At 37.2% G+C, this 72,089-nt stretch overlaps 1 protein-coding gene and 1 long non-coding RNA gene across 2 annotated transcripts; one reads left to right on the top strand and one right to left on the bottom strand.

The window, feature by feature from the left end:
* Positions 1-44,967: 44,967 nt before the first annotated feature.
* Positions 44,968-46,669, top strand: LOC127096838 (uncharacterized). The gene is made up of 2 exons (XR_007792843.1): positions 44,968-46,350; positions 46,413-46,669. It is a non-coding gene; the product is annotated as an uncharacterized LOC127096838 (long non-coding RNA).
* Positions 46,670-50,165: 3,496 nt separating this feature from the next.
* Positions 50,166-55,533, bottom strand: LOC127096837 (magnesium transporter MRS2-2). Its single transcript, XM_051035376.1, has 11 exons — positions 54,848-55,533; positions 54,726-54,755; positions 53,318-53,471; positions 53,020-53,141; positions 52,603-52,677; positions 51,852-52,076; positions 51,714-51,758; positions 51,115-51,159; positions 50,988-51,017; positions 50,785-50,904; positions 50,166-50,691 (listed from the first exon to the last, which is right to left on the bottom strand). The coding sequence occupies exons 1-11, from the start codon at positions 55,094-55,096 to the stop codon at positions 50,605-50,607; spliced, it is 1,182 nt and encodes a 393-aa protein (XP_050891333.1). The 5' UTR covers positions 55,097-55,533; the 3' UTR covers positions 50,166-50,604.
* Between the last annotated feature and the right edge of the window lie 16,556 nt (positions 55,534-72,089).

Below are 72,089 nucleotides of genomic sequence, written 5' to 3'. Positions count from 1 at the left end.
TAAGTTGCTCAGATCAGCACTTATTCCCTAGCAAGTCTTTTGTGGATAATTGCCGTATGCTAGCAATTTTATCCCCAGTGGGTCTTTTCACCGTATGCTAGTGATTTGTTCCCCGGATCTTTGGTTATTTACCAGTGCATCCCCAGCTAGTCTTCTGTCGATAATTGCCGGATGCTTGCAATTTATCCTCAGCAGTTCGCCTTTCATTTACCCTTTTGTCGGTAATGTCTGTTGCTCTTTTTGATTGGTCATCATTATATACCTAATTTGGTATCCCGATGCCTTTCTGTTCGGTTGATTTATCCTTTGTTAACCCAGTAACCGGTTGTGGATAGTCTTCCATGCGAGTATATTATTCACGGTTTGCCGGTAATGAATAGTATATCTCATGCACTCTTCAGTCGAAGCCTTTTGTGTTTCCCCGGTCGAGTAAGATTCGTTATTTCCCTTTGTGGAGTCGAATATTCTTGTTGTTGGATAATTGCCGGATGCTTGCAATTTATCCTTTGAGTTGTCTTTCGTTTACCCGTATGCTTGGTATCGATTGTCTCTCTGTTTTGGATAGTCACCTATTATATACCCAGTAACCGGTATCTCTGGTATCTTTTCCTTTTGAGTATATTATCTACGTTCTGACGGTAATAGATAATATATCTCATGCGAGTGTATTATTCACGGTCTGCCGGTAATGAATAATATATCTCATGCGCTCTTTAGTTGGAATCCTTTGTTGATTTTCCCCAACTGAGCAAGATTCGTATTCTTTGTAGAATCGAATAGCCATCCTTTAACCAGTTTGTGTTTTGGATGATGAGTGTTTTGGAAGTGAAAACCAATTCACGTTTCGGTAGATCACCTATTATATACCCAGTAACCGGTATCCCTGGTGTTTCTTACCATGCGAGTTTATTATCTACGTTCTGACGGTAATAGATAATATATCTCATGCGAGTATCTTATCCACGGTCTGCCGGTAATGGATATTATATCTCATGCACTCTTTGGGTTTGTGTCCCCAGTTGAGTAAGATTCGTTTTCCCGTTGTGGATTCGAATGCCCATCCTGTAAGTTGTTTTGCTTTTTCAAGCCCTCCTTTCGGATGATGAGTGTTTTGGAAGTGAAAACCAATTCACGTTTCGGTAGATCACCTATATATACCCAGTAACCGGTATCCCTGGTGTTTCTTACCATGCGAGTGTATTATTCACGGTCTGCCGGTAATGAATAATATGTCTCATGCGCTCTTTGGTTGGAGTCCTTCGTTGATCTTCCCCAGTCGAGTAAGATTCGTATTCTTTGTAGAATCGAATAGCCATCCTTTAACCAGTTTGTGTTTTGGATGATGAGTGTTTTGGAAGTGAAAACCAATTCACGTCTTCGGATTTTATCCTATAACAACCCAGTAACCGGTTCAGGATAATTTTCCCATTCGAGTATATTATTCACGGTCTGCCGGTAATGAATAATATGTCTCATCTGAGTATTCTATCCACGTTCTGACGGTAATGGATATTATATCTCGTTCGCTCTTGAGTCGATCTTTTGATTGTTTTCCCCTCAGAGTAAGATTCATTTTCTTTGTGGAATTGAATGTCCATCCTTTAAACAAGTTTGCTTTCGCTCACTTCAGGATGATGAGTGTTTTGGAACACACACCAATTCACGTCTTTGGTCGGTCACCTGTTACATACCTACAACCCGGTATCTTTGGTGTTCCTTCCTGAGTTTGTTACCCTTATACCGGTAACATCCCATTTTCTTTGTTGCCTTCCCCAGTGGAACCTTTTGTTGCTTCTCCTCAGGAGTCAGCTTGTGTCTCCCCAATGGATTTATTTTCCATTTGGAATTCTTTTCCCAGTGTGAGTCCTTCACCCCCCAGTGAGTTCTCCAGTCTGTTTTCTGTTTTTTTCTAATCAGAGTCGTGTTTTGTTCACGTTATGTCAGTTTTGTCTTTCCCCAGTTTGGAGTCGTGTATTGTTCACGCATTTCTTTTTCTTTTATTACCCCCATAGAGTCTTGTTAGAGTCTCTGTTCCTGGTGAGTGTACTACTCCGATGGATCGTCTTTTCTTCTGTGTGAATCATATTCCCCACAGAATTTGTGTCTTTTGCATACATACATCTGCATCATGAGGTCTCTTAGGGACCAAAATTTGTCTCATTACTGTTATTTAAGTCCATTCTACCGCGTCGAGATGAAGATTTCTAAACTTCACTTCTCCGGCTAGAATGACCTTAAATAGGGGCATCTGTAAGACCCCAATTTTGGGCCCTAAGATCCCTCATGGCCCATATCATTCATATCATAACCTCAAGGATCAATGCATGCCTTTGTCCCCTTCTAGTGGATAGTTTGCCTTGTGGGTTTGTTTCTTGATCACCAAGCATACTGTGCATTTGTATATCTTTGCTTTCATATGTTTATCATTCAAAAAGTACAAAAATATTGTCTGTTTAACCTTGTTGCTTGCAGATAAAGTAATCATCAGAAATTAGGTCAAAGTCAGTCATTGATCAGTCAAAGCAATGGATGGTGGCCATTCTTGCAGAATTTGGACACCATGCTCAATAATCAAAAGTTCATATGACTTGAGACATCATTTGAAGTCAAGTCCTCAAAGAATTAGGGTTTGGAATTCATCAGAAGAAGTCCAATCAGTCCAAAACCCTAGAAAAGTCAACAGACAGTCAAACTTGGTCAACTGTGGATTTAATCAAGAATTTGATGGATAGAATTGATTTGAAGGAGTTCATTCATGCTTGTATAAGCCTCATATATCATGTCAAACCTCATCATGGAAGAAAATCAAGTCAATCAGAAAATTTTCCAGAAATAGAAAGTGGACCTGTAATTTCAACTGCCAAAAATGGAAACTTCTTGATCTTAAACTTACATCATGATACAAGCTCCAAATGAATTTTGCCCAACATGAAAGTTGAAGATCTTGTTCTCCCATTTTCAAAAAGTTCAAGAACATCAAAATCCCATGTGTGGTTGTCAAGATATGATCAAATCATTTTCACCAAATTTTGAACTTCAACAAGCCATATCTCCCAAACCATAAGGCCAAATTTGGTGGGGTTTTTCCTACACACCACATTTTTCATCCTCTTTCCAAAAATATAAATTTCATGACCTAAAACCTTACCATTCAAAATGGCATTTTTGGACCTTTTGCATTTAAATTCAAAGTTTGACCAAACTTTGACTTTTTGAGTTTTGACTTTTTCTTGATTTGGTCAATTGGGAAATGTTCCATATCACATTTGTGACTTGTTCCAATCCCAAAACCATCATCATACCATCCTTTTATCATCATTTTGAATCAAAATTCAAAGTTGGCAAAAGGTGCAAAAAGGAAGTACATAAACAAAACACACACTGCATTTTCTGTACAACCAAAAACAGCAAAATTGCAGTCTGTTTCCAGCCTATTTGAGGCCCAATTCGCAGCAGCACACACCCTCCACTTCCACTTTGTCCACAATTAGCAACTTTGCAAATGAAGGCATTTACACTAAGTCAGCTTAGCACATGGTCAAATGAGGATTAACAGATGATATTTAAGCCATTCTTCTGCATTTCCAACCCTAGACAAGCAGCCACAGGACGAAATTCTCTTTTTCCTTTCATTTGCATTTTTGGCCAAAAGTGAATTCTGAGCAAATCATCAAAATACACAAGCAATCCTTGATCCCTCCTTCACCTAGACAACATATTGAGCTCAGTTTCATCATCCAATTCTTGCTGTAACTGCGCCTCCTAGTTCTGTTTTCACCAACCATCAACAATGGCAATCTTTGATTTGGACATTTGCAAGCACTGCTGAGCCAAGGAACTTCATCCATACAACATTTAAAGCCTTTGTGTTCACCTGTATCGAAGGTTTGCAAGCAGAAAACATCAAGATCTTTCACTGCTCTTCACTTTGGTATTTTTTCGAATTCTTTATTCTCCAAAGCCATGCCATGTTTAATGAAAATCTTTGAATGCTGATTCTTTTAAGCTATGCCTTGTTTAAAATGATTGAGAGAGGAGTGAGAAATCTGAAATTACATTTTTATGTTCAAGCATATTTCCCCTCGATTTGGTTAGTGTAGGAAGATTTAATGGAAATGGCTACCATATTTGTATTGCTTGATGTTTGCTGAAGTTAATGATGTGCTTGTTTAATCTTTCTGGTTTTGTTGAAATTTCATGATGATTGATGAATGATGAAGCATGCTGCTGTTTGAACTAACCCTGTCCAAATTTCCATGATCAATGTTTTTGGTTGTTGGTTAATGTTTGCTTGATGTTCATTATACCTTGCCATTGAGTGCTTTTGCTCAAAACCTGTTTGATGTTAATGATGAACATGAAGATGTATGTTGGTTGCTAGTAGAAACCTAGTATTGCATGAACACCCAGAAAATTCAAAGTTGATTGACTGCTGTTTGTGTGTTACATGAACCTGCTGCACCAAGGCCATGACATTATGTGTTCGTGCTTGAAACTTGCTTGATGTTGATGAACCATAAACATGAAATTGATACTGCTAATGCCATGCTGTATGGGTTTTGTTGGTTTGATTTTCATTTGTTCATGTCGATTTTGAACCATGAAGGTGGATTGAATGCCCTGCTGTTTGCAACCTGCCTTGCCCAGAAATTTGCATAAGTTTGTGCTTTACTTGTTTGTGTTTTGAGGTTGCGTGATCATTGTTGCTTCTGTTATGTTTGTTTGTTCATAACTGGTTTTTGGATGATGAAATTGGATGATGATATACTATGCTGTTTGAAACCAAACACTCTGACCAGAATTCTTCTTGTTTGCTGTTGTTTTGGTTGTTTATAATTGTGCGTGAAGAACCTTGTTTACCATGCCAAGTGGTTTTATGTTGATGAACCAAGTTTCAAAACCATGCTGCTATACCATGCTGCTATACCATGCTGCTAAAATCCTGTTGCAGTTTTGAAATATGAATGTATGCTGTTGTGAGTTTTTGTTGGATTTCAGTTTGAATCGATTGCATGAAATTACATGAGTATGCCCAGGAATTTTGTCTGAATGTATATTGGTTTGTTGCATCATTGCCATGATTAGTTGTTTTGTTCATGATGCTGTTGCTGGTCGAATTTGTGTACTGCTTTTGTGCTATGCCAAGCCATGCTGCTAAAACCATGTTGCTGTTTGAAATCCCATGAACATGCTCAGAAATCCATTGCATTGTTTTTGTCATGTTTAGTGGTGGCTGTTCAATGTTACACGATGCTATGCCCTGCTGTTGTGTTTTTGTTTGGTTTGATTTTAGTGTTGTTGTTTTTTTTGAACATGATAACATGATGCTTGAAAATGCTGGTAGAACCCTAGGGTTTTAGAAACCCAGAACATGAACAATGGATTGGCCGAGCTACTGTTCTATTGGCTAGTGGCCAATCAGAACATTTCATCACCTTTGCCTTATGCTGTGCGTTTCAATTAGTGAGTTGCCAAATGACAAAATTGCCATCCGTTGACTTGGTTGACCCCATATGCCATGCTTTTGTTCATGCTTGCTACATTATTTCACTCAATTTCAAAAATCATTTCTCATTCATTTTAATTCCAAAAATCCTGATTCTTTTTCCATCATGTTCATGATTGAGTCTAGTTTTTTAATTGTGATTTTTAATGAATTTTTCAGTGGTTGGATTTTTTATGGTAATTATTTTCCCAACATGTATGCATAAATGATACATTGTGCCATTTAAATTGTGAAATACTCATGTTGCATCCAATGAGCTTGAAATTTTTTGTGGTGAAACTAGACACATTGACCTTCATTTCCATATAAAGTTTGTGCATTTATCATTTGTGGATTGAGAGTTATGATTTTTTGAAGTTGTGTGTTGCATTTGGTGCTATACCATGATCATGTATTTTCCCAATTTTTGTTCACATGCTTCCTCTTATCCAATTGACCCCAAATTTTGCATGAATCATCTATCACATGTCTAGTTTGTGTATGAATTTTCTTGGAATTAATCTTGCTGTTTTCCATTTGATTGTGAATTTTCTTCCATATGTGGTCATTTGTTGACTTTTTGTGCTATGCCTTGCCAAATCTTTTGTGAAATTCTCAAATCTTATTGTATGACCATGAAATTTCATATGTGATAACTAGACATCTCAAGCTTTACATTGTTGTTAATCTCATTCATTTCTTTTCTGTTTTCAAATTGATATGATTTTTTGAAGTTGACCCATGCTTGTTGACTTTCACCATGCTTACTTGAATTTGATTTGACTTCATGATTTTATTTGACTGCCTTCCTCTCATCCAAATGCCATGAAATTTTGCATGTGTTCCATGTTAGATGTTAGGATTGAGTGTAATTTATTTCATAATTTTTGAAATTGTTTGAGTTGACTTTTGAATGAAGTCCTTGCTGTTGACTTTTACATGCTTCCTTTGCTATGCTTTGCATTCTTTTGCATATGAAATGGCTTTGATGCATGATATAAGTTTGAATCCAATTGTGTTTACTTTCTTACATGATTGAATTTGACTTTGATTGAACATTGCTTGCTGCCTTGACTTTTTCTTTCATCTTTGACCCTAGGCCAGTCCTAGTGGTCTTCTGAGCTTATGTTGAGTTCATCTGTTTCAGGTTGAACACTAATGCCTTGAGGATCATTCAAATATTTGTTTGAGTTGAATTATATGGTTTGCTAACCTTTGTTTTGTAGGTGACTCACATGCTTGAGTCTTTGTGCCTTGCACAATTGGTCCCACTGTGTGACTATTGGTTCATTTCCTTTTGATTTTGACTGTTGACTTGTTTACTAATGAGTTTGACTTTTGCAGGTGCTTTAGTTGCTTAAGTTCTTTGAACTTGCTTGCTTGCTTTGCTTTTTAGCATTTGCTTTGAGGTATAATTACTTCTTCTTCATGTAGTCTGGAGACCCGGTCTGTTATTTGACCGGGCAAACTGTCTGAAGTCCTCCTTAAAGAGGCAATGCCTGTGTGTGTTTATAATTGTCCCAAGCAGGAAAAGTCCTTCAAGTAAGGCAATTGGTGGAAGGTAGGGATAAGAAATCTATCCCCCACTATTCAGTGTGTCCTCTCTTTGCTCCCAGTACCTGGTTGAAGCAATGAGATTAAATACCCAAGATCTAATCGAGTCAATAATGTGGAGAGAGTTCCTACTTTCTGAACTCCCACACTTTCTTTGATGCTCTCTCTGATCTGAGATTGAAGCAATGAGGCACACCCCTCATCTCCTTTTCATCTGCTTCACCTGAGCCCCTCAATGGCCAGGTTAAGAGCGACACTTACCTATTACAGTGGGCTGTTAAAGTCAAACCCTCTTGTGTGAGCCCCCCATTGTTTGGCTATAGAGTGTGCTGTTTGTTATTCATTGATTGATTGATTGCTTCATATGTACTTGCTTGCCCATATGCTATGCATTTATCATCATCATCAATTGCCATTAGTGCATGATCATCTCATTTGTTTTGTGATGTTATCATTGTTGTTTTGCCCATTGAGGACAATTGTAAGTCCATCTCTTTTGGCCTTTGCTCCTATGATATGGAAGGATAGAGTGTAAGACCTCATTGGTCACTCATATCTTCTGTTTATCTGTTTGTATGTGAGGATACAGTTATAAGTCCCTGTAAGTTGGCATCTGTTATCCTGTGATCATAATTTGATCTGTTTGATTTGTATGTGAGGTTGCAGTTATAAGTCCCTGTAAGTTGGCATCTGCTTTCCTGTGATCATAGTTTGTTTTCTTTGTTGATGTGAGGTTGCAATTATAAGTCCCTGTAAGTTGGCATTTGCATACCTGTGATCATATTGTTGCTCTTGTTCTTGTATGTGAGGATCCATTGTAAGTCCCTGTGATGTGGCATTGGATTTCCTGTGAGCATACTGTGGAGTTAACCTAAGTCCAGATAGATTGGCAGTTAACTTCCATATTTCATCTTTGTTTTTCTTTTGAGGAGATCGGTGTAAGTCCATTGAGTGGCATCTGATATCCTGTTCTGTTTTAGGAGACTGGTGTAAATCCATCTATTGGTATCCGGTATCCGCTTTTACTTCTTTGCTTGTGGAGATTAGTGTAAGTCCATTGAGTGGCTTCTGATATCCCATTTTGTTTTAGGAGATTGGTATAAGACCAGTGATTGGCATCCGATATCCGCTTTTGCTTGCTTTGTTTGTTTGTTATTATTAATTGCCATTCCAAAGGACACACTTGAATCATCTTCCATATGATTCCAAGAAGTGAACCTTCTAAGAAGTTTTACTATCCATCCTTCATCCATTCATCATTCATTACGTCTTAGAACCTTTTCACACTTTATCTTTCAAACTTGACATAAGTGTTGTGCAAACATCTTCATGTTTTCTAACTAAAAACTTGGACTCAAGTCCTTGACCTTTTTCCAAAATCCGTTTCATAATACTTATTTGAATTGATCTTAATCATACTTTGACTCCATTTTCATAATCATAATCAGTAACTCCACTCATTCACTTGTTTTGGCTTTGTCCATTAATCTTTTCATACATGAGCTATAGGTTTGATTTATCTTAGTGGTTGATGTTAATCTCACCTTCTGTCTTTAGTGATTGAATTGTAAGTCTTCCTCGCCTATTATAGGGTTAACCCCTCTCTGGCCAGTTGAAGCTGTTCTCACATGGTGGACGTTGTTGTCTGTATAAGGTTGAGTTTTCTCCCGTGGATAACGTAAGACCTGGGGTTTGTGTTTAAAATTGAACCTAACCCACTTTTGGAAATCTTTTAGCCGAACTACGGCGTTCTGATCCTTACCTTTGATGGAAGGTACGTAGGCAACGGGTTCATCCGTTCGAACCCAATAACCCAATAATAAATAAAATGTATATTCTTTTCTCACCATCCCAATCATGTTTGCACAATATTTTTGTCATAACAAATAATCATTTAGCATAACAAGTGTGAAAAGGGCTCCCTAGGAGTACCTAGGACGTAGTGGGTGCCTAACACCTTCCCATTACGTAATTTACCCCTTACCCAGAATCTCTGATCTTTTTATTAGTTTTCTACGTGTAAAACTTCTTAGGCTTTTGTTCGCTTTTTAGCCAGTCCTTTGGATAAATAAAAGTGCGGTGGCGACTCGAAATTTTTCATGTATCTCTTAGCTTATGATTTAATCGATAGATCATATAGCGACGAATACACCGCTACAGGTTGGTTCATCCGAGGACGTTGACTCCGGTAGGACCATATCAAAGGCCTGCAAGCTATGATGAGAACGCCAAGTGCGAATTCCATTCTGGTGCCTCTGGACACAACATTGAGGGTTGTAAAGCTTTTAAGCATGTCGTTCAAGATCTGGTGGATTCCAAAGCCATCAATTTTGCACCGATGCCGAATGTTGATGCTAACCCCATGCCGATGCGTGGTCCTATGAGGGTGAACGTGATGTCAAAGGATAAGAGAAAAATAGAGGTGACGGATGTGGATCAGTTGAGGACTCCAATGTCTGTGGTTAAGAGACATCTGATGAAGAGTGGAGTTTTCCCTGGTTGTGATAATTGTTGTGCTGCTTGCACTGTCACTATGAATGGGTGTGTAATGTTGAGGGAGACGATTCAGAGAATGATGGATAAGGGACGTCTCCGATTTGAGAAAGTTGATTAGGGAGAGGAGGATATTTTTGTCATCCAATTGTCATCATTCAAATATGGGGAAATGGACGGTAAAATATTTGAAACACCCTGTCAGGCGTTTGAAACCGTCAAGGTGGAGAATGCCAATGTTGCTAAGAAAGAGAAAAAGCCGTCCATTGCTTCTTACAAACAGGCTGTAGAAGTGGTGAAGAGTGGAGAAGCCCCAGGTTGGGGAAGAATGATAGACGTTGCGGTGAAAGGAGATAGATCTGGGGTCGGTTATCAGTCGGGCCAAGGCTCGTCTGGACAGAATAGAGGCCGTCGTCAGCCATTCACGTTCACTAGTGCTGGAATGCTGGATCCAGATCACATTTGTGCTGTGGGTGAAGAGATCGACAGTGACTGCGAGCTCGACTCGTGGATAAAACCGTGCGTACCAGGAATGGAGATCCAGAACTAGAAGACCGAAAAAATCATCACTGTCACTCTACGTGAAGAGTAATATTTTTGTTTTTCAATTTTGTCTGCATGAAAGCCATACGTTTTGCCCGAAACGTAATGGTTCATTGTAAGGGCCACCTCATGTGTTTCATTTTGCATTGATTGCATCATCAATAAAAGGATATTTTTCATTAAAAGCGGTGTTCCCTGTTTTTCATTTATTTTTGCAGTTTAATAAAAATAAATAAAAATGGCAATGTTTGTTTTCATTTTCCTTTTAATTTGCTTCATTCCGGTTCTAAAAGCAATGCATGAATCAACATTCATGCAGATGCGATCATTCTCCGGATCTCATTGATAACAATCCTGTTACACCCTCATATGACTTTGACAATCCGATCTATCATGCCGAAGAAGAAGGCGAAGAAGATTGTGAACTGCCGGAGGAATTAGCCAGGTTGTTGAAACAAGAGGAGAAGGTGATTCAACCGCATGAGGAGCAAGTCGAGGTTGTGAATCTGGGCACCGAGGAGGTTAGAAAGGAAGTAAAAGTCGGGGCCGCTTTGGAGGTGAATGTCAAGAGCAAAATGGTAGCCTTGTTGAAAGAGTATGTTGATATCTTCGCCTGGTCTTATCAGGATATGCCAGGGTTGGATACCGATATTGTTGTGCACAGGTTGCCATTGAGAGCAGATTGTCCTCCAGTGAAGCAGAAGTTGCGCAGAACTCGACCCGAGATGGCCATGAAAATCAAAGAGGAAGTGCAAACGCAATTGGATGCTGGTTTCCTCGCTGTCACTAACTATCCGCCTTGGGTCGCGAATATTGTGCCAGTGCCGAAGAAGGATGGAACGGTGAGGATGTGTGTGGATTACCGAGATTTGAACAGAGTTAGCCCGAAGGATGATTTCCCATTACCTCACATCGATGTGTTGGTAGATAATACAACTCAATTCTTGGTGTTTTCCTTCATGGATGGCTTTTCTGGCTATAATCAAATTAAAATGTCGCCAGATGATATGGAGAAAATGACGTTCATCACACCGTGGGGCACTTTTTGTTATAAGGTGATGCCATTCGGTCTCAAGAATGCCGGTGCCACGTATCAGAGAGCTATGGTGACTTTGTTTCATGATATGATTCATCATGAAATTGAATGCTATGTTTATGACATGATAGCAAAGTCCCAAACAGAAGAGGGGAATCTGGCGGATCTGGCCAAGCTGTTTGACCGGTTGAGACAATTCAGACTGAGGTTGAATCCGAATAAGTGCATTTTCGGAGTGCGGTCCGGTAAGTTGCTGGGGTTTATCGTAAGCAAAAGAGGAATCGAGGTTGATCCTGCTAAGGTAAAAGCAATACAAGAAATGCCTGAACCGAGAACAAAGAAGGAGGTTCGTGGTTTCTTAGGTAGATTGAACTACATTTCACGGTTCATATCTCATCTAACAGCCACGTGTGAACCTATATTCAAGTTATTAAGAAAAGATCAAACGGTCAGGTGGAATAATGATTGCCGAGCGGCATTTGAAAAAATAAAAGAATATTTGCAGGAGCCTCCGATTTTGATGCCTCCTGTGGAGGGACGACCGTTAATTCTGTACTTGACGGTCCTCGAGGGGTCTATGGGGTGTGTACTGGGGCAGCGTGACGAGTCTGGTCGAAAAGAGCATGCAATTTACTACCTTAGCAAAAAGTTTACCGACTGTGAAACAAGATATTCACTGCTCGAGAAAACTTGTTGCGCTTTGGTATGGGCTGCTCGCCGACTGAGACAGTATATGCTGGTTCATACCACTTTGTTGATTTCTAAGATGGATCCAAATTAAGTATATATTCGAGAAGCCAGCATTGACCGAACGGGTTGCGAGGTGGCAAATGATTTTGACTGAATATGATATCCAGTACACCTCTCAGAAAGCAATCAAGGGGAGTGTATTGTCTGATTACCTCGCCCAGCAACCCATTAAGGATTATCAACCGATGAAGTTTGAGTTCCCTGATGAGGACATCATGTTTCTCAAATCGAAAGATTGTGAGGAACCAATCCCGGAGGAGGGGCCTGACCCTGAATCCGAATGGATTCTGATGTTTGATGGGGCCGTTAACGTGAATGGTAGTGGAGTTGGTGCTGTTTTGGTTACGCCGAAAGGATCCCACATTCCTTTTGCTGCCCGACTAACGTTTGAATGCACCAACAATGTGGCTGAATACGAAGCTTGTATCTTGGGTATCGAAGAGGCTATTGATTTGCGGATCAAGAACCTTGTTATCTATGGAGATTCAGCTTTGGTTGTGAACTAGGTTAACGGGAAATGGTATATGCATCAATCTCATTTAATTCCATACCGGGATTATACAAGGAGATTGTTGACGTTTTTCACCAAGGTGGAATTACACCATGTGCCGAGAGAAGAGAATCCTTTGGCAGATGCTTTGGCTACTCTGGCCGCCTTGATTAAGGTGCAGTGGTGGAATCATTTCCCCCGTGTTGAGGTGGGACGTCTGGATAGGCCGACTTATGTGTTTGCTGTTGAGACAGCGCCTGATGATGAAAAGCCGTGGTATTATGATATCAAGCGCTATTTGGAGACCCAAGAGTATCCTGAGGGAGCATCGAAGAAGGACCGAAATGTTAGACTATGGCACGGATCTAGAAGGGGGGGTTGAATAGATCCCAATTAAAAACTTGATTCGGCGCTACCAATTTAAAATTGGTTTTAAAAATTTGTTTTAAGTGCGGAAGCGGCCGAGGAAAATTTTAGTCTAAAACGAACCGTTATTGGAAAACCGGATATGCGTTAAGCTAATGGATGGAGATAAAGTGAAATACAAATCACTACACTTATTGCACAATCAATGATATGTTTCACTTACTAGGAATCCTAGTTCCAATGATCCAAAATACCAAATCAAACTAGTTACAAACTTAAGACAACTTTGGTTTAGGCAATTTCTCAAACACTTGGTGTGCATAAACACTCCAAGTGATATTTGTGTTGAGTAAGTAATTCAAATTTATCTAGTACAATAAACTATTGTACTTTGGATTCAAACAGCAGTTTTAATTTCTTACTCAACTTATATCAACGTTTGGTAAAATAGCTTAAACTAAAATCACTTAATTTTTAAGCTGAAAAACGATTATGCAGAAAATTAAAGAAGACAGAGATTTGATGAGGCAGTTCCCCCGCCGTCCTCGCTTCGGGGTACGTCTGCCCTCAATTCTAAACTTAGAATTGAGATGATTTAATTAGATATCACCTGTGAAATTTAACCGTTTATACAAGGATTGCAAAGCAAGTAAACAACAGAACTCCCAATATGTTGAATGATGCTTCCTATCCTTGCTCCTTGATTCAAGATGAATCAAGACCTTCAATCGTTGTTGCTAGACCTCCGATTCCAGCCCCTTTGCTGAAGAATCTTCCGTTCTTCAAACCCTCGGCTCGGCTGATCTCAAACACAACGAATCGAACCCGAATCCTTCACTTCAATATCACCGAATCCGCTACTAGACTGAAGAAGACTTCCTCTTCTCAATCACCTTCGCTCAGCTGAATATTGATGAAGCAATTCGTCCAAAAACCCCCAAACACAAACTGGTATTGGAGGACAAAACCCTAATGGTTTTATTCAAGAAAGAACCTGCCACAAGCTTCAACCCGAACCGGATTCTCCAATCACAGCTTCGAACCTTATCACCTTTAATCGAACACGAAGCACATTAAAAATGGTTGTGTGTAGTTGATGTGTTGTGAGATGTTGAAGATGAAGATGATGAATCCTGGACACCTATTTCACTCTTTCTTGTTTCCTTGAACACTTGAATTCAAATTGACAAATGTTAGTTGATAAAAGTGTTTTGACTTCTATTTATAGTAACTACAAACCAACCAAAAATAACAGCTTTTCAAACAGTAGAGAGTACTCAGAAAACTGAGTTTTCGCACGAGCGGTCGACCATAGGTCGGCGTGCGCTGACCCGTGGGAAATGCGCCGACCCCTATGGTCGACTCAAAGGTTTCATGCGCTGACCCGTGGATAGAATCACTATGCCATGCACCGACCTGGGGTCGACTCAAGGGTTTCATGCGCTGACCCGTGGCTAGCATCACTATGCCATGCGCCGACCTGTGGTCGACTCAAGCAAGCATGCGCTGACCAAACTCAAATTTGTCTGAGTTATGCGCTGACCCGTGAGTTATGCGTCGACCCTTATGGTCGACTCAAAGTCTTCAAATCTGCAAAAAATTGTGTTTTGTGATTTTCATGCATTTCGTCATGATCACACTTTGTCCACATATGTTTTTAAGAATTATAACAGATTTAGATAAGTAGGAAAGGATATGATAAGTAATGTGTTGCATTTGTTTGTAGACGTGCATGGTGGTCATTTGTCATCATCGAAACTTGCGATTGTGCGTTGTCTGACACTTTGCCTTTACATACTCCCCCTTTTTGATGATGACAACCTGTGCAAAAACCAACGAGATAAACAACATGCAGTATTGACACATTATGTACACTCCCCCTTTCTTTTGTAACCTAAGGCCAAAACAAAATGACTGTTAGTCTGTTAGTTATGGTGAACGTTTTGGCTGCCTGCTTTTGTACACTTTCTCCCTCTTTGACAACATCAAAAAGAGACACAGAGTACAGAAGGATTATTCAACATAACAACGAAAATTCACAGGAAATAGCACAAACAGATAATAATATCACACTTATATCATTTCTGAGCAATAGTCATTAATTAAGAGCTACACATGAAAATAAACAAGCAAAACAGAGAACTGAATACATCCAAAAAGAGATATTATGTATATATATAAACAACATCATTATGAGGTATAACTATTTTAATCATGAGACTTTGCAGAGAGAGAAAGAGAGGAACAGTATCACCTCGATGCCGGAGTGACTTGGTGAACGGTAAACTTGTGCTTGCAACAATATTGATTTGTTAGAAGTACAAGATTAAAGTCTTATATGGAATAAGGTAAAACAACAGATTATAGTGCCCGTTCCGAAATATCGAGAATGCCAAGTTCTCGGCGGATATGAAAGAAAGGTTCAGTGGCTAGCGGCTTTGTGAAAATGTCCGCTAGTTGATTTTCAGTATTAACATGTTCAAAAACAATGTCACCTTTCTCTACATGATCCCGAAGAAAGTGGTGTCGAATTTCGATATGTTTGGTGCGTGAATGCAGCACAGAGTTCTTGGTGAGGTTAATGGCACTTGTATTGTCACAAAAAATGGGAATACGTTCAAGTTTGAGGTTAAAGTCCAATAGTTGTTGCTTAATCCATAGGATTTGAGCACAACAGCTACCGGCGGCAACGTATTCCGCTTCGGCGGTTGACAAAGCAACTGAAACCTGTTTCTTGCTGTGCCAACTGACCAAAGAGTTTGAAAATAAGTGACAAGTGCCACTGGTGCTTTTCCTATCCGATTTGCAACCGGCAAAGTCGGAATCGGAGAAGCCTACCAATGAACAATCATTACCTTTGGAATACCATAGTCCATACTTCGGAGTACCAGATAGGTATCGAAGTATTCGTTTGACAGCTTTTAAATGGGATTCCTTGGGACATGATTGATATCTTGCGCACATGCATATGCTAAACATAATATCGGGACGAGAGGCAGTAAGATAAAGGAGTGATCCAATCATACCTCTATACCGTTTTACATCTACTTCCTTACCGTCTTCATCTTTGTCCAAGTTTGTACAAGTAGGCATGGGGGTGTCTATGGCCTTAGCTTTTGCCATGTCAAATCTCTTGATAAGGTCCAAACAGTACTTTGTCTGGCTCACGAAAGTTCCTTCTTTGAGCTGTTTAATTTGCAAACCGAGAAAGTATGTGAGCTCCCCCATCATACTCATCTCGAATTCGCCCTGCATAAGGTCTGAAAATTCTCTTACAAGATTCATGTTAGTAGACCCAAAAATGATATCATCTACATAAATTTGCACTAATATCAAGTGCTTTCCTTGACGTTTAATGAAGAGGGTTGTGTCAACCTTTCCTCTTGAGTAACCTTGATCGAGTAAGAACTTGCTTAGTCTCTCATACCAAGCTCTAGGATCTTGTTTGAGGCCATACAAAGCCCTTTTCAGTTTATAAACATGATCAGGATACTCATGGGATTCGAAACCCGGAGGTTGTGCGACGTAAACCTCTTCATTTATGTGACCGTTAAGGAATGCGCTCTTAACATCCATTTGGAATAGCTTAAAGTCCTTTGCACAAGCGAAGGCAAGGAGAAGGCGTATAGCCTCGAGTCGGGAAACCGGCGCATAAGTTTCCTCATAGTCGATGCCTTCCTCTTGGTTATACCCTTGCGCGACTAAACGCGCCTTATTACGGGTTATTACCCCGTTTTCGTCCAGCTTGTTCCTAAACACCCATCGGGTGCCGATTACTCGATGATCTCGCGGAGGAGGGACAAGGTCCCAAACCTCATTTCTGGTGAACTGATTAAGTTCCTCCTGCATTGATAAAAACCAGTGTTCATCGAGTAAGGCTTCTTTAGGGTTTTTAGGTTCCATCTGCGAAACGAAAGCGAAGTGATAACAGAAATTACTTAGCTTAGATCGAGTTGTTACTCCCTTTGAGATATCTCCGAGAATGTTGTCGATTGGATGGTCATTGGAAGACTTCCAAGCTTGAGGGAGATCATCGTTTGAAGGCGGATGAGCTACCTCGGTTTCCTTATGGTGTACATCTTTGTCCTCCTCAATTTTGACTATGTCGGGTTGATCAATCCCCGGCTCGCCACCCTTGAGTATGTCTTCGGTAGATGTACCTGTACCATGAAAAACACTACCCTTTCCGACGTTTCTCGGATTGGATTCATCAAAAGTAACATGTACAGACTCTTCTACAGCAAGTAATAGTTTGTTGTAAATTCTATATGCTTTGCTAGATTGAGAGTATCCGAGGAAGATACCTTCGTCGGCCTTGGAATCGAATTTTCCCAAGTTTTCCTTTCCATTGTTCAATATAAAACATTTGCAACCAAAGACATGTAAGTGAGAAACATTTGGCTTTCGCCCTTTTAAAAGTTCATACGGTGTTTTGTTTAGAATGGGGCGAATGAGCACCCTATTCAGAACATAACAAGCCGTACTAATGGCGTCGGCCCAAAAATATTTCGGTAAGCCACTTTCGTTGATCATTGTTCTTCCCAATTCTTCCAAAATTCGATTTTTACGCTCCACAACCCCATTTTATTGAGGAGTACGTGGAGCGGAGAAGTTATGATCAATACCATGGTTACCGCAATATTCTTCAAATAAGTGATTTTCGAACTCACCCCCATGATCGCTTCTAATTGCAACAATGTTTGTATTTAGTTTATTTTGGGAAAGCTTAGCAAATCTTTCAAAGGCGGTGAACGTATCGCTCTTGCTTACTAAGAAAATAGTCCAACAAAATCGAGAAAAGTCGTCCACTATTACGAAACCGTAATAGTTTCCTCCTAAACTTTTAATCCTAGATGGCCCAAATAAATCCATATGAAGAAGCTCGAGAGGTCTCGTTGTTGAAACGATATTTTTGGATTTAAATGAGATCCTCGTTTGCTTCCCCTTTTGACAAGCATTACAAAGGTGATCCTTGGTGAACTTAATTTTGGGGAGACCTAGGACTAGATCTTTTGAGACTACTTTGTTTAGTAAGTCAAAGTTAACATGTGCTAAACGCCTATGCCATAACCATGAATCTTCACTCATTGTTACAAGGCATTTGTCACTTGTTAACGATACTTCATTTAAGTCAAGCATATAGACATTGTTCACACGCAGGTAGGGGTGTGCATGGTTCAAAACCATAACCAAATTGAACCAAATATATGGATCAGTTTGGTTTTTAAAACCACTTTGATAAAACCGGTTTATATTTTTAAAATCGGTTTATGTTTGGATCGGTTTGGTTAATAACCGGTTTGTACTAAAAAAATTATTTTTTGTTTGGATCAATTTTAAAACCAAATTTCCCTCTAATTTAATTTTCATTCCAACAACTTCTTAACTTTATCAAATCGCTCTTTAAATCAATCACTATTTTTAAATTTCAATCTGAAAAATCAAAATTAAGTAATTACCTATAAGATAGAAAAAAAACAATTTTAAAAAAAGAGTTTTAAATTGGTATTTTTCAAACCAGTTTTTTTACAGTTTTATAAAAAAAACAATTTTATAAAAAAAACAATTTAAAAAAATTATAAAAATAAATCAGGTTTAAAAAATCATACGATGCAGTTTTATTGACGGTAGTTTTTTTTGCAGCTTCTCAATTTTATTTAAGAGGATAACTATCAACAATGTCACATTTAATTTTACAATAATAAAAAAGTAAAGTAATTGTCACGTCATAAAAATAACTGACTAGTTGTAAGGAGAAATTAAAATGATAAAATTTTTGTTGACTTTTTTCAAACTCACAAATAACTAAGGATGAAATTGCCAACTTGTTTTCAGTTTGTTTTCTTTGCAAATATCCAAATATACAGGAAAAAAAACATTGAAAAACAAATTGTATACTAATACTATATTTTCTATACAAATCTTTAAAAACAGAAATCAATAGAAACAATTCACAACCAATTAAAGCTAAGAAACAATTCTTGAACATTGTTAAAGAATACCAATATGAAAGCAAACATCACAACTTTCAATACCATTTACAATAGGATGCCGGTTTTGATGAATTGGGAATTTGGATTTTTGAGAATTAGGGATTCTGAAATTTGTGTTTTGGATTGATTTGAAATGATTATTGAAAAATGGTAACCGTTTACTTGAACCGGTTTTTAATAATGGTTACCGGTTTTTTTTTAATTTGATAAATGGATAACCAATTTCAAAATATAATTTTGGGTTTGGTTTTAAAGTTTGGATTAATTTGGATAGGAATTTGGTTCATGGTTATTGGTTATTTTGCACACCCCTACACGCAGGCCATTAAACATACTCTTCTTATCATCATTATGTATAATTTTGCAACAATCTTTTGAAAACGATACATTGTATCCTTTGTCACATAATTGACTGATGCTAAGTAGATTGTGTTTAAGACCTTCGACAAGTAAAACATCAGAAATAGTAGTAGAGGAGGGATTACCTATACTACCTTTACCAAGAATTGCTCCACGGTTGTTGTCACCATAAGTTACATATCCCTTCTTCTTAGCCACGAAGTCAATGAAGAGAGATATGTCTCCTGACATGTGCCTTGAGCATCCACTGTCGAGAACCCATCTTCTCTCGGTAGTCTCGAGGCATTGTACCTATGACAGTATAATTAACAAGAGAAGGTACCCAATGGCTTATTGGGTCCTGAATGGTGAGGAACGAAATGGTTGCATTTGGGCATCCATTGATAAATGCCTTTAGGAACTAAAAATCTCCTAAACCTACATTTAGCAATGGAGTGACCTTTCTTGCAACAATAGAGACAAGAGAAATTTACATTTTGATTGCTTTTGCTATCTTCATCCTTTATAACATATTTATATTTTTGATATGGATTAACCATACTTTTTCGAAAGTTTGATTTGTCGATAGCAAAAGTAATCTTGGGCTCAAGAGCCTTGTCAAGTTTGGCCTTTAGGTTTCTCACTTCACCTTGCCAAATGTAACAAGTATCACACCCAAAGTTCATCATTCTACTTCTAAGGTCCTCATAACTTGTTTTTGTGCTTTCCACTATAGAAGCTTTAAGTGCCTCAAGTTTCCGTTCGGATTCTTGAATTTTATGTTCCAAATGAGAAAAAAAAATCTTATTTGAGGCAAGCCTTTTAAAGGCCTCTTTCGCTTCATAGTGTAAAGTATCAAAAGCAGTTTGCAATTCATGATGAGACATACTAGAGGATTTTTCATATTTAGCATGTCGTACCTGTTTCTTCTTGTTCTTTTGATGAGCAGAGAGACATAGGTTTGCATTTTCATCTTCATCACTAGAACTTTCATCATCGGAGGAGTCGCTATCGCTTTCCCAAGCTATGTATGCTCTCCTTGGCTTTGATGGTTTCTTGTGTGATTTGTATGATTCTTTTTCTTTTGTCTTCTTGTTCATCGGACAGTCCGGTTTGTAATGACCCGGCTTTCCACACTTATAGCATGACCCTCTAGTCATTTTTCCTTTTGAGTCATCATTTTTAGAGTACCTAGATTGTTTCCGGAAGTTTACCAAGTTCTTCTCGGAATGTTGGATGCCGTTCTTTCTCACGTAACGGTTGTATCGTTTGACGAACAGCCCCATATCTTCACTCTTGTCCTCTTCTTCTTTGTCGCTCGATGAATAATCACTTTGCTCTTTTACTTGAGACTTTGAGGAAGAAGTCTTTAGAGGTATTGATTTCTTTTCACTCACCTTTGCTTTGTCCTTCTTATCTTTCTTTTCGTGTTGTTCCAAGCTTAAGAGAACTTGTTCGTGCTCTTGTAGTTTACCAAAAAATGTTGTCAAGTCCAATGTGGTAAGATCATTTGCCTCTTTGATGGCGGTCACTTTCGGCTGCCATTCCCTGTTAAGACATCTCAAGATCTTATTAGTAGCAATATCATTGGAAACAGGCCTACCAAGTGAATGTAGTCGATTGATGAGATGAGTGAATCTCTTTTGCATGTCAGCAACGGTTTCCCCTTGCTCCATGAAAAAGAGATCAAACTCTTGTGTTAGTATATTGATTCTAGCCAATTTAACATCATTCGTCCCCTCATGGGCAATTTGTAGTGAATCCCACATAGCCTTAGCAGTAGGACAATGGGATACACGATAGTATTCATCTACACCTAATGAGGAGATTAGGATATTTTTGGCTTTCCAATCATAATTGTATTTCTTTTCATCATCATCGGTCCATTATGCTTCGGGCTTAGGCACCAATTCGTTGTTCTCATTGGTCATGGTTATTTGAATTGGACCATTGAGAATAACATTCCATATTTTTCTATCTATGGAATTTATGTGCACCCGCATACAGTCTTTCCAATAACTATAATTTTCACCATTGAAAACGGGAGCTCTATTATAAGCCCCTTTAGGTTCGTTAGCCATTTTCTATCAAAGTTATATTTTGAAGCACGGAGTGAACCGGAGCTCCTGATACCACTTGTTAGACTATGGCACGGATCTAGAAGGGGGGGTTGAATAGATCCCAATTAAAAACTTGAGTCGGCGCTACCAATTTAAAATTGGTTTTAAAAATTTGTTTTAAGTGCGGAAGCGGCCGAGGAAAATTTTAGTCTAAAATGAACCGTTATTGGAAAACCGGATATGCGTTAAGCTAATGGATGGAGATAAAGTGAAATACAAATCACTACACTTATTGCACAATCAATGATATGTTTCACTTACTAGGAATCCTAGTTCCAATGATCCAAAATACCAAATCAAACTAGTTACAAACTTAAGACAACTTTGGTTTAGGCAATTTCTCAAACACTTGGTGTGCATAAACACTCCAAGTGATATTTGTGTTGAGTAAGTAATTCAAATTTATCTAGTACAATAAACTATTGTACTTTGGATTCAAACAGCAGTTTTAATTTCTTACTCAACTTATATCAACGTTTGGTAAAATAGCTTAAACTAAAATCACTTAATTTTTAAGCTGAAAAACGATTATGTAGAAAATTAAAGAAGACAGAGATTTGATGAGGCAGTTCCCCCGCCGTCCTCGCTTCGGGGTACGTCTGCCCTCAATTCTAAACTTAGAATTGAGATGATTTAATTAGATATCACCTGTGAAATTTAACCGTTTATACAAGGATTGCAAAGCAAGTAAACAACAGAACTCCCAATGTGTTGAATGATGCTTCCTATCCTTGCTCCTTGATTCAAGATGAATCAAGACCTTCGATCGTTGTTGCTAGACCTCCGATTCCAGCCCCTTTGCTGAAGAATCTTCCGTTCTTCAAACCCTTGGCCCGGCTGATCTCAAACACAATGAATCGAACCTGAATCCTTCACTTCAATATCACCGAATCCGCTACTAGACTGAAGAAGTCTTCCTCTTCTCAATCACCTTCGCTCAGCTGAATATTGATGAAGCAATTCGTCCAAAAAACCCCAAACACAAACCGGTATTGGAGGACAAAACCCTAATGGTTTTATTCAAGAAAGAACCTGCCACAAGCTTCAACCCGAACCGGATTCTCCAATCACAGCTTCGAACCTTATCACCTTTAACCGAACACGAAGCACATTAAAAATGGTTGTGTGTAGTTGATGTGTTGTGAGATGTTGAAGATGAAGATGATGAATCTTGGACACCTATTTCACTCTTTCTTGTTTCCTTGAACACTTGAATTCAAATTGACAAATGTTAGTTGATAAAAGTGTTTTGACTTCTATTTATAGTAACTAGCAAACCAACCAAAAATAACAGCTTTTCAAACAGTAGAGAGTACTCAGAAAACTGAGTTTTCGCACGAGCGGTCGACCATAGGTCGGCGTGCGCTGACCCGTGGGAAATGCGCCGACCCCTATGGTCGACTCAAAGGTTTCATGCGCTGACCCATGGATAGCATCACTATGCCAAGCGCCGACCTGGGGTCGACTCAAGGGTTTCATGCGCTGACCCGTGGCTAGCATCACTATGCCATGCGCCGACCTGTGGTCGACTCAAGCAAGCATGCGCTGACCAAACTCAAATTTGTCTGAGTTATGCGCTGACCCGTGAGCTATGCGCCGACCCTTATGGTCGACTCAAAGTCTTCAAATCTGCAAAAAATTGTGTTTTGTGATTTTCATGCATTTCGTCATGATCACACTTTGTCCACATATGTTTTTAAGAATTATAACAGATTTAGATTAGTAGGAAAGGATATGATAAGTAATGTGTTGCATTTGTTTGTAGACGTGCATGGTGGTCATTTGTCATCATCGAAACTTGCGATTGTGCGTTGTCTGACACTTTGCCTTTACACGAAAGACTCTGAGGAGGTTGGCCATGGTATTCTATCTGAACAGAGATGGGGTTCTGTACAAGCGGAATTTTGATTGGGTTTTGCTTAGATGTGTCAATGACAAAGAAGCAAGCCAATTGATGAAAGAAGTGCACGAGGGGTCGTTTGGTACCCATGCCAGCGGGAATGCAATGGTGAAAAAGTTGTTAAGGGCTGGTTATTATTGGATGACGATGGAGGCCCAGTGTTTCAACTTTGTGCGGAAATGTCATAAATGCCAGATTTATGTTGATAAGGTGCACGTGCCTCCAAACCCGTTGAGTTTGATGTCATCTCCGTGGCCGTTTGCTATGTGGGGCATTGATATGATTGGAAAGATTGAGCCTACGACTTCGAATGGGCACTGGTTCATATTAGTGGCTATCGATTACTTCACCAAGTGGGTGAAAGCGGCCTCTTATGTGAACATGACGAAACAGGTCGTGGCCAGATTCTTGAAAAGAGACATCATTTGTAGATATGGGGTTCCCGAAAGAATCATTACTGATAATGGTTCTAATCTCAATAATAAGATGATGGCAGAATTATGTCGGGAGTTCAAGATTGAGCATCATAATTCTTCTCCTTATTGTCCGAAGATGAATGGGGCGGTCGAGGCAGCCAATAAGAATATTAAGAAGATTGTGCAGAAGATGGTCGTGACCTATAAGGATTGGCACGAGATGTTGCCATTTGCATTGCATGGGTATCGAACCTCGGTGCATACATCTACTGGGGCAACGCCTTTCTCGCTTGTGTATGGGATGGAAGCCGTGTTGCCGGTTGAGGTTCAGATTCCATCATTGAGAGTCCTGATGGATGTGAAACTGGAAGAGGCTGAATGGGTGAGAACTCGGTATGAAGAGTTGAGCCTAATTGAGGAAAAGAGGCTGACGGCCATTTGTCATGGGCAGTTGTACCAGCAGCGAATGAAGCGGGCTTTTGACCGAAAGGTACGACCTCGTGTGTATCATGTGGGAGATCTGGTGTTGAAAAGGATCCTTCCTCCTCAGAACGATCGTCGGGGCAAGTGGACACCCAATTATGAAGGTCCATTCGTGGTCAAGAAGGTTTTCTCTGGCGGAGCCTTGTTGTTGACGACCATGGATGGTGAAGATTTTCCATCCCCTGTGAATGCGGACGCAGTTAAAAAATACTTCGTATAAGAGACCCGCTGGACGAAAAGAATAAAATAGTCCAGGCAAAAATGGGCATCCCGGCGAACCAAAAAAAATGAAAAAAGGTTCGGGCAAAAATTAGGGATAAAAAGAAAAAACTGTACACCCGGCAAATCGAAAACCCCACAAGGGCGGCTTGGGCAAAAAAGGGTATCCCGGTGGACTGAAAACCCGGAAGGGCGGTCCAGGCAAAAGAGGGAATGAAACGAACAACTGCGTCTAGCATGATCGTTTGTGTTTTGGTTAAGACACATGGATAATCCCCGGCAGAGATCGGTCGGAAGCGTCTTGTTCAGAAGGCAGAAAGCGCTGAGAGTTTTGAGGACATATGGGGTGTAACCGAGTTGGAACTCGATGAGATCACAGTTTCACATTGCCATTAGGATAGATTTTCCTTTTGTGCGCAATTACCTCTTTTCAGGGATTGCTTCCTGTGTATTGCTCAGTTACAAGCCACCCCTTTTCAATCAATAAAATGCATATTCAGTCAAATAATTTTGTTTTTGTTTTCATTACCGCTTTGATTGCAAAAACATCAGTTTATTTTGATAAAAATATTTGCATTTTGAGACATATGGGTCCCTTCCAATGCATGTTCATAAGATTGAAAGCCTGAAATCTTATTCGGAAGGTTGAGTGACCCAGGTGTTGAAATTTTGGCACGCCTGGGGCACGTTTTTATCTAACGATCTCTTTTGCAGGTGCTGTTAGATATTTTCACTCACTTGGAGGTTGTGATGTGAAGCTTTTTGACGAAAGAATCCTTCGAGTCCAATCAGGGACAAGGAATAGAAGAATGGTGAAAAGACGACGAAAGGGTTGCGACGATCCTTGAGGGTTAATCAAGAAGACTCTTCAAAGTCTGAGGACTGGAGAGTTGGCCCGAATCTGAGGAGATCGATTGTCTCGGAGTAGAGAGAAGTCGAGAATACAAGGTGATGAATCAAGAAGACTCTTCAAAGTCTATAAAGTGGAAAGTTGACACCATGATTAGATGGCGAATGCCAGTGTTCGACGAGTCGACGGGCGTTCCGTGTCAAATGTGTCGTATCTCCCCAGCAGGTTCGAGATCGGTATTTCCTCGGCAGTCAGGCCTGAAGGTTGTTGTTTCCCCTAGCAGGGTGAGATTGTTATATTCCCAGCAAGTCGGAAGGTTGCTGTTTCCCCAGCGGAGGTGTGCGTTGGTAGCTGTTTTCCCCAGCGAAATCCCCAAGCGGATCGGGTTCAGCGGAGGTCATCCTTAGTAAGGGTTGCTTTCCCCAGCATCAGTGTTATTCCCAAGCAGGGTTGGAGATTGGAGCGATATCGAGTTCCTTGAGCTCCCTAGTAGAGTCCCCTGAGGGGGATACTTTTTATGCATTCATCATTTAGAAAAGCATAGCATATTGCATGATTCATTGCGTAGCATTTCCATGGTTATGGAGCATTACGCCATTGAAAGATTCAAACTCATGCATCAGCATTGCAAGCATAAACTAGTCTCAAGCCGTGGTTACCGTTTGAGAATTGGTTTAGCTGGTTGGTGAAGATGTTACTCTGAGGAGTTTAGCATCGTGACGTTGAATCAACGGTATTCCCCAGTAGTGAGATATTGGAGGAAGATTTCTGTCGAGCGGAGATGGAAGTTGGAAGATGTTACTCTGAGGAGCTTAGCATCGTGACGTTGGATCAACGGTATTCCCCAGTAGTGCGATATTGGAGGAAGATTTCTGTCGTGCGGAGATGGAAGTTGGAAGATGTTGCTCTGAGGAGTTTAGCATCGGGACGTTGGATCAACAATATTCCCCAGTAGCGTGATATTGGAGGAGGAAATTCCGTCGGGTGGAGATGGAAATGAAGATCGGAGAACGTTACGCGATTAGCGCGAAGAACGAGGTTCAAATGGAGAAAAGGAAGTGTTGGGCATTTTTTGGAGAGCGGGGTTCAAATGGAGAAAAGGAAGTGCGGGGCATTTTCTGGAGAACGGGGTTCAAATGGAGAAAGGGAAGTGCTAGGCATTTTCTGGAGAACAAGGTTCAAATGGAGAAAAGGAAGTGCGGGGCATTTTCTGGAGAACGGGGTTCAAATGGAGAAAAGGAAGTGCTGGGCATTTTCTGGAGAGCGAGGTTCAAATGGAGAAAAGGAAGTGCTGGGCATTTTCTGGAGAACGGGGTTCAAATGGAGAAAGGGAAGTGCGGGGCATTTTCTGGAGAACGGGGTTCAACTGGAATTGAAGATTGTATCCGGGATGAGGTCCTCAGGATTGTCTTCTGATCATGTGTCACCTTAGACTTTGGCGAGGCCAACAGAAGTCGTTATGGGTGTTTTCTGAGGAAGAAATGCACATGATTACCTTCCTGTTGTGAAGGTGTACCCTCTGATATGTCGCCATCAGAGTGGTGGTTGGTGTTATTTCCGGCGTTGCCAACGGAATTAGCATGGAAAATGGAGAACGGGGTTCATTGTTTGGCAGCAAGAGTGACGAAGTTTTCAGGGTTCAAATGCGGTGATCAACGATCATCCGCATGGAAGAAAAAGTTTTGGGGTTCAAGAAAAGCAAAAAAAAATAGTAATAATCCCCAGCGGAGCGCAAATTGTTCGTCTGTTCTTGGTATTCAACCACTCTTCACTCTGATCATCTGAAAGCCGAGGCTGTTCATATCGACAGGTTCATAGTGGATTGAATAGGGGAAGCTGTAACACCTCAAAATATGCCCTCCTCTTCTTGGGACTAGTTTAGCACATTGCATTTCATTTTAGAGCATTAGGCATTGCATTTTGCATATCATCTGAAAATAAGAAAGTCATTCTCCAAAGTCTTTTCAGAAGATGGAGATATTATATGATTCAAGCCTGAGGGTTTCTATGAATTGGTGATCAACCATCTGAGGGTTTGTGCTTTAGTCAGGGTTTCCTGATCTTTCAAAGGCCTGGAGCATTATCTTGTTTGCAAGGATATATTGCCATCATCATGGTTCTATTATCATCAAGGGCTTCATTGTTCATGCTCAAGTTTCCTTTGGATTAGGGTTTTGACCTCTGGTCAACCCTAATCAATGACAGTCTTCCAGCCAGGGTTTCTCAAGGAGGTGAGGTATTTTATTGGATAGAGATCACATGATCATTATGAGGAGCTTGCATGAGCTAGGGGTTCATTTCTGAGCAAATTCCTCAAGTGGTAGAGGCTCAAGCTGATCAGGGCATGTCAAGGTCATCTAAGGACCACAAAAAGTCAACTGTAAAGTCAACTAAGGGCTTTGAGGTGGGGAAATGAGTTTCAACACCTCAATCATGTTCAAAAGAGGTTCATTTGTCATTTCAAACATCTATCTTGAAGATTTTGAAGTCAGGGCAAAAGTTTCCAAAAATGGAAAGTGACCTGTAATTGAAAGTTTCCAAAAATGGCAAGTTTTTGGTCCACATTCAACTTGACCTTTCAACATCAAAGAAGCTTCAAATGGATTTTTGTTGAACATGAAAGTTGAATATCTTCCTCTCCTCTTTCCAAAAAGTCCTATATCATGTCCATCTGATGATTGGTTAAGAAGTTTTGGCCAAATGATCACAAAGTGTGCATGGAAGTTCAACATGGAATAACTTTTGATTCAAAACTCCAAATTGGTCCACTCTTTTTGCAAAATGCTTGTCTTGACCAATATTTTCCAAATGAATCATTGCCTTGCATGAAAAGAGTTCATATGATCATGTGTTCATTCATATGCATTTTGGAGGGAAAATCCATAATTTGAATTTGGTTGATTATACAAGCAATTTAACCATTCCATGTTGATTTTTGGATGTTTTTAAGTGAGATTTAAGCCATTGCATGCACTGTTCACATGCACATGTCCATGCATAACCTCATTTGCATGTTTTTGCACTTTGCTTCACATCTCCTTAATTTTAATTAACTAAGCCTAATTTGGATTAGCATTGTCATTAGCACACCATATATAAGTCTAATCATAACAGAATTTGCCATAACAACAATTCTAGATCTAGAATTCACATTTCCCTCTTAAATTTCTCTCTCTTCAATTTTCAAATTTCTTCATCCAATTCCATAAAATTCTTGCATAATCATGTTTATCATGCATCATTGATGAAGAATCATCATCTGGTTTGAAGAATTTGATCAAGATTCGAGCTCCACAAGTGCAAACACATGAAGATGGATTTCTGAAATTGGAGTGAATTGAAGTGGTTTCAGCTGTTGTTTCTTGCATCAAGCTTCATAACAAGGTTGAGGAAGAAGATCTGGAAGTTTTGAGGCCTTGAACACGCGAATTCATCCACTGCCATTTCCAAGTAGGTGAAAATCGATCAATTCCTTTTGCTTATTTCTTGCCATAATTAGATAGATCTTGCACTGCTGATGATGCTGATAGTTTTAGAATTTGAAATGGTTAAGTAATGACTTAGATCTGATGAATTAAAGTTTGGTTGTTCAATATGTTTCTGCTCGATCCGGTTAATCCATGGAGTTTTAGGCTTAGTGAGTATGAGATCCGTGATCCTCATTGAGAGACCTTTCCAATGATGTATGATATGATGAATTCTGGAAATTTCGCATGAGGCTCCACCGGAATTCAACCGGAGAAGATAATGGAAACCACCGTCCGCCGCCTCTGTAAATTGTACTTAGGGTTTGTAATTCAAACGCTGCGTTTTGGCGTTTTTGACCCTAGGTGGCGCGGGTTCGAACCTTCGCTTGTGCATCCTGAATTTAATTCCAATTGAGCGCACCTTGGACATAGCATACGCGCGTTCGATCCTGGCTTGGTGCATTTTGAATTCCAGTTTTTTTTTTCCTTCAGCGCGCTTTTGTCCTAGCATACCTATGTTCGATTCCATGCCAGGCATATTTGTGAATTTATTTTTTGAGCGCTCTTGTGGACCTTGCTGGCGTGGGTTCAATACCTGGCTGAGGCATTTTGCTGATTTCTTTTGAATTTCCATGTTCCCTCCATTATTTCCATGTTATTCCACATTATTTTCATTTTATTCCATTATTTCATTCAACTTCCAAAAATCATAAAAATTAGTAGATTAATCCAATTTGGTCCAGGTTTTTTTTCACATGTTTGTTTTAATGTCTATTTTTTATAGCATTTATCTCATGATTTTTGTGCTTCTGGATTTTTAATTGAGAATTGTTGTTTGAACATGATGCCAAATTGACATGTTGTGCTATATGCTTTGTAAAATGCTCATGGTTTATCCAATGGATTTGAAATTTGACATGCCTAATCCTAACATGTGATGTGATACTTTGGCTTTGGTTTAAGATTTTTATCATATGCTAGCACTGTTTTGGACACACGAACATATGGTGTGACAATTTGTGTCACATATTTGATGATGCATTTGTGCATTTTCATTTGCCTATCATCTGAGCTCTTCTAGATCTGATTTTTTTCATGATGTATGTTCATAACATGTTGAATCCACATAAAAAATTTCATGATCATTGGATGCTTTTCTGTTTTGATTTGGATTTTCTAATTTGGATGTCCAATTTTGATCATATTGTTTGCCTTTGCATAACATGATTTGTTTGATGCATTTGCCTTATCAGTTGGTGTTGGTCCTTTTGAGGATTTTTTCTTGATTGATTGAATGTGCTTCATGTGAAATATTGACTTCTGTTTTGGTCATTTGACTTGCCTTTGACCCTAGTCTTTGCACTAGTGGTTTGTACTCACCAATTGTGTTTTGTGTTTCAGGTATTGAGCATTTAGCACTAATGTTTGGTGTGGTCCCATTACTTGAGATGTTAATTGCTTTGATCACTAACTCTTGTTGTGTTGTAGGTCCATTGATGTGATGAACTCACTTGAGTGCTTACATGACTTGCATTGTGTAGATATTGGAAAGTTCCACTGCGTTGTCTGTTTGGTTTTCTGAATACAATATTAACTGGTTAGCTTTTGTACAGGTACATTAGTCGCTTGCTAGCTAGCTTGAGCTTTGCTTTGGAGTGTGGTTGATGCACCACTGAGGTTGTTTAGCCTTCTCACTCCATGTAGTCTGGAAGTCCTGCCACCTTTTTGGCAGGCGTTTTGGCTGAAGTCCTCCTTAAGAGGCAATGATTGTGATTGTTTATATTTGTGCCAAAGACCTCCAAGTGAGGCATGTTACTTGTTAAGTCCTCCTAAGTGAAGAGGCAATTGACAGATAGAAGGGACTAGCAACCAGTCCCCTGTTATTCAGTGAGTCGTTCATTATGCTCGCACTACGTGCTGATGCTCTTGAACCTAACCCAAGATCTGTGTATAGAATCAGTCAAGTGGAATAGGGTCCCTCTTTCTGGACCCCCACGCTTTCTTTGATTTGAGCTCACCCAGGCCAGGGTTAAGAGCCATGAGGTCTAACCCTCATTACCATTTTTGATCTGCTCACCCTGACGGTCAATGTCAGTGGTTAAGAGCTTCAGCATACCCCTACAGTTTTGGCTTGTTTGTCGAGGTTGATATGACCCCTTGACTAAAGCCCAATCATTTGTCTGAGCCTCTTGTTTGTATATAGAGTGTGATGGTTGCTTGTGTGTTTGCTGTTCATACATGTTTATCTGCTGTTTGAGCTGACTTGCTTCCTGTGCGAGTTAGGTTCTGATTAGAGACCTCAACCTAGGGATATCGTTTGCATGACAACTTTTAGGCTCGAGTTAATCTCCCTTTTAGTTTGTTGTTTCCCTGGTCTCTGGTTAGGAGAAAGTTTCTCCCCTGTTAAGGGGAACTACGTCGCCCTGATTCTCATACCAGATGAGATACGTAGGCAGGAGATCGAGCGAGATCTCTCCGGGCGCCCTTTTCTCTTTTTTGTTGTGTTATGTGCGTGCAACCTTTTGCTTCTTTTGACGTCTCAGTGTCTCTTTTTGTTGTGTGCCAGCTATTAGGTCCGAGTTCCAGACTCCCTATTAGTTTGTTGGCGCCCTTTTTCCTTTTCAACCTTTTTGACGTCTCAGCGTCTCTTTTTGCTTGTGTGGTAACTATTAGGTTCGAGTTCCAGACTCCCTATTAGTTTGTGTGTTCATCCTTTCCCCTGTTAAGGGGAACTACGTCGCCCTGATTCTCATACCAGATGAGATACGTAGGCAGGAGATCGTGCGAGATCTCTCCGGGCAACCTTTTTCTTTTGTGTGTGTGTGTTTTGTGTGACAACTATTGGGCTCGAGTTCCAGACTCCCTATTAGCTTGTTGATCTGATAACCTTTTGCTTTGGTGTTTGCTGGTTAGCGTGTGCTTGTTTGGAGTCGGATGTAAGTCCATGTATTGGCATTCTGTTTCCTTTTGTGTGTGTAACTTGTTTGGAGTCGGATATAAGTCCATGTATTGGCATTCTGTTTCCTTGTGTGTGTTGCTTGTTTGGAGTCGGATATAAGTCCATGTATTGGCATTTTGTTTCCTTGTGTGTGTTGTTTGTTTGGAGTCGGATATAAGTCCATGGTTTGGCATTCTGTTTCCTTTTGAGTGTTTCTTTTGACGTCTCAGCGTCTCCTTTCGGTGTTTTGTTTCGGCGTGCGTTAGCCGAAATACGAGTGTTCTGATTCTTCTCTGGATAAAGAAGATACGTAGGCATAGGATGCGATGTCCTAGCGAGCATGTCTCCCATTTCCCCGAACTACGTTGACTCTGATGTTTGTGTCTGACAAACTACGTGGCCTAGGATGCGACATCCTGCTGAGTCCGCTTCCCCCATCTTCTTTCACCTGTTTACTATTCCAGTGTGTGTGCATTTCTTTGAGCAGTTTATTAGCAACCTTATTCTATTCTTTTGAGCGTGGATCCCGTCGAGTACGACGGACATGAGGGGTGCTAATACCTTCCCCTTGCATAACCGACTCCCGTACCTTGCAATCTCTGGTCGTAAGACCGTTCCTTTTCCCTTTCTTAGGTTAGTCCTGCGCTTCCTTTCCGTCATAGGATGAATAGCGTCGGTGGCGGCTCTGTAAACATGTTTTTTTTCCGCCGGTTGTTTTTCGCGTTGCGACACTACCACATGTGTGTGAGCGTTGTGATAAACTATGTACTGCGCTACCTATCACAACAATTATAGTAAAACCTGTTGTGCAATATATAAAGGTCATGGGTTTGATTCCCAAAGATTGTATGCTATATAATATTTGACGCACTACCTATCACCACAGTCTTCTTAATCAACCATGGTGAAATACTTTATTATTTTTTTTCCTTCATATATACCCCTTAATTTTTTCCATATATACCCCTTATTTTTTTGTACCTGTATTTTATACATATATATTACAAAGCTAAATATTTATTACATCAAAGCCAAAAATAATATTTACATCAATCTAAAAAATATAACAAACAAATATTTACAAAATCATGTTAGAACATCCTTGTCAAATAGCGCATTGAACCAAAACGCCCAACGTATATGAATGTCTTTTAAGTCATCAAGGGAGAATGATGTAGTGTCGTTAAACGTCTATATAAAAAAATGGACAAAATTGATATCACATGATTTGAAATATAATAGCAAACTTAAACATTAATATATTATTCTAAACATTTCAAGACATAATATATACATGATTCCAATAATCAACAATGTTTAACATGTGTTTCATGACATAATACCCACACTCGTATTCTTTTTTCCTTTTCCTCGCCTACAAATTTAAAATTTTCATTAATATATAACCACACATGCATGTAATATATATATATATATATATAATATATATATATTACATGCATGTGTGGTTATATAATTTGTTTCACCTTAGGTTCAAGTGGAAAGTGTAAGGAACATAGTCTAGTTATCATATTCGTTCAAAGAGATATGTTGATCGATTGGAAATGGTTACTGAATGAAAATGAGCATATATAATTAGTATTTGATAAAACATGGAAACTAACTATAATAGAGAAACCACAATTTTAAAATTACTCACTCATGGATAAATAATGCTAAGTATTAGTCTTTTCCCCCACTTATTTGTGATGATATGTATGTTTCAATCGTTTTGGAGAATTATTTATAAATTGAATACTATATGGATCAAGAATCCATAAATATCTGATTTATTTGATTATATATAAAAACCGTGAATATACCTAAATGGTTAAATAAAATTAAAAAAATAAGTGAATAATTAGTTATATACAAAATAAAAAAATGTACCATAATGAGATATTCATATATATACTTATGTTTACAAAACATGTAGTATCCTTGCGTCCAATCACTCATTTCCAAAGACCTAATGTCCTATATCTTTAGGATCGACATAACAAATCTCTCTCTCTCTCTCTCTCCTCTCTCTCTCTCTCTCTCTCTCCTCTCTCTCTCTCATATTCTAGCTGGAGAGGAATTAGTTCTTTCTTATCCATAATGTGACATAACAATTTTGTCATTGATTTTTCAGAAGGAGACAATAACTCAATATGGATATTGATAGGGGCGGTTGAACAACTTTCTTTTGTGCTTGTACCACATACAATAATTCTTTCAGGCAATTGATCATCATTGTCTTCATTTGTACACTATTGAACGGTTCCAATGATTCTCCACATCATAAAAATAAATAACAGGAACACAAAACAAAATCAACACAATATATATCATACATTTAAGATGAAACAATATCCTTACATACCACAAAAAACTCTTTCATGTCTCCGACGTCTTTCTTGCAATTTTCGCGCTCCTCTGCTAACACATCTTCAAATTCTTTCTTTTGACATTCCAACTTATTCTCAGACTCTTCAATTGTTTCTTTTTGCGTGTGTTTGGTGCTTTTTCTGGATGTACCATAGTATAATCTCAAGCCGATTCCATCTCCAAAACCACAAACATGGTCATTATGCTCCTTTGTTCCGATTGCTTCTGTTAATATATCATGTCGTGGTTCTGGAATAAAATAAAATTCATGATCCAACATAACCAACGAATCCTATACAACATCATAAGACATATATTGTTAATTATGAAAGCGGTTTAAATAACACATAACATATGCACAATAAATCCTACTTACAATTTTCTCAACGACTTCTCTTGGGGCATCTGAAGTGTAATCTCAATTTGGTATTTGTTGAACCCTCTTCCACTTCTCATGTTATGATGGTGGAGATGAGTTGTGATCATGACTCATGGAGTCCTCATCTCCCATTTGTTGTCTATTTTCATTAATAATTGTTTTCTCAAGTTTCCTGTAACCCCCACGAGACAATCTATGAGGGTATTTATTTTTTTCCTTGTTCAGATTTCCTACTTCACTTTTAACTTGTTAGAAACATAAGAAGATATTAAATTTCATGGTTGCATCTATAAAGCATAAGCATAAAATTATCAGAAAATAAAATTAGTACTAACTAGGAAATCCTCAGAACTATGAGACTTCACAAACCTTTTTCCAAACCTTCTTTGAAATAAAATTATATTTCACCCATGGATGCTCAAGGTCAGACTTAGGATCCCTAATGTAGTCGCGTGTGAGTCATGACTTAAACCCCCTCCAACACGTATCGGCATAAGTGATCCACTTTTGCTTCAATTTAACATCATCAAAAAACTCAAAGGTCAACTACAGTTACATCAATAAGTATGTATTAGTAATTATAGAAAGTAATATTGAATCAATAAAAATTAAGATTAATACTAAAACGTTTGTCCATATTCTCTCTTTCACATTATTTTGTGCTTCTTTCCGATCATCTATAGATATAGTGACTTTTCTATGCCCAATGAACACAACATAACTCTTAAAAAGTGAATAATAATGACTATCAACTGTCCAATATATGACATTAAACTCGATTGACAATTTGTTAGCCGGGTTGCTGACTTTTTTAAATTTAGCCATCATTATGACACCTTTTTATTTTATTTTCTGTGTTTCGTTTATAGATTGATTATTTTTGTATGAGTTTCATTTATATGAGTTTTATTTGTATGAGTTTCATTTGTATAAGTTTCATCACTATTAGATGAAGAAGAGACCATCTATCTTCAAAAACAATAATAAAATATTAATCCAATCTCTTAACAAAATAAATATGATCATACACATTCAACAACAACAAGAACAACATAAATAACAACAACATAACAAATGTGTATCATATACATTTAACAACAATAACATAAATAACAACAACATGACAAATGTGTCTAATAAACATTAAATCAACAACAATAACATAAGCAAAAACAATAACAACAACAAAAGATTAATCCAATCTTAACCAAAAAAATGTGAGTATACACATTCAAGAAGAAGAACAACAACATAAATATTCAAGATCAACAACCAAAAACATTCAATGTAACACCCTAAACCCCGAAACATGAAATAATGCGAAAATAAAACAAATACACACATAGGGTGTGTAGCGGTAAATTCATGACCATTGAGCTATTGGTTAACTCAACGTTAACAAAATCAGAGTCGCAACCGCACTTTTATTATTTCCAAAGGAAAATGGAGAAAGTACGAACAAAACCCAACGATAAGAAGTTTTCAAATCAAAACTAATAAAATGTCAGAGATTACAGGTAAGGGGGTTGGTTACACAAAGGGAAGGTATTAGCACCCAAAGTGTCCTAGGTACTCCTAGGGAGCCTTTTTTGTGTGTACTGGTTTTGGTTGAAAAGATGTTTGTTTTTAAAAATAGAATGAGGGGATGAGAAAATAATTCATTATTTACATTTCGTGTTTGATAAGACTTTTGGTCTTATGCCTACGTACCAACATAAATGAGGGATAAAAACCTCGTAGTTCATGGTGCAAATTTTAAAGATAGGTGAATTGATTTTAACAAAAGCTTAAAGATATTTTGTTATCAATGGGAGAATACTCAACCAAACATCTACTGATAATAAGGGCTTTACAACATTTAAGAGGGAGAGTTCCAACTCGGATTAAATCAACAAGTATGCCTCTAACCCCTAGTAAATGGAAAGTCTTACACTCAATATATCATGGAATGGGAGAATTACATCTCAACCAAGGATAACTCAAATCTAAATGCTTTCTTTTTGAAAAGTTTCAAAGGAAAAAGGAACCAAGTGGCTAAAATGATTAGATGAGGCTAAGGTTTCTACTTATTAAAACAAGTCTAAGTTAAAAAACAACAAGCAAAAAAGATTTGAAAATGAGAAGAAGATTTTGAAATTAAAGAAGAAGGGGGTAGAGATGAAGAGGCTATCTTAGACAAGATTAAGAGTTCTGAGTTGAAAAGATTTAACCCATGGGAAGCATCCACAAGACAATAGTGTTAGATAGAAAATCATTTCCTTTGGATTGTCAAGCAAACAACAAAGCCATAATCATCCAAGCAATTAATAAGAAACCCAATGGTATCAAATAAAGATAACCAATCATCCAAGCTAACACTCCAAGCAAGCAATCTTCAATGTCCTTTATGTGTATCAGATGAAAAATCCCTTGAAATATACTCAAAGAGAAAACATCAAATAATAATAATAAGATCAAAATAACAATTTAGACAAAGATAAATAGTGTATCAGATAAACTCAATGGAGTCTCTCAAGCTTGTGTCAGATGAATGACATTGGCCATGTTTTTGGTCTCAAATTAATGGCATTCACCAAGTTTTTCTTCTATAGCTCAGGAATGTTGCCTACTTTAATTCCTTAGGTACAAATCAAGTCACAGACAAAGATCCAATAGTCCACTAATGTGCTTTTTAGTGTTTTTGTTTTTATTCAATGTTTTAAGGTCCTAAGACCACAAACAAAATATGATCACAAGCACAAATATATAACAAGCACAAAATAAAATGGCTCAAGTGAGCGAAAAAGAAAATAACTGAAGCATAAACATAGGCCCAAGTGTGCAAAAAGGAAATGACTGAAGCATAAACATAGGCCCAAGTGGGCAATGAGCAAATGACTGAAGCATAAATAATTTGCATGAATGTAAATGACAAGGAAAGATAAAGTGCAATAATTTAAATTGCATTAAAGTAAATGACAAGAAAATTAAATGTTAGTTGTCAAGTTAGCATGTTAATTTGTGCCTTGAGGCAAATTTAATGTCATGTTAAGCAATCGTAAGTAGGCTTATGTAGAAGTTATTCCTATCTGAGGTCGGTCAATAATAATGTTGGTGTTAATACATACTAGACACAAGGTATCCACGACCAATATCTTAAACCATACCACACACAAAAACAAGAGAGGGTGTGCCTATCTCAATCAAGCCTCTGTTGATTAATCTGACACTAGGTCATTGATGAATCAACTAGCTAATGATTCATGAGAAGTCATTGGCCAAGAGATGATCGGGGAAGAAATGAGATGAAAATGGAGAGCTGAAATAAAGAGGATCCCAAATTGGTCAAGGGATGAACCTCACTTGATCATTATCATTCATTCATCTGAGGGATGAATTTTAAACTTCATCAACCTCCTAAAACCAATGGTATTAACCAAGTCAAGGTCCAATTCAACAAAGACCAAGACCAAACAGAAGTAAGGTCAACATAAAGTCAATACAAAATCTCACCAAAGCATTAAATCAATTAAACTATTTTTAAGAATGAAGAAAAATAAGTTTTCAAAGATCAAAATCCTAAAACCCCTTCAAAACACCAAATAAATGGCCAAGGGATTTATCATAGGTCAAGTAAGGTCAAAGGCCCATTGACTAATTTTTGGTATTTTTCAAAAGTCAGAAGTAATTAAAAACTAATTAAAACAAGTTAAAAATCACAAAATTCACCAAAAATATCAAACTTAATCCAAAAATTAATTTTAAATCATAAATGGGAAGAAGAAAACATTTGTGAATTTTTGGTGTTGGTCCCATAATTTTTGAATCAAAAATGAATTTATGGTGAATTTTAAAAGAAATGACTATTTAAAAATAAATTTAGAAAAAATAAAATAAAATGGAAAATCAGGAGCCATCAGATCACCCCTCATTAATTGAGGTGGCGGATCTGATGATCCAAAATGTGTGTTCCATATGTTCCCTCAGTCAGTGCACCACACACATGGTAAGAGCAACCAAAGGCTCAGATTAAAATATGGAAGAGAGATCCAAGGGTGAGAGCATTGCCACGCCACCACCGGAGCCCTAGCTCCGGTGAGGGTCACCAGACTGTCAAGAACAAACTTGCCCAGAAATTGATGGATCTAACATCATTTGAAAGGAAAATTGAAAGGATCGCGAATATGACCTCTGTTTGTTCCATCTCTCACTCTATAATTAGAAAAGTGAATATCAAACCAGAGGTGTTCAACCTGAGTTGCTTCGAATCAAGCCCAAAACAACTCAGTCATGTTGCCTACATTGGTAGGAATTTAGCCATCACAAAATTCAGCTTAGATTTAGAGTATGGAGGGAGAATCAAAGAGATGAAGTTTTATGAAATTCACCTTCTCTGAGCTGCTTCTGAGCTTTGTTCTTGATGTAATTCTTCGTGCTTTCTCTTCCTCTTGCTTGCAGAAACTCAATGAAGTGGAAAAGGGAATGAATCTTTGGATTTTTTGTTCAAAAACTTGATTTCTCAAGAAATCTTCAAAGAATTTTATGGTGTGAGGTTATGGAAATGGCTAGTAGAGCTTGGGCAGTCTCCTCCCTCTATTTCTGAGCAAATGGTGTTTGATTTATAGGTCAAGCAATTGATATATGCACCTTTCCAATTTTGAATGAAAAATGAGCAATTCTTGATGCATGGGTGCATGGGTGTTAGTACAGACCCAGTTAATGATTATAATCCACTCTAAATCGTGCAAGGAGGTTGCTGAAATCATCACACAAGGCCATGCAAAGTTGTGCATTGTTTGGAGCTCAAAACTTTCCAAAACAAGCCATGGAAGGACCTCGTGCGCAAGTCCCTCATTTCTCATCCAAATGATGTGATCTTGGACTTTTTTGGAAATCTCTCATCATAAGGAACAACTTTGATGTTGTGATTTATTTCAATTTGAAGCTTGGAAAATGGAGAAAACTGACCTTGAAGGTGGAGGTATCAAACATACTTAGAAATATTTCTAAGTTATAAGCCAAATGACCTCTCTTTCCACCTTGAATAACTTCTGATGTGAGCTTCAAATTAACTTGGCTCCTTCTACAACGTTGTAACTCTTTCAATTCCCTTCAATTTGACCATAAATTTAGAACCATTTGGAGTTTGGATGATGAAGTTATGTATTTTAGAAGTTGAGGAAATTTTCTTGTTCAGTGGCGAGGACCAAAATGGACCTATAATGTTTCCTCATGGTGCATGACTTTGCAAGTCGAATTTGATATTTCTCAAAGAAGCAAAGTTAAAGAAGACATCTTGAAATTAATCATGAAACTTGGATCATTTTAAGTTCCTTTTATCTTAGGGGCTCATGGAGGATCATATATGCTTATGATGATGTAAAATGAAGTATCCCTTGATATCTTTGACTAACTATTGAAGAAACTTGCCGAGGAAAGCACACAAGATACCCAGATGAATTAGGGATTCCTTGAAAAACAAGTTTCAAAATCTTGATGAACTCTTGATCAAAATGACAAATAAATAACATGGGGATCCATATATGATTTTTAGAACCAATGTGAACATTTGCTTGCTTGATATCTTGCATTGAGGGTCTCAAATCCTAGTTGTGGGCTTGGTGGGGCACAGATGGACACACACACTACCTACAAAAGAAATAAATCTATACTAGACATATTTTTGTATTTTGGTTAGTAAAAAAAGAAAATAAAGTATGATATAATCATATATGCTTGGTGATCTCTCCCAATACAAACCCAATGAATGATAAGTGAGGAGAATACCAAGGTGTGATCCCAATGCCAATGCAAAGCTATGAGATGGCATGAGGGATCTTAGAGGTCAAAATTAGGGTCTTACAGGGTGACACTCAAACACAATATAAACTTGCTCCGTAAAACGAGTTATATAAAACATGTATTAAATTAAACATATGTCATCACATACTAGCCTTTACATAGGCGCATCGTAGTGGAATAATCAATTTAAAATAATTCAATAACCAAGCATATCTCATATCATCAACATGGTTATGGAAATTTCCTTTGACATAAACAACATCAAAAGAATAGCAAGTGACAAAACAAAATGTTATTCAGCTAAGTCTTACAGAATAGAGCAATGAAATCTAAAACATTGCATAAAACAGGAAAAAGAAGAACAACCTCTACGCCATCCTTCAGCCTCTAAGTTGCTACTCAATTACCTGCTCGTCTGTACCCCAAGAAGGAGCATAAAACCACACAAATAAAAAATGGGTGAGAATACAATCATAATATATAATGGTGCAAAAGTATGCAAGGTTGGCCTAAACAAACATCAACATAATTTAATCGTATACATCACCGAAACATTCTCAATCACCAATATCAACATAATCATTCAATACATATGCAAATAATGAATGCAAATGTACTAAACACCTTGACTCAACAATGCATGTGACACCATTATGGACAACACAAGTCCGTATCGCTCATGAATCCTCACCATAGGACCAGAGTACACCAAATTCTTACCATCACCATAGGTAACACTTCACTGATTCCCATACGAAACCAGTTACTCGCTCCTTAAAACCCACGATAGGAACAGAACACACCAAAACTCGTTAACTTCACTGATTCCCATACTCATGTTTTAAATAAATCTCCGTACCCGAGCCCATACTCACGTGGGCGTCAATGTTTGTACTCGTACTCGTACGTTTTGGGTACGTACGTACTCGTTACCTGTAGGTGTGTTCATCGGTGCAGATCGACTCACAAACTCGCTGACCCAAATCGAACCAGTCCATAAATTACCTGTATCCATGTCCGAGCCTATTTTGCGAATTTGAAAATAAATCGATGAGTTATGAAATATCAAAAATTTTAAAAATTTTTAACAACATTTAAAGAAACTCAAACATTTTATTATTAAATTATAAAATAAACAAATAATTATATTAAAATATGTAAATATATATTATGGAGGTATGAGGCGGATTGAGTACTAAGGTACCGTACCCGCATCCATACCCACTTATTTAGTAGGTATTTACCTGTATCCATGTCCGAGCCTATTTTGCGAATTTGAAAATTTTACTTCATGCCCCTGCAGTTATACCAATACCCCTATATTTTTCTAAAAATACCAATTTTACACTTGTTTGTTTTTAACCAATTTATCATTTCACTTTTAATCATTCAATTGAGACTTCCAAAAATTGCACTATTCATCCTCGTACTGGAACTCATTGGAAAAGACTTCTGGTATATTTTTTTCTAAACCGGAAGACTTCGTGAAAGACATCCAGTTTACTGCATAACGTATTCTAGAAGAGCTACTTGAAGAGTTCCGATTCAGTTTTGAAAAAATAACGTTCCGGAATATTTATCATATGTGTTTCGGTTAACATAGTAACATACACTGGAAGTCTTTCTCAAAAAATTCCGGTGTGTTATTTGTATGATCCGGAACTCTTCCTTGTAGTCTTCCGGTTTGCATTTTAAATTTTATTTTTTGACATTTTTTTATTGTGCATGTATGGAAATTCTTCCCTAAATATGTCTAGATACTTCTGATAATTTTTTAACCACTCAAAATTTTGGTACACGAGAAGAGGTGATCGGATGAATTAAAGAGGTTGGAATCCATAATAAAGTAATTGTTATTATCACTCATTCAGATACTGAAACAGGTAGGAGAGGGAGAAGTAACAAGTTAATATTCGATTGTGATAAAGGTGAGAAATACAAGGATACTGATTGTGGAACCCAAAGTGCGTCCAAAAAATATGGATGCCCATTTAAAATCAGGTCGACTCCGGTGAAAGATGGGTCTGGTTGGAAGATTGATGTAAAATATGGGGTCCATAATCATGGTTTACTTGATAGATTAGAAGGTCATTCATTTGTTGGTAGGTTGACCACGGATGAGAAACAACATGTCGCTGATTTGACAAAGAGACATGTACCACCTAGACACATATTGCTTTCCTTGCAAGATCGAGATCCAAAGAATGTCACTCGGATTACGCAAATATACAAGCATAAGAGTATGATAGAAAAAGAGATAAGAGGTCCTAGAAGTTAGATACAACATTTGTTTAAGCTTATTGAGGATGCAAGCTGTGTGTATTGGAGTAGAAAAAGGGATGACTTGAATGTTATGAGAGAGATATTTTGGGCCCATCCCGATTCAATTAAATTGTTGAATATTTTTCCTATTGTGTTAGTTATGGATAACACCTCCAAGACAAATAAATATACACAACCTTTGTTTGAAAATGTTGGCATGACATCAACCGAGTTGACTTTTGTTGTCGCATTTGCGTATATGGAGTATGAGCAGACAAAGAATTTTGGTTGGGTATTGGAGAAGCTTAAATAATTGTTTGTGAAGAAAGATTTGTGTCCACAAGTGATTTTGACAGATAGAATTGAAATTGTGTTTCTCAGGTCGATCAATTTGCTATATAGATTTCACATTAACAAAAACGTTGATGCAAAATGCAAGCAATATGTGGTGAATGACATGTAAAAGACGATAGACACATAATGGATGAAAGTTGTTTGGGCTAGTGATGAGGTTGAATATGATCAACGGTTGCATCAACTTGAGCAGACATGTACTGATTATAGTGGATTTATTAATTATGTGAAAGACACATGGTTGACTCCACATAGACAGAGATTTGTTGGAGCATGGATTAATCGAGTGCTACATTTGGATAACACGACAACTAATCAGAATGTGTTATATTTTTTACTATGTATTTTTTTATATGTGATATTTTTAATATTTTCAATATGTTATTTTTAGGGTTGAATCTGCTCATTGGAAGTTAAAGCAGATGTTGGGAAACGGTATAGGTGACGTGGTCAAATATTGGGAAGCTATGAATAACAACTTGAGATTACAACTAGACAACATACTGCCTGTACCCGAACTGACATATACATCTGTCATACAAATATGAAACAACTATATCACTCCACATCAAACACCCCTTGTATAGACATAACTCATTAAACTAACGCCATCCTCTATGATCCTCAAATGGACGCCATATGACGCCGACATATGTCAGCTCGTCCAAAATAGGTCGCAAGTCATTCACCTTCAAGACTCCCGGTTTATAGGACCATCCCATCACTCGAGGAAGACCACAATTATCAGCTGATTTCTAATTCTCTCCTCTTTTTCCAACAGTTGGAAAGTACTCGTGAATCCAACACTATTACAATATAAAAACATAATAAATAAAATAAATTAAATTAAAATACTTTATAAAATTAATTACACATAATAAACAAAGTTTAAATTAAATATTTGTAGGAGAGTAGGATATCCATCGAGCTACTTGCAACTGAACATGGACGAATCTCCAAGGTATCTGTATAGGATAACCAATGCTGCTTCTCCCCAACTGTATCCCGAACATCTGTCTAAGTCAGTAAATAGTAAGAGATATCGTGCCTCAATAAGCGTAAATATTTTGTCGGTAAAAATTATGGAACCCACCAACATCAACAAATATGCTCTAGTCGCATATGCCTAACTAGAAGCAACTCTATGTTGTACGAATAAATCGTATAACCACTCCAATTTATAATAAGAAGCCTTACAGCTACAAACATGTGTCTGTGCCTCACTATGTGCCACTCCTAAGTAGTCAACAACAAGTTCAACAACAACCTCTTCAGTGACATCTTGAGGACTCCATAACACACCCCTGATGAGCAAGTGAAGCAGACAAGAGACGTCATCCAAAGTAATGTTCATCTCACCAAACGACATGTGAAATGAACATGTCTCTAGATGTCATCTCTCCATAAATGCGGATATTGAGTTTGTGTTTATCTTCGTCAAACTAGTTCTCTGAAGTGAAGATAACTCAGGCCTAAAAACCGAACTCTCCATCTATTGTAGAAGAGCTAGTGAAACCCTCGATGTCAACTTAAGTCTGTGTCCAACAACCTTCAACTCTTTCTTCGGACCTCTCTCCTGAAAACAATTAAAACACATATTAGAAAACACAATATAAAATATTCAAATATTATTCAATTTCAAATATACGTCGTTTATTTACCTCATTGTCACACCCTGATTTTGACCCTGAATCGCTAATTCAACACATTAACCATAGCTATTGCATGTCTACATAGCATACCATGCATTCCATACCGCATAGTGCCTAAAATATCAGTCGAAATAATTTCTTGGAAATTACAGACAAACCGATTGAATTAATCAACGGATGTGCGTCAAATCAGTGAATGAAAAAATTTAAAATCAAGCTTCTAGACATCAATTTTATTAATCTACGTTTCGCGTAGTTTAATCTGGTATGCTCGATTTATTTTTCGGCTAATTAAACGGTCACCTTTTGACCCATCTGAGCCTTTTTAATCGGTCAAAATTTATTTCAAAATTAAAAAGAAATGCTGTATTTTTTTTCAATAATTTTCACACTGATTATTTTGGTGCATTCAATTTAATTTTTTTTTGAGCGATTGTTTTTTTTATTTATTTTAAATCCATTTATTTTCATTATTGTGTCAGAAAAATCAAAAAAATTAAATAGGTATAATCATGCTCTCATTTTAATTTTATCATGTTTATATATAAAAATGTGAAATTTATTTTATTTAAGTGATTTAAATTGATTTAAGATTCTAGAAGGATATTCTAGGCATTTTAATTTGGTTAACAATGTTGTGTTTCTTTGATCCAATCATAGCCTTTAATTCAAATTAATCAGTGATCCCAATTGAAAAACACATGGATCCCTATCCTCAATTATCCTTCTCAACCAATGACCCTTTGACACATCACCAAAAAATAAAAGCTAAAGAGGCACATATAATAAAAAATCCAACAAATGCCTAGGAGAAAGGTGGCCACTCTCAACGTCTCTCTGGAGTCTCTCTCCTCTCTCTCACTTCAAAAAAAAGAAAAAAAGAAAAATCTTTTCTTCTTAAAAAGAAGGTCACCTCACCCACTTGGGACACTCTCTAATCTCTCACACACGCGAAGATGACTCGGTAACTGAAAAAACAAAAAAAAAAAAAAGAAAAATGTTTCCTCTCCTCTTCAACCCTAAATCGCCGCCACCCTCTTCTTCCTCACAAAAACCCTAGCCGCCACTCACCTTCAACCCGCCTCCACCCACCTTCACTCCACGAAATCCTCACTCTCCAGCTTCCTCTTCCACATACCGTCCCTCACCTTACGAACCTTACGAACCCTCAGCCACCACAAACCTCCATCATCTTCCACCATCAAAGCACCACCGTTCATCTCCTCCGTCCTCCACCAACACAATCGTTCTTCAAGATTCATCACCAACACCGACAAACCGTCTCCACCACTCCAAATACAAATCCGCTCCACATTCACTCAACAACAACTCCCAACTCACAGCCGTCGGACCTTCATCAACAACGGTCTTCACCGTCTTTATGTGTAGATCTCGCGAAACCATCACCAAGAAGTTTAGGGGTTTGTTGCGTACTCTTCTGTTTTTCAGGTACCGATCTTGTTTTTCTCCAACAACCACACAACGACGTCGTCTCTCGTACACTCCGGCGACACCCCAGATCCAATCCCTTCCGCTTACGGTCCTGTTTGCCGGCACGATTTAGACGAACAAATTGGGGTTGTCGGTTCTTGGTTCACGGAAGTGTTCCGGCAAAGAGTTAACAGAAACACTTAACGTCTTCAAGACCCGAGCCAGCTGCGGATGCTTGCAATTGCAAGGGGAAGGAGAAGAAATTCACTTGACTTTCATCGATATTAACACAGGTATTGTCGATTTGCTTCTCACTTGAAATGGTAGTTTCATACATGCCGAACAAAGCAATCGTAATGAAGTCACTTGTACAGAATATGAATTTGGTTCTTTTGGTGAAATGTTTTTTTTTCGGTAACATTAGTCTGCTCTTCTTTGGTAACTAACTTTTTCATCTATGTTAAATCTATACAATGTTGAATCATGGTTGTTTACTGTGAATTGGGATTCCAAGTTGATATGTCAATTAACATTGCCGTGTGATAGCAGGATGAATGAACCGTTTTATTTTCCTTAGCTCCTTTTTCATTTGTTGGATTTGTTTCACATAATATGGTTGAGTGCTTAGTTTCTGCTGATTTGTAGGTTACCGTGAATATTAATATGCAACAATCATGTAGTTTTTTCTTTTATCATTACTTTGTAGGATATCATGAGTGTTAATATATAACAATTATGTAGTTTTTTTTATCATTTACTCTGTAGGATATAATGAATGTTAATATATAACAATTAGGTAATGTTTTTTGTTCTGTTATATGTCTTATTGTTTTTTTCTATTATATCATGGTCTAGTGAGAACTTCACATGTTATGTAATGGGTTAATAAGGACTCTGTCACACAACTTGTATTCCATATTTAGTTAGCTTCTAAGTCTTTATGTATTTAAATAGATATTTGATAATATGATAAGTAATATTGGGTGTTACTCTTTAAAGTTCATTGTAATAAATTAGATTTTTAATAAGTGGATCCGGCTACTCCATGCTATTATACCACCAAGTTTTAATAAAGTAATTGAATATTTCACCGTGTTTTCATTTTCACATACGACGTTTCGATGGTCGATATGTATAAACCGGTTCCGAGCACATCTTCCTCAAACACATACCGATTAAATCAATATCATTATCTTTTTTTCTTTCTTTGGATGTAATTAATTAATTAAAACTTTTTGTTAGTTTAATTGCGATTAATCAATTTTAATTAACCTAATTATTTAATTTAATTAAATAATTTTGATAATTATTTTTTAATTAATTCAATTAATCGATTTAACCAAGTTTCAATAAATTAATTTTGCTAAAAAGAAATGGATCAACTTCTTTCACTATCACAACTTAACTTTAAATAATTTCAAACCTCTATAATTTGATTATTTTAATTTATTATTCAAATCATTTTCTAAATAAAATGTGAAGAAAAAGATTACCTGGATGGAATGTTCAGTCGTAATCCCGAATATTAGGCTCAAGCTGTAAGAGCTTGCAAGCCATAAATATTCGTCTTCACTTCCACACTCTAATATTCAAATCATTTTTCTAAATAAAAGTTGGAAGAAAAAGGTTATCTGGATGGAATGTCCAGTCGTAATCCCGAATATTAGGCTCAAGCTGTAAGAGCTTGTAAGCCGTTAATATTCGTCTTCTCTTTAACATTCTAATATTCAAAAATCATTTTCTTAATAAAATTGGAAGAAAAAGGTTACCTGGATGGAATGTCCAGTCGTAATCCCGAATATTAGGCTCAAGCTGTAAGAGCTTGTAAGCCGTTAATATTCGTCTTCTCTTTAATATTTAAATCATTTTCTTAATAAAAAAGTGAAGAAAAAGATTACCTGGATGGAATGTCCAGTCGTAATCCCAAATATTAGGCTCAAGCTGTAAGAGCTTGCAAGCCATAAATATTTGTCTTCTCTCTAAAACACCTATAAATATTTCAAAACCTCTTCTCAATAAAGTTGGAAGAAAAGGATTACCTGGATGTAATATCCAGTCGTAATCCCGAATATTAGGCTCAAGCTGTAAGAGCTTGCAAGCCATAAATATTCGTCTTCTCTCCAAAACGCCTATAAACATCTCAAACCACCTTCTTATTAAAAGTTGGAAGAAAAAGATTACCTGGAGGGAATATCCAGTCGTAATCCCGAATATTAGGCTCAAGCTGTAAGAGCTTGTAAGTCATAAATATTCGTCTTCTCGCCAAAATATCCGTAAATACCCCAAATCACCTTCTAAATAAAACGTGAAGAAAAAGATTACCTGGATGTAATATCCAGTCGTAATCCCGAATATTAGGCACAAGCTGTAAGAGCTTGCAAGCCATAAATATTCGTCTTCCCTCCAAAACATTCATAAATATCCGAATCATTTTCTTAGCAATATTGGAAAGAAACAGACTGCCTGGGTGGAATGTCCAGACGTGGTCCCGAGTATTAGACCCAAGCTGTAAGAGCTTGTAAGTCACAAGTACTCGTCTTTCAAACTTCAAAATACCTAATTCCTACCTTAATACTTTTTCAATAAAGATGGAAATGGAACATGGTGTATACCGTGCACTCCTGAGGCTAGGATTCGAGATGTATATCTCGCTCATCCAAGTTCTCGCCATCACTCAAAATACATCCAACCAATCAAACTCTTTCTCGCCGCCGTGCGATTAATCAAAAATATTTTTTTAAATGAAAGATATATTGTCTTAAGTGATACAAAGCAATGTTTCGGCCACGATTGTTGAGTAGAGATAAATGACGCTTTTCCGAATGTAGATTTATAAATCCGTTCGATGTGTGGTATGCGTCCACTCCTCATCTGTTTTGGGTAAAACAATGTTTTCGTCGATTAATACAATATAGCTTTCGCTAAAATCGACCAACAAACAAACATTTTTCTACCCAGAACTACGTAAGCCTTGATTTCTCTTTTGAGATACGTAGGAGCAGGATTTGTAAATCTTGTCAGGCCCACTAATAAAAAACTTAGGTTTAGTCCTTCGTCAAAAATCCAAAAACATTTCTCCTATCTTCTATTCTTTTTCTCCCACCTAATAAATTCGAAAAAGCCTAACATTTCAAACAAACACTAACGCACACAACTAACCTAATGGTTCCCGTTGAATACAACGGACGTGAGGGGTGCTAATACCTTCCCCTTGCGTAATCGACTCCCGAACCCTGATATTGGTTGCGATGACCATATCTTATCCTTTCTTTTGTCTTGGGTTTTATCGATATTTCCCCTTTCCTTTTTAGGAATAAATAAAGTTCGGTGGCGACTCTGTTTAGTCCATCATTGCGAGCGTGCGATCGCGCTTCGCTTTGAAGTCGTATCCCCATTTTTTTTTCGAGGTGCGACACTCATCAAACCATAAATGTTGAGCAACATGATGCTCATACTTTACCAAAAGAGACGTATCATACGACCCTCCTGGATAGCCAGTCGACTCTGTTGCAGATGGAGATGCGTCCCGTCCTAAACTATGGTATGAAATCCTACCATTGGCACCTCGTCTTCGAACCACTATAAAAAAAATTATAATTTAAAAAAAACGCACCTGAACACTTCTAAAAAGAGTTCCAGTGTGATGAAAATTGAGTTTGACTTTTAGAACACTTTCCTTAAGACTTCTGGTTAATTGAATGAAAACTGGAAGTCTTTTACGAAGAGTTCCAGTAAACAGTTTTCAAAATCGAAAGTCTTTTAAGAAGACTTCCAATAAACAATCTGAAAATTGGAAGTCTTTTTAAAAGAGTTCCGGTTCAACGTCTCAAATCTGGAGCGAACCGAAAGTCTTGTACAAAGAGTTCTGATATGTTGCTTGTGAACTGAAAGACTTACTCTATGAGTTCCTGTTTACAATGGCAAAAATGTTGTTTAAGTCTTAAAGCGAAAATGAAGTAAAAACCAATTTTTTCCAAAAATATAACCTATTTATATGAGGGTATTTTGGTCCAAAAAATTCTATCATAGGGGTATAGGTATAATTGATGGAGTATGATGTAAATTTTTTTATAAATTTTTACTCTATCCATTGTAATATTTTTTATGGGTATCCAATAAATATGGGCAAAATTGTCATCTCAAGTATATCTCAATTAAGTTCTACACCTTTATATATATAAACCGGTCGTAGACACTCAAACCATGGCCGTAAAAACATCGAGGGATGTTTTACTTTCTAAATAGAAATATTATTTTGGCACTAAAATTTTGACATCATATGATTTTCAAACGTGATTTTGAAATACATGTAAATTGTATTCATAAAAAAATAAGAGATAGAAATTGAGATTAACATACATGGTGTTACATTATGCTGCCTGTATTTTGATGTCAAATAATACAACTATTTTCCAAATTTATAAATACAGAGAAATTATTCACACAAAAAATACAAAGAAATTGTGAGCAAAACCTCATTCAGTGGCAGGATCGGAATGGCAAACGAATTTATTTATAATGCTTATCTGATCCATGTTTACATGAAGTTTACAGAAGAAAAATAGTACTATTACATTAACAAAAGAGATCATATAGAGATTAACAGCATATTCAACTTAATATAATCACATTTCAAGGCCTAAAATTATTCAAAACTAAAAATTAGCTTTAGATTTGTAATTTTTTTTTATCAGACTTGAATCCAAATGACAAAGTAGTTGAAGTAATTGCTATGCCAACACCAGCTCCATATCAACTTTGGGACTCTTAGAGCTAACTTTCCATTATAACTTTAATGGAATCTTGAAAAAATTGACAAAAACTTGAACCATCATCAATATCTATAAGGTTTGTAACATGAGTCATTACCATTAGACTTTATGTAGTAGTCCTAGAGTTCATTCTCTACACCCCTTTTCCAGCATATTGATTTTCATGTTCCAACCAACCCCTTTTTGAGAGCAAAGAGGGTAATCATGAGAAACATAATAGCAGAGCTTACTCCTCCGACGATAACTACCTGCAAGTAAAGTAAACATGATTATATGTTAATCTACCTAGTTAGAAATTTTGCAGCCACATGCGTGCGCATAAACAGCAACATTTTTCTTACCCATTTGAACATGTATGAATGGTCTTCATTCCAAGAATATGGGATGTTCATGCCAAAAATAGCTGTCACCAGAGAGTAGAAAGATAGACAAACAGTTCCAGAGCTAAGAAAGAGCTCCAACTGCATGAGTTTTGAAAGGTTTAGCAAATACATTTTACAAAACACGATAGAAGACATGCATGGTGTAGAAACATAAAATGTACCTGAATAAGCTGATTACGATGGTTGTCAAGCTGCAAAACGGAAGGAAAAAAATATATTCATATTACATGTCAGTCACCAGATACTTATTGTTATTACCAGTAAGTAAATAAACTGCTAGTTTCTTACTTGAATGTTAATGTAATCTTCGGTATCATCAATATACTCTCGCAGCTTTACATTGAAAAGAAAAAAGGAAAGTAATTAAACTAAATATGATATCCAGTTGATATGAGGTAAATAAACAAAAATGAAAATTCCGAGTTCAAGGAAACACAGGTTAAGAACTCGAGGTCAGCACTTAACAAGGCTAGTGTGTATCCTCTCACAACTCTTATAACTAATGAGGCAAAATTTTAAAAATCACAGCGCAAAGAAACTTTGACTTTGAACAGCAGGAATGCACCTAGGAAGAGCGCAATATACATATATATCCTCTGCCCACCATTAATTTCAAAATGTTAATATAGTAATCTTGTAAACATTAAGAGTATCAATTTGGTTAAACTTCATGATGCTTACAAATCTAAAACTTAGTATCAAAGGCCAAGCCTAGTAATAAGATTAGTAAGCAGATCAATGGGTCAAAGGCTCTAAATTACATGGTGAAAACGCAAACATAATTTTTCTTCATATTTTACAACTAAACAGTCTTTCAAAATACTTCATATCTGGCATTTATCTTCCGTAATACATTAATTAAGATTGACATAGGAGACGACACTTACTGTGGTTAGTTTGTTTAATGTACCATCAATTTGCATGAAATAAGCCTGAAAAATGAACATGGTAAAATCAGGTTTTTTTATTAAAAAACTAAGGAATATCCTTTCTAAATAATTTTTGGAAGAAAATAATGTTATAACCTCGAGTAACATTTCAAGCTCTTCCACATCATTTTCATCTAAACGCATTGTTGCAATACTTGCTCGACTTGCTCTGGATATCTTTGATCCTCCGGTTGGGGAGGCAGCAAACCAATTTGCGTGACCTGATCCACTAACTGGTGATGCTGAACCTGCCTTTCTCGAAAGGTATAGATCAGCCATATCATCGTCATCATCCAGCAATTGTTCAAGCTCGTCTCTGACCTGCAGCAGATAACAAAAACTGGTGAGTGATATGATCTGCAAAAATGTTGTATTTTGTGCAGAAGAAAGCAGATGACACGTCCAATGCAAGAATGAGGTGCAAAACTCAGCCAAGCAAACTGATATAGTATATGAAGAGCTGCCTTCTGAAAAAATATATTGATATTGATCATGTGAAGCTATGCAGAGAAACAAATCAACAACTTTTAACTATGATCATAAATGAGAGGAACACGATGATCTAGATCCCCATGATATTCAGCATCGAGAACATGAAAGCTCCTTAAGTTCCCATTCAAGCAAAAGCCTACCACCTGATTATAAGAGAGCGAAGCTCCCGACCATGGAAAATTTGTCATATGGACTATTAAGATAAAATATTGACAGTCCTACTTCATATACGTTAAATTGCATAGCCAAGAGATCAATAATCATCATGAAGCAGAAGGTGCAGAGTATATTCATAAAAAGAAAACGGGATTTTTCCGTCACAAATTTTTCACTAGCACTCGAAAACTTGATGTACCTTTTGAACCCGAGCAGTCAGCCTTGTCATTGCACTCTTCAATTTACGAACTCTGTCCAAATTACGACTACTAATCTGCAGATTAATGTAATTCAAAAGTTCATAACAATTAAACAAAATAAAGTTGAGAATTTCAAAAAACAAAATGACAGATTCCTCAAGGTCAGACATGGAACTAGAACATCCACATTTCAAGCCAACCAACAGAAACCATATAAGTGAATGCATCCATAATTAGAACTAACACCTCAATGATGATAAGTACAAGAATTAAAAAGCATAAGATGTCTAAATTGAAGTTAAGAAAAATCTCCTCAACCACTTTTGATGAAGCTTCTTATTTGTTAGCCTATTCGATATCTGAGGAGGGCTCAGATCAAAACTGAAACAAGATAAGGAATTGAGTTATTTATGTACCTTGGAAGTAAGTTCATCTAATGCAGGATAAGCAGCCATCTCTAACTCAGTTGTACGTGCAGCAAGAAAACTACAAATGGCTTCTAAGGCTACCTCCAGGGCACGGAACTCAAATGGTGACTCTACATCGCATAATTTAGATCATTCAGATGCAGGAAGAAAAACAATGTCTGAGAAGAATCAATTCTGATAAGTTCTTTAGATAGGGGATTAGATGGTGCAAACGGAAAACAAATTTCTGGGAGGAAAATACACAATCAACTATTATTTTACACAGTTCATCTCTAATCTAACATACCATCTTCTTCAGCAGCTTCGTTATCATTTTGACCACCAAGATACTCTTTACCATCTCCTTGTTGTTGATGAATGGCTCCCAGTTTAGGCAATCGCCTCTGCAGTTCCTCAACAACAGGGACCACATGTTCATCTGTTGGATCTCGCAGTAATACCTATACCCCAACTTAGTTAAAATTATAATGTGGAAGTAAAAGCCACCTCAATCTCTATGAACAATTATGCATTTTAAATGTTTGATCCAGGGATTCACAAATACACAAGCCGGACTAGAGAACAGGGTAAAACCTATCAAGTCATACTCTAAAATATCCCAGCTCTATCCAAATATGGCCATTGTCACTAAATTAATAAACAAAACAATATAGTTATATTCTTGTACAGGACAGTTAAGACTTGTGCAATCACATTAAGTAAAAAAATCTATACTATAACAAGAAAAACAAGCCAACGAGTAGGTTATTGTCTTTGCGCTCATTTCTTACCATGAACATGATGCCATAATTTTAATATTTGTTCCAATTATACGCATCTTTAACTGCATGGATCAGATAAGATACTAAGAGCATGCCACCTCTACGATTCCTCTAGTCCACACACCTCGTTGCTCAATCAGTCTAATCATATCAACTCTTTTTTTAGTAACCTAAAACTAAAAACTAGAAGCTTGTTCTTTATTAAATTCATATTGTTTCAAAGTTTTTTCTCTCCAAGATATATAGGATAGGAAGCATTGTGTTTCAAATCTTCAAAAGTGGGGTCTTGCTAATGTGGTAAGAAATTAAACAAATGGATGTTTTGTATTGCAAAGAACAAACTTTTAAGGAATTGTATATACAAATTCCAAGACAATCTACAATACTTGGTTCTTTAACATGTGCTCTTCCGGCACATGTTAGCTTTGTTGTTAGTTCTGTAGCACCGACATCTCAGGAAAAAATGTGTGTCCGTGTCCAAAACCCAAACCGACACCAACACTTGTGATTACCTATGAAGCGGGGACACCTCAAACATGACACTGGCACCGACAGCGACACTAGCAATAACTTGAATAAATTAAAGGTAATCACAAGTGTCGGTGTACACGGACACTAACACACCATTTTTCAGAGGTGTCGATGCTACATAGATGATTTCATTTAATTTATTCATTTTTCAAATTATTATCGGAGTTGACGTGACTGTGTCTGTGTCGAGTGTCCATGCTTCATAGCTTGTTAGCCTCTGCCTTGAGAAATAAGAGAAAAGGGGGCATGCACTGAGCAGACACAATAAAAAGATAGTATTTTTTTCGGTTACTTTTAAGATGTGGATACAAAGTGAACTTATGCGGCAATAAGATGAATTCTCATTAGATGTCAAGCAATGCAAACAACAAATTAAAAGATTGAAAAGAAAAGGTGACTAACCTCTTCAGCTGTGATTATAGCCTTGATATGCTGAAATACAGAATCATAAAATCAAATAAAAATCCAAATAAAAATCCAAATAACACAGAATAGAATGGGAAAAACAAAAATATGATATGAACCTCCAAATTAAGAACAATAGCCTTCTCACGACCGAGAATGGTAGAAGGGTAAGAGAGAAAGGGATCAAGGATTCTAAGATCACGTGCATTAATCTGAACCCTATGCATGATAGCATACTTGTCCACGTCAAGTATCGACCCTTGGCCCGTAGCATCAAACAGAATCCAACTTCTAGCAGACTGTGTCTTCTTCTTCGCAACAACCATAGCCTGTGGGTCCGCAGGGACAACGCTGCCATCTCGAGCCATCCCCTTACTCTATCCCTCCAACCACTTCAAATCACATACCACACCACACCACAACCTCAATTCAAAACAGCAATTCAAACTCCAAACTCAATTCAATTTGATTCAATTCAACCACCACCAATAACGGAAAAAGAAAATTTGTCAAACCCCTTTTGGGCATTTAATCAAACACCACATGGGTATCAGATTCCCACCTAAAAAAAGGTTTTATTTGGATCGTAGAGAATTATACAAAAAAAAATCATAAAATCAAATCAACATTTATTTTTTATTTTCCTTGTTTTGTTGCCCTTGTCCCGAAAAAAAATAGAGATGTTTGTTATTTCTGAGATATTAAGGTTTCTGGAGAAGGTTTACTTGTTTATGGAAATCTATGATTATTTAGGGTGAGGTTTTCTTTTATTGTTGTTGTTGTAATAATGAAGCATAGAATAAGAAATAAATAATTAAGTTTTTGGTTCACCTAATATATAGGTTGTTCTCATTTAAGTTATAAACAAATTAGTACTAACTATATCAAATAAATTGACTATCTATCTTATTTTGACAGCTAACTTTTTTTTTATATAGAAAGAATAATTTATAATCAATGTAAAAATAAATGATGCATTCACGCTTTAAAGTAATTTTATATTCTGAAGTTACGAAGATCATGTGTCTTGTTAAATCAAATTAAAATTATTAATTCATCTCAGTTAAATTCATCTTTATTTTTAATAATTTTATTTTTATTTTATTATTTAATTATTATAATTTAGTAATAACACTATACTGATAAGAAAAAGAAAGTAATCTCTATAAATAGTCGTGATTGTGGGTGTAAAAAAAATTGAGATTAATTACTATATACCGTTAATGTAAATTTTTTTACACAATCGATTCATCATCATCACCCATTTATATTATTTTATAAATTTTTAAAATAAAAATTAAACTTATTTTAATATCCAACGACTATGATTAACTCTCAGGGTAAAATTCTTTTACACTGTCGGTGTATTTCAATTAAATCTAATTTTTTTTATCAAAGATAGACAATTTTTTATATAAAACGCACCCTTATATTCTTGACTGGATTAGTGGTGTTATGTTTCCACTCTCTATTTAAACAACATTGCTAACACCTATATTTGTCTCGCTTTTATGAGAGATATGTCATAGTTGTCGACATCATAAGTTCTTTCACGCTGCTTATGTATGGCATTTACGCTTATAATAATCATGAGTTGTTTAGTATTAAAACGTTTTATGTTTTCAATACATCACATTTCTTAATGATCATGATTTTAGAGATTAACTATGATACTATCTCTTTCTTTTTAAGTGTTATTTTTTGAATTTTTACACCTACCAAAGAAGCTAATCATTATTGTTACTTTTCAAACATTAATTCTTCTTTTATCTATAATACTCTTAGTTATTTATTACATTCACTTTACTTTTTTTCTCTCTCCAATCATTATCTAAGGGTAATTTTGACAAAATTGCAATTAATACTACCTTGAACTTTGCAAATGACAAGTAAAAAGAAACAATTTTTTTGCAAAAAAAATGACATTTATAAAAGAACGGAGGAAGTAAAAGTTTAATATCTTAAAGATTTTGAGATCGTACAAATTGATTGAGGTATAAAAATCTTACTTCCAGGGTCTTTTATTTTCACGCTGTATATCACATTCATTTGTTAAACTTATTTATTTAAATATTGGACATAATTATTTCAACAACTTATTTACTTTTTTTATTATAAGTTATTTTTTATTTTTCGCACGTATTAAAAAATATAATAATTATAATATAAAATAAATAAATTATAAAAGATTTTACAAAATTGTCTTTCATTAATAGTATTGAAAAGACAAATTAACATAATCGAAAGAAGAGAGAATAATAAATATTTAAGGATATAATAGAAAAAATAATATTAATGATTCATTGATATTATAAAACGATTTATATTATGGTATAAAATATTTGTTTAAAGTGACTTATAATAAAAAAACGGAGGTAGTATTATTTTTAATTCATTTTATTTTACATTTTTATATCTTTTTGTTCTCTTTTTCTATTTTTCAAAACTGATATTTTTCGCATTTGACATAATTATCTCAATAAATTACATTATTTTGATTTTATCCGATAAATATTTATTTTATAAAATTGATTATATTTTTTATATTTGATATAAATATTGCAACAAACTATATATAGTACTAGTATTTTACTAACGTTTATACGTCCTTTATGACTTTGACGTAAAACTTTGAATTTTTTTTTTTAATATCCAGAATTTTTAAAAAAATTTCAAAAATACACATTTTTTAAAAAAAATTACAAAAATGGACAATTTTTGCCCTAATATACACCTAGGCGTCACCCTAGTTGGCGCCTACCCTTAAAGGGTAGGGCAAGTCGCCACTAGGAGTGGCGCCTACCCTTAAATCTTTTTTTTTTCTTTAAATATATTTTTTTTTTTTTTTTTTTTTTTTTTTTTTTTTTAGAATTTCAAACATTTGTACCATGTTACCCTTATTTAGAGTGTTAAAAAATATTTAGAACTATATAATAGAGTGATAAAGATTATTCACATCTATATAATATGATTAAAATCTTGTTTTTATCTTAAAAATAAAATAAATATAAAATTTTGAAACTAATCAAATCAGAACTAAAAATATATTTAAAAAAATTAGTAAGAGATTATCAAATGCAACAACATGCCACCATAATTGATAGGAGTTATATTGTCTATAGTTTTATTGGAAATAATAATAGTAGTTTATAACACATTGAATTCATACAAAATTATGGCATTAACAAAATTATCTAATCAATTATGAATTAATTCTTATTCATCATGAATAAGAGTAAAAAAATAATCTAATAAATTATTAATTGAATCCTATTAATCATTAATTAATTCTTATTCTATTCAATTATTATGCATTTATTAATTTAAAAATAAATACTAATAAATAAATAAATGTAACAAATATCAAGAAGTTTTATTTCTATTTAGAATCTAGAAAAAGTCTAATTTTCTTTTATAATTTTAATAAAATATAATTAGAGTCTGTTTCATTTTTAGACATTGAAATTTTTTTAAAAAATCTGGTTACTAAAAAAAAAAATTCAATTTTCAAATCATGTTCGATCCTTTCCTTTTCAAAATCATGTTCATTGACAGCATGCCATTTCAAGTAATATATATATTAATTTATATATATATATATATATATATATATATATAATATATATATATATATATATATATATATATATATTATATATATATATATATATATATATATATATATATATATATATTAATTTATATATGTATATATTAATTTAATTATAAGTAATTAATATTATTTATAAATTTTTGGAAAAAAAAATAATTTATATACGTGTAAATAAATATTTATACACATGTAAATATAATATTATATATATATATATATAATATATTATATATATATATATATATATATAATATTATATATATATATATATATATATATATAAAGATATGATAGACAATATCTTTAAAGATAAAGATAAAGATATAAAGATAATAAACAGAAAATATTTTTATTATAATAATTGACAAGACAAATATTACAAAGATATGATTAATCACATATGATGCGGTCCCTTGTACGATCCGCACGGGGGAGGTCTAATTGCTCGCCTAGACGGTTCACGTGGTGGTGGTGCTTCCCTATTACCATCCCTTGCCCTAACGCGTCCCCTTGCCGTTTGCCGTTGTGGTTGGGTTGAAGTCCCTTCAGTGCTGTAGGAAAGACGGGTCCCCTCTGCGCCCTCAAAGCTTTGTCTCGGTGGGACAAACTGACTACTGCTGGGTGCGCCCTCGAATTGTGGTCTTTGGTAGTTTAGGGTTGAATCGGGTTGGCCAAAGTACAATGTTTGTTGTGGTGTGTAGTAGTCCTGTTGGTAGTCCTCTTGTATACCCGTGTCGGGGCTAGGTAGAGGACTAGAAGAGCTCGGGACATTGTCGTGATGGAAGTGTTGGGATTGGTGGAAGTGGGGGGATTGATATTGTGGTAGGTGTTGGGACTGTTGATGGTGGTGGGAATGTTGAGTTTGTTGTTGGTAGTCTTCATGGTATTGGGGTTGAGTTTGTGGTATGTATTGTTGATTTGGTTGGGGGGTGGACATGTGTTGTGGTGGTTGTTGTTGGTAATATGGTGGTGGTGGTTGTTGTTGGTAATAAGGTGGTGGTGGTTGTTGTTGGTAAAATGGTGGTGGTGGTTGTTGTTGGTAATAAGGTGGTGGTTGTTGTTGTTGGGAATACTGTGGTGGTTGTTGTTGTTGGAAATATGGCTGTTGCATCCGGGGATTGCAACACCCTTCTAAATACCCCAAATATTAAATTAAAATAACAACAAATAAATCATGCATATCAGAGTAAATATTTCAACTCAAGGGTGTCACATAACAACTTCTTCACAAAATTCACCATAAAGGCAGTCATACTCAATTTTATTCAACATAAAAACTTCTTTAACAATACGCAGCGGATAAAATATTTCAACATCTGTAATTCATCAAAATTAACATTTATTCAACAATTCAAACATCCCGTCCCGATGTTACATCTATCAGAGCATGACCCTCTAACCACACTAGACTTCAAGCACTAGCTTCTATTCGACTCACTGCTCGTTACCTGAAAATATAGCTGTAAGGGTGAGTTCCTCAATCGATATAACAAATATTATAATTTATCATGTTATGTTAAGTAATTCTATACGTTAAATCACCCTAATTATATCCTGCAGTCATTTACGGCATATCAACTAAAATATCGTGCTCAATCACAACGTCAATACAGCTTCATAACAACATACAATGCAACTCAATAACAACATAAAATGCAACTCAATGAGACTCGACTCTTCATGCATGTGGTACCATTTGGAGTAAACTCCCAACTTAAAATCACTGCCAGTTTAGTGGGCATCAAGGCATAAGCCTTCAACTTTCAACTTAAAATTTTGCCAATCCAGGCCAACGTGGTGTGAGCAAAAGCCCCATAATTTTTGCCAATCCAGGCCAACGTGGTGTGAGCAAAAGCCCCATAATTTTGCCAATCCAGGCCAACGTGGTGTGAGACAAAGCTCCGACTTAATGCATATGAATGTATATGGCATGTACGACTTGCAACCTTAACAACATAATAACAACAGCAACACAACAGCTTTTTCAACAACAACAACTTAAAATCAACGTTGGCTCATCAGCCTACTACTCAGTATTTTCAACGAAACAACTTATATTCAACTTTGGCTCATCAGCCTACAACTCAGAGTTTTCAATAAAACAACTTATCACATATTTGCATCAACATTTCACAACATAAAACCCAACAAAATTATTCCTCACGATTAACTACAATGGTTCAATCACCAATCACATTTACAACATAAAAAGATTAACTATTTTCCACTCTGCAAAGACTCTGCTCAACTGGAGGGAGTCGGCGCAAAGGCCCCTTGCGTCGACGCATGGGGTCGACGCTTCACTCACGGGTCGGCGCCAAAATGCCTTGCGTCGACGCATGCAGTCGGCGCATACCCCACGGGTCAGCGCACGCCGACCCTATGGTCGACCGCTCGCGCGCAGACTCAGTTTTTCTGAGTTATTCCAAAGTTCTGTTAGCTTCACGCAGATCAGGTTTTCCGGCCGCTTCCGCATCTAAACCCTTTCTAAGAAAACCTAAATTGTCTGTAATTTAGTAGTGCCGAATCAAGTTTTTAATTGTGATCCGTGCTATAGTCTAACATTTACGACTCACACAACTATCAATTCAATTTGCAGTTTTTAACACGGTTTATCCAACGTCAATTTCAGCATATACAGTCCCAATTAGGGTTAAATCAACGGCTTATCACTACCCATGACATGTTAATCTATAATACCCATTAACCGACGATAAACCCCCCTTACCTGAGATAATCCGGCAATTCTCTAAGCTTTAGCTTTTCCGTTCCTCAACCGTGCTTTTCGGCTCTTCGCCCTTTTTCCTCTTCTCTGCAGCTTCTCAGAGTTTCACGTGAAATTTCTTTGTTAAGAATGAAACCCTTTTCTTTATTCCCACTTATATATATATTCCAATTATTATTATTCCAAAATAATAATAATAATAATAATAATAATAATAATAATCCAATAATCCAATTTATTTAGTTAAATTAATAATTATATTATCAACTTAATTAAATAATTCTTTTTTCTTTATTTGGGGTGTTACAACTCTCCCCCACTAAAAGAGTTTTCGTCCTCGAAAACATACCTCAAGCAAATAACTCTGGATAGGACTCTTTCATCTGACTCTCCAGCTCCCAAGTCACATTGCCACCTGCTGGTCCTCCCCAAGCTACCTTCACTAAGGCAATCTCTTTACCCCGCAACTGCTTCAACTCTCGATCCTCAATCCTCATAGGCGATGTTTCAACAGTCAGGTTATCTCTCACCTGTACATCATCTACTTGGATCACATGCGACGGATCATGAATATACCTCCTCAACTGAGACACATGAAAAACCTCATGCAAATTCGCAAGTGACGGCGGTAAAGCGATACGATAGGCTACTTCTCCTATCCTCTCCAAAATCTGATAAGGACCAATAAATCGCGGTGTCAACTTCTTCGACTTCAAAGCTCGACCAACACCTGTTATCGGAGTAACACGAAGAAACACATGATCTCCCTCTTGGAACTCAAGTGACTTCCTCCTCTTGTCATGATAACTCTTCTGACGACTCTGAGCAATTCTCATCTTCTCCTGAATCATCTTAATCTTTTCCGTAGTTTGTTGAATAATCTCCGGTCCAATCACAGCACTCTCACCGGACTCACACCAACATAACGGTGTCCGACATCTCCTACCATACAAAGCTTCAAACGGTGCCATACCAATACTCGAATGAAAACTATTGTTGTAGGTAAACTCAATCAAAGGCAAATAACAATCCCAAGCACCTCCCTTTTCCAAAACACAAGCTCTCAAAAGATCCTCTAATGACTGAATCGTCCTCTCAGTCTGACCATCAGTCTGCGGATGATATGCAGAACTCAATCTCAGCTTAGTTCCCAAAGCTCTCTGCAAACCTTCCCAGAACTTCGATGTAAATCTAGGATCTCTGTCCGAAACAATACTAGACGGAATACCATGCAAACTTACAATCTTTTCAATATACAACTCAGCTAATCTCTCTAACGGATAATCCATTCTGATCGGAATGAAATGAGCCGACTTCGTTAATCTGTCAACAATCACCCAAATAGCTTCAAAATTCTTACTTGTCCTCGGCAAACCAGAAACAAAATCCATACTGATACTATCCCACTTCCACTCTGGAATAGCCAACGGTTGCATTAGCCCAGACGGCTTCTGATGCTCAATCTTCGACTTCTGACAAGTCAAACAGGAATACACAAAACTTGCAATTTCTCTTTTCATTCCCGGCCACCAAAATAACTTCTTTAAATCATGATACATCTTCGTAGCTCCAGGATGAATACTCAAGCCACTACGATGTCCTTCTTCCAGAATACTCTTCTTAAGCTCAGTAACATCCGGAACACACACCCGATTACCAAATTTCAAAATACCATTCTCATTAACTCTGAATTCACCACCTTGACTTTGATTCACTAAAGTCAACTTATCAACCAAAAGCATATCAGATTTCTGACCCTCTCTGATCTCATCCAGAATACCACTTGTTAACTTCAACATTCCCAATTTAACACTATTGTGAGTACTCTCACACACCAAACTCAAGTCTCTAAACTGCTCAATTAAATCCAATTCCTTAACCATTAGCATAGACATATGCAATGATTTCCGACTCAACGCATCAGCCACTACATTTGCTTTACCCGGATGGTAATTCAAACCAAAGTCATAATCCTTCAGAAACTCTAACCATCTTCTCTGTCTCATATTCAGCTCTTTCTGATCAAACAAATACTTTAAACTCTTATGGTCACTGAAAACCTCAAATCTTGACCCATACAAGTAATGCCTCCATAACTTCAGAACAAACACCACAGCCGCCAACTCTAAATCGTGCGTCGGGTAGTTCCTCTCATGAACCCTCAACTGTCTTGAAGCATAAGCTATAACCTGCTTATTCTGCATCAACACGCCACCCAAACCCAACAATGAAGCATCGCAGTAAACCTCAAATGGTTCCGACGAACTCGGTAATATCAGAATAGGAGCAGTAGTTAACCTTCTCTTTAACTCTTGGAAACCTTCTTCACATTTTGAGTCCCAAATAAACGCTTGCCCCTTTCTAGTCAACATTGTCAACGGTAACGCCAACTTGGAAAATCCCTCAATGAACTTCCTGTAATAACCAGCCAAACCAAGGAAACTTCGAATCTCAGCAACAGACTTCGGAGCTTCCCACTTAGATACCGCTTCAATCTTAGAAGGATCAACAGCAACACCACCTCTTGAAATCACATGACCAAGAAAACTAACCTCTTCTAACCAAAATTCACACTTGGACAATTTAGCAAATAACTTCTTTTCTCGTAGAACTTCTAAAACCACTCTCAAATGCTCAGCATGCTCTTCTTCAGACTTCGAATACACCAAAATATCATCAATAAACACCACAACAAACTTGTCTAGGTACGGATGGAAAATCCTATTCATATACTCCATAAATACTCCAGGCGCATTAGTCACACCAAAAGGCATTACAGAATACTCATAATGTCCATACCTGGTTCTGAAAGCAGTCTTCTGAATATCCTCGGTTTTCACACGAATCTGATGATACCCAGATCTCAAATCTATTTTGCTGAATACACTTGCACCAACCAACTGATCCATCAAATCATCAATCCTCGGCAAAGGATACCGGTTCTTGATCGTCACTTTATTCAGTTGCCTGTAGTCCACACACAACCTCATAGTACCTTCTTTCTTCTTAACCAATAGCACCGGTGCACCCCACGGTGACACACTCGGACGAATAAATTTCTTATCCAACAGATCTTCCAACTGACTCTTCAGTTTAGTTAACTCAACAGCAGACATACGGTACGGAGCCATCGATATCGGTCTAGTACCAGGTACCAAATCAATCGAGAACTCCACTTCGCGTTCTGGTGGTAATTCATTCACCTCTTCAGGAAACACATCAGGAAAATCACACACCACGGCTAGATCGCCAATCACCAGTTTATCTTTAGCCTCCAAAGTCGCTAACAGCATAAACAACTCTGCTCCATCCACTACTTCTTCATTCACCTGTCTTGCTGATAGAAACAAACTCTTTCCTTCCTCAATCTCCGGAAAGACCACAGTCTTATCAAAACAATTGATAGAAACTCGATTAAACACCAACCAGTTCATACCCAGAATAACATCAATCTGCACTAACGGAAGACACACAAGGTCTATCCCAAAGTCTCTACCAAAAATACTCAAAGGACAGTTTAAACAAACCGAAGTAGTAGTCACTGAACCCTTCGCAGGAGTATCAATTACCATACTACCAAACATCTCAGATATCTCTAACTTAAGTTTCACAGCACAATCCAAAGATATAAAGGAATGAGTCGCACCTGTGTCAATAATAGCTACAAGAGGAAAGCCATTAATATAACACGTACCTCGGATCAAACGATCATCAGCAGAAGTCTCAGAACCCGATAAAGCAAAGACCTTGCCTCCTGACTGATTCCCTTTCTTCGGCTTCTGACACTGGCTTCCAATATGCCCTTCTTCACCACAATTAAAACAAATCACTTCCTTGTGCTTGCAATCAGCTATTGCATGGCCAGTCTTACCACAACGAAAACACCTCTTTACTTCAGCAGTGCATACATTACTCTTATGACCAGCCTGACCACCTTTGAAGCAAACTATACCAGTAGGAGCACCTCCCCTACTAGTCCTCTGAGCCGGAGCAGCTACTTGTTTCCCTTTTCCAGCTGGAACATCATACGGCTTGCCACGGTTTTGATGCTGCTTTCCCCTGCGGTCACTGACAATCTTATAATGAGCATTATTGTCCTCTTCAAATATCCTGCAGCTATCAACCAATTCAGTAAAAATGCGTATCTTCTGATACCCAACAGCCTTCTTAATTTCAGAGCGCAGTCCATTTTCAAACTTGATGCACTTTGAAAATTCAGCACCAGCACCAGTGTAATGAGGATAAAATTTGGACAACTCCACGAATTTCGCAGCATAATCCGTGACAGACATGTTTCCTTGCTTCAGTTCAAGGAACTCAATTTCCTTCTTACCACGGACATCTTCCGGATAATACTTCCTCAGAAATTCCCTACGGAATACATCCCAAGTAACGTCTTCACCTGCCACAGTCAACCTCTCGTGAGTCTCTAGCCACCAGTCATCAGCTTCGACTGCTAGCATGTGAGTACCATACCGAACCTTCTGAGCTGGAGTGCAATCCATAACACGAAAGATTCTCTCAATCTCTTTCAACCATCCTAAAGCTGCATCTGGATCATGCTTCCCTTTAAACACCGGCGGATTCTCCCTTTGAAAAGTCGCCAAGCTACGTGATCCCGCATCACCACCAGCATTTGGCAAGTTCTGCACAGCTTGTGCCATTGCTTGCATTGCGGCAGCCATCGCAGCGTCATTCCTTCCAGCCATTTCAACTTATCACTACAACACAACTTAAAAGTTAGACTAGTAACAATTACACAATTGTTAGACAGTAACGACACGACAACTGGCCGGACAGACCGACCTGCTCTGATACCACTAATGCAACACCCTTCTAAATACCCCAAATATTAAATTAAAATAACAACAAATAAATCATGCATATCAGAGTAAATATTTCAACTCAAGGGTGTCACATAACAACTTCTTCACAAAATTCACCATAAAGGCAGTCATACTCAATTTTATTCAACATAAAAACTTCTTTAACAATACGCAGCGGATAAAATATTTCAACATCTGTAATTCATCAAAATTAACATTTATTCAACAATTCAAACATCCCGTCCCGATGTTACATCTATCAGAGCATGACCCTCTAACCACACTAGACTTCAAGCACTAGCTTCTATTCGACTCACTGCTCGTTACCTGAAAATATAGCTGTAAGGGTGAGTTCCTCAATCGATATAACAAATATTATAATTTATCATGTTATGTTAAGTAATTCTATACGTTAAATCACCCTAATTATATCCTGCAGTCATTTACGGCATATCAACTAAAATATCGTGCTCAATCACAACGTCAATACAGCTTCATAACAACATACAATGCAACTCAATAACAACATAAAATGCAACTCAATGAGACTCGACTCTTCATGCATGTGGTACCATTTGGAGTAAACTCCCAACTTAAAATCACTGCCAGTTTAGTGGGCATCAAGGCATAAGCCTTCAACTTTCAACTTAAAATTTTGCCAATCCAGGCCAACGTGGTGTGAGCAAAAGCCCCATAATTTTTGCCAATCCAGGCCAACGTGGTGTGAGCAAAAGCCCCATAATTTTGCCAATCCAGGCCAACGTGGTGTGAGACAAAGCTCCGACTTAATGCATATGAATGTATATGGCATGTACGACTTGCAACCTTAACAACATAATAACAACAGCAACACAACAGCTTTTTCAACAACAACAACTTAAAATCAACGTTGGCTCATCAGCCTACTACTCAGTATTTTCAACGAAACAACTTATATTCAACTTTGGCTCATCAGCCTACAACTCAGAGTTTTCAATAAAACAACTTATCACATATTTGCATCAACATTTCACAACATAAAACCCAACAAAATTATTCCTCACGATTAACTACAATGGTTCAATCACCAATCACATTTACAACATAAAAAGATTAACTATTTTCCACTCTGCAAAGACTCTGCTCAACTGGAGGGAGTCGGCGCAAAGGCCCCTTGCGTCGACGCATGGGGTCGACGCTTCACTCACGGGTCGGCGCCAAAATGCCTTGCGTCGACGCATGCAGTCGGCGCATACCCCACGGGTCAGCGCACGCCGACCCTATGGTCGACCGCTCGCGCGCAGACTCAGTTTTTCTGAGTTATTCCAAAGTTCTGTTAGCTTCACGCAGATCAGGTTTTCCGGCCGCTTCCGCATCTAAACCCTTTCTAAGAAAACCTAAATTGTCTGTAATTTAGTAGTGCCGAATCAAGTTTTTAATTGTGATCCGTGCTATAGTCTAACATTTACGACTCACACAACTATCAATTCAATTTGCAGTTTTTAACACGGTTTATCCAACGTCAATTTCAGCATATACAGTCCCAATTAGGGTTAAATCAACGGCTTATCACTACCCATGACATGTTAATCTATAATACCCATTAACCGACGATAAACCCCCCTTACCTGAGATAATCCGGCAATTCTCTAAGCTTTAGCTTTTCCGTTCCTCAACCGTGCTTTTCGGCTCTTCGCCCTTTTTCCTCTTCTCTGCAGCTTCTCAGAGTTTCACGTGAAATTTCTTTGTTAAGAATGAAACCCTTTTCTTTATTCCCACTTATATATATATTCCAATTATTATTATTCCAAAAATAATAATAATAATAATAATAATAATAATAATAATAATAATAATAATAATCCAATAATCCAATTTATTTAGTTAAATTAATAATTATATTATCAACTTAATTAAATAATTCTTTTTTCTTTATTTGGGGTGTTACAGGGATCGTCCAAATAGAACGGGTCAGACACAATCATTTCTGGATTTGTATTTGCTCTATACCAATCCACATATTCCCTTGTCGGCTTCATTTCGTTGGGCGCCACCGGAAATTGTAGAACATAGTGGGCACGGTCTTTCCACATTTTACGAAACTCCTTAGCAAATTCCTTCCAATTTTGGGCATACCACTGGTGGCTGACTTTTTTTAGATGTCAAGGTTCCATAGACATTGGGGGGCCTGGGATTTCTTGATGCATTCCGAATTGCAGCTTGACACGGTCACTTTGGTGCATCTCCACAGTGGTGAACCGCATTATGGCCGTTTTTGCTGTCCAAACAGCTGCATCTTCGGGGTTGGGTTGATGTTCCAATCCCAAATATGGCCTCCAAATAAACTGCAAAGAAAAAAGCAAATATGTTATTTATCGAGAATGCATGATATTAATAAATCAGTTAGAAGCTGGGTGATTTAGTGGTAATACATCTTGTGCTCGGAGACGATCCAAGAGTTGACGATAAAATATAATTTTATTTTTGGGGGTAAGACTGTAATCCAGTCCGGTTGTAATGAACCTAAACAAAAAAAGATAAATAATATTATTTAAAAATATTTATAGAATAAATATACAAAATGAATTAACATCATAAATTTACCTAGTTGCGTAGGGGAAGGAGTAGTCATTAGGATTTTCTGGGGCTAGCCTCGGCAATCTCCACCACCCCCATGTTTGGAGCAAAAAAGCACATCCAGAAAATGTACAGTGCTCATTATGTGCATTTTTACACAAAGAGCTATATAGGAATGCTAATACTGCAGAACCCCAACTATATGTGCTTATTCTATCAATGTCCCCGAGCAAACTCAAGTACATAAAGTTTATGCTATTTCCCGTCCCTTCGGGAAATAGCAAGTTCCCAAACAATAGCATAATGTAAACCCGGGTTTTTATGACTTTTTCTTGTTCGGAGGATTCCTCAGTCAAAGTTATGGAGTCGTGGTACAATTGTAGGCTAGATAATTTAATACCCTGACCCCTTGCTTTGGCAGACCCCTCACCCTCGACCAGATCTACCCCAACATTTGAACACATATTTGGTTAGGCTGTTGAACATTTCCGGTCACAGGCTTACCATCTATTCTAAGACCCAAAAGCATGTACACGTCCTCTAATGTGACGGTACATTCACCAGTTGGTAGGTGAAAAGTGTATGTCTCAGGTCTCCAACGTTCACACAGAGCCAAAATGAATTTGACATCAATTGTGGCATTTACGACATGCATAACATGACCGAAACCCGCACGCTCTATGTAAGGTACGCACCATGGGTCTGGATAAGGCATTGGGTGTGAACGTTGACGAAATTTCTTGGGATCCTTTAAAAATAAACAATATAAACAATCATTAGATTGGACTTTTAAAAAACTAATTACAAACATACGAAAGAGGCAATGTTCAAGAAAAACTTACGAATGAGGCAATGTTTGCCCTAGTGCCTCTGTGTTCTTGGCCCATGGTAAGAAGAGACATGACTGCAATGTAGAACGAAGCTTGGTGGATGAGAAGTTTCGCCGGAGTTCTCTGAATAAAAGTGTTAGTGGTTGATGAAAACTTGCAAGAATGCCGGCACAATCCCCTGACGGAACTCGTCTAGAAGGTAATGGAATTTTCCATAGACTTTTCTGGGCATTCCGTCCCTGCATCATCGGGTTCACATTCTGCAAACCACTTGTTCAAGTCGATGGAACTTGGCTGTATGGGAAATACAAAGGATCGTTACTGATGGCGGTCGCACAAGATGGCAATTCTAATATTTTCCCAATAGCCTTTGCATTGGTAGAAGGAGAAACGGCTGCTGCTTGGAGTTTCTTCCTTAAGAATCTCCGAACGCACGTGACTCCACAAGCTGGCATCTGTGTGATTTCTGACAGGCACGCTTCAATAGACAGTGCATACAATAATCCAGCAAATGGTTGGCATGACCCCCCGTCTACCCATGTTTACTGCATCAGGCATATTGCTCAAAATTTTATGCGGGAGTTCAAGGATAACTTCTTGAAGCAACATTTGATAAACGCGGGGTATGCATTAAACCAACCTGGATTCCAATACTACCGCCGGGAAATAGTATTGGCAAATTCTGATGCAGGGAGGTGGATCGATAATATCGACAGAGCGAGGTGGACTAGATCATACGACGATGGGGTGAGGTGGGGCCACATGACAACAAATCTTGTGGAATCAATGAACGGCGTCTTTAAGGGCATACGTAACCTCCCGGTAACCGCATTGGTGAGTGCGACCTATTTTCGGATGGCAACGTTGTTCGTAACAAGAGGCAGGCGCTGGAATGAAGTGTTGCAGACGAGTCAAGTATATAGTGATGCCTGCATGAAGTTTATGAGGCAGGAATCTGCCAAAGCCAGCAGCCATCGGGTTACGGAATTCGACCGCCATGGCCACACTTTTAGTGTCAAGGAAACAATTGACCACAACCAAGGGCTGCCCAGACAAGAGTATAGGGTCCTAATACCAGACCGTTGGTGCGACTATGGTCAATTTCAGGCCTATCGTATGCCTTGTTCCCATGTCATTGCAGCGTGTTCACACAGCCACTTCGATGCATTATCGCTAGTGTCTCCAATCTACAAAGTTGCAACATTGCTCAATGTATACGACAATCCCTTTCCGGTGGTAGCATTGGAGGCGTATTGGCCAGAGTATGACGGGGAAATTGTTTGGCACAACGAATCGATGCGGCGGAATAAAAGTGGTCGCCCAAATAGCAGGCGCATTAGAACTGAAATGGACGTCGCAGAGAAAATGCAGAGGAAGTGTAGCATATGTAGACAACTAGGGCATAATAAGAACAAATGTCCATATCGTGGATCTAGTTCCACAACTTAGTTTTCATATTCATAAATCTGTGTACCAAAATCATTTTAAATTAAAGTTTACTTTTTATTCCAAATAGAAGATGACACTTGAACAACAAACACAAACATCTAACATTACAACACCAATTACTAAAACAAAAACAAATACTGGAACAAAAACAAGTACTAAAACAAGAACAAGTACTAGAACAATAACAAATACAACAACAACATGACAAACAACCATTAAAATCTAAGAAATTACAACAGTTAACACTATGTCGTCTGATCCATGCATCATTTGGATGCAATCAATGTCGCTTTCAACTTCAACCCACCAACGTATCGTTTCTCCAGTTTCAAATGAGAACCTTGTTCTAAGCCTCTGAATCCTTCTGATGACTTCACCAGGTTGGTAATCTCCCTCTAACCAAGACATCAAGGACCTTTTTAGTTGGTCCAACAAACGGATGTTCCAAAATTTCATCTCCATTGGAGGTTTCAAAGGCGAGAAAATAACATGCCCATCCCTTTTTAAGATTACTGGTTCAGGATCCGGGCGCCTTGATGATGTTCGCTGCCATGACGACGGTCTTGGGGATGCCATGAACTCAACTTGATAGAGAAGGTGATAGGAAATAGTGGTGAAGAAAATGCAAGGAAATAACACTTTATTTATAGGAAAAGATCTGGGTTGTACACCAGTCTACTTAACCCTAATTAGTGTCGCACTTGATTAATTAATCTTATGGGGAATTAGGGTTTCAATTAGGTCATAACTACCAAACTCTAATTATAACCGATCAATAAACCCTAATTATAATTGATAAATTAACCTTAACATGATTAACCCTAATTCTTCCAAAAAAATTTAAATAATAATAATTACTTATAAATTAAATTAATATATATATAAATTAATATATATATATATATATATATATATATATATATCTTGTAAATAATTTTATTTATATATATGTGTTAATATAAATTAATATAATTTATAAAAAATATAAATTTATAAATTAAAAAAAATTAAAAAAAAAAAAAAAGATTTAAGGGTAGGCGCCACTCCTAGTGGCGACTTGCCCTACCCTTTAAGGGTAGGCGCCAACTAGGGTGACGCCCATGTAGAGAACTAGGGCAAAAATTGCCCATTTTGGTAATTTTTTAGAAAAAATGGGTATTTTTGAATTTTTTTTAAAAAATCTGGTTATTTAAAAAAAAAAATTCTAAAACTTTTGTTTTGGAATATTATGAGAGACATCATCATCCACAACTTTAGCAAGTCTAATTGGTACATTTGTGACAACTTTAATTTTATGAGATCATATTGCACAAGAGAACGTCGAAGCGATTGGCAGAGAGACTTGAAGAGTGATCTCATTTT

The sequence above is a fragment of the Lathyrus oleraceus genome, chromosome 6 (assembly GCF_024323335.1).
Source record: "Lathyrus oleraceus cultivar Zhongwan6 chromosome 6, CAAS_Psat_ZW6_1.0, whole genome shotgun sequence".
Lineage (NCBI taxonomy): Eukaryota > Viridiplantae > Streptophyta > Magnoliopsida > Fabales > Fabaceae > Lathyrus > Lathyrus oleraceus.
Note: the sequence above shows the minus strand (reverse complement) of the source record. Positions and strands in the feature narration are given on the sequence as shown.

Excerpts from the sequence above, each read along its gene's own strand:
- LOC127096837 (XM_051035376.1), bottom strand. The coding sequence starts at position 55,096 with ATGGCTCGAGATGGCAGCGTTGTCCCTGCGGACCCACAGGCTATGGTT. Across the intron at positions 52,678-53,019 it reads TAGATGAACTTACTTCCAAG|ATTAGTAGTCGTAATTTGGA; the intron begins GTACATAAATAA and ends ATTAATCTGCAG. Across the intron at positions 50,692-50,784 it reads ATTCATACATGTTCAAATGG|GTAGTTATCGTCGGAGGAGT; the intron begins GTAAGAAAAATG and ends CTTTACTTGCAG.